General features: G+C 48.0%; 4 protein-coding genes across 4 annotated transcripts in view; all 4 read left to right on the top strand.

The window, feature by feature from the left end:
* The window catches only part of LOC119404306 (beta-galactosidase), a 6,071-nt gene extending 4,072 nt beyond the window's left edge, over positions 1–1,999 (top strand). The window contains exon 4 of the mRNA XM_037670860.1: positions 1,559–1,999. Coding sequence (XP_037526788.1) covers positions 1,559–1,999 — 441 coding nt within the window. The remainder of the gene's footprint in view (positions 1–1,558) is intronic.
* An 18,251-nt stretch (positions 2,000–20,250) lies between these two features.
* LOC125759898 (beta-galactosidase-1-like protein 3) lies at positions 20,251–30,115 on the top strand. Its single transcript, XM_049419340.1, has 2 exons — positions 20,251–20,475; positions 29,963–30,115. The coding sequence occupies exons 1-2, from the start codon at positions 20,251–20,253 to the stop codon at positions 30,113–30,115; spliced, it is 378 nt and encodes a 125-aa protein (XP_049275297.1).
* Positions 30,116–31,871: 1,756 nt separating this feature from the next.
* On the top strand, positions 31,872–33,370 carry LOC125759897 (beta-galactosidase-1-like protein). The gene is made up of 2 exons (XM_049419339.1): positions 31,872–32,027; positions 32,663–33,370. Exons 1-2 carry the CDS (start codon positions 31,872–31,874, stop codon positions 33,368–33,370), a joined length of 864 nt encoding a protein of 287 aa, XP_049275296.1.
* A 179-nt stretch (positions 33,371–33,549) lies between these two features.
* On the top strand, positions 33,550–52,008 carry LOC119404305 (beta-galactosidase). Its single transcript, XM_037670859.1, has 4 exons — positions 33,550–33,885; positions 44,929–46,350; positions 47,814–48,086; positions 51,856–52,008. The coding sequence occupies exons 1-4, from the start codon at positions 33,550–33,552 to the stop codon at positions 52,006–52,008; spliced, it is 2,184 nt and encodes a 727-aa protein (XP_037526787.1).
* The last annotated feature ends 19,812 nt before the right edge of the window (positions 52,009–71,820 follow it).

Genomic DNA, 71,820 nt, shown 5'->3' with positions numbered 1-71,820 from the left:
GATACAAACGGAGGTCCCATAGTCAACAGACTGTACAGGGGACCTCCCATAAGAAATTAGTAATAAAAAACTACAAAGCAGCTACATGTAAGCAAACTAAACACTGTATTCGATGAATCATTAACACTATAAAAGGTTTTCATTACAAACGAAAACTAAAATAATGGTGATGATGAAATGATTATGCTGAGTGCAAATAACTGCGAAGGTTTGATTTGAAAGCATGAATATTAGAAAGCGTGTTAATATAGCATGCTAATGAGTTCCAAAGTAATGTGGCTGAAAAGTTAGTTGTGAATTTATCATAATTAGTTCTAGGTTTCGGTATAGCTGTTGGCGGAAGCGAATAGGGTATACATGAAGCAAGGAAACTGGCTGTTAGCAATTATGAGGAACGGGAGCTTTCCATTATTAGATTTGTGCACAAGTATTGCAAGTGAGTATTTATTTGTTTAGTTTTCCTACTGACAAAATACTTTTCGAGGTGAGCAGTGGAGATGCTTCTGATGTGTAGCTGCTGCTTGTCATGATGCAAATAGCTTGATTTTTAGTATGCTACAGTGGACATAAATGGAAGGGATACGTATTGGCCCACGATTATATGCAATAATTAATTAATATACGTATGAATGAAAGCGTAGTAAAGGGAGATTAGGGTTAATATATTAAAGAAATTGCGAACCTTAATTAATATTCTAATTCCATAAGCTGTCTTTTTTGTTGAGCATAAAACATGCTCATGCAATTTTACGTGTTTATCTAATATGACACCGAGAAACATTACACTGTCCGTAAGATAAAATACGTTAGAACCAAAGTTTAATGATGGAGACCCTGAAATAAGTTTTTGGTTAGGAGAGAAAATGAAGAACTTAGATTTTTAACCATTGTAAACCTAGTTATCACGAAAGAAAGGTGAGTTTGGCTTGCATTTATTCTGTAGCGAAAGACATCTTTGGCCTGGCAACGTATGTTTGGCTCCGCCAGCAGTCGTCGCTGTCCCTCTCGCAAAAAGCTTCCATAGGTGTCCCATCCAACAGCATTTGCTCATTTCCGTGACGTCCAACACCTTTCGCGTATTTCAGGTAGGGGATTTTCTCACTCAGACACATGTTCGTGTCGCTCCATAACTTGAACTTCCTGGCAGGTTTCAGCAAATATTGAAGCTTACTGCCGGGGCAACGTAATATCTTCAGTAAGGAAGACTAACTTTTATTTACTAACATGCGTAGTATTCCCACTGTCAACGAAAACGAACCTACGGCTTCCTGCACCTCACCTGGTTTTTCACTGCCTCCGTGATCGGCCCACTTTTGACTAAGCGACGATGTCATGTGATAATGTCATCATGGGACGTCACGTCATAGTGAAGTCATGACGACGCAACAATTTTTGGTGATATGTGACGTCATGATGACGTCATACGGTGATGTCATCATGTGATGGTTTTTGCATCACTCTCTTGAAGATGAATGGCAGGTGCATCATAGTTCTGGCGGTGCAGCTTGTACTTATTGTTCGGTTGTAAGCGATTATAGTAGCGTTTTCTCTGTTTCAGGGAATGACCAACGTGACCGTGGGTGACGTTAACCTGACCGACTGGACGATCGAGGCCCTACCTCTGACACAGAACCGAGACATCACCGAACTTATCCGCCTCATGCAGTCGCCCAGAGACAGCGAAGGCAAGACTCCCCACTTCTACTACGGCTGGTTCACGCTGCCCGAGGGACAGAAACCGCTGGACACGTTCCTCGACCCGTCAAACTACACCAAGGGCGTGGCGTTCCTGAACGGCATCAACCTGGGCCGCTACTGGCCGGCAGTCGGGCCACAGATCAGGCTGTACGTTCCGGGAATCTTCATCAAGCCGTATCCCGAGGAAAACAAGCTCATCTTGTTCGAATTGGAAGGACTTCGCACTAAGCACCGCGACCGAGGCGTTAGCTTCAGCGATAGGCCTTTCTTGAACGCCATCGCGGGACAGCCTCACCCTTAGCAGGAGTGTGTGAAAGACAAGAAGTAATGGTTGAAATTGCTGAACCAAGGAGGTTAAAAAAAGTTCTGGAGCGGAAGCTCTCGCTGCGCCTGGCCAGCAAAAGTGCAGCCAGCACCCCCCCCCCCCCCCAAAAAAAAAAAAAAATCTCGAAAACATGCTGTTTTCGGGTGGTGTCCAACTTAGAGATCAAGCAGCTTTTATCTGTTCGTGTAAATGCCAGGTTAATTATCAAATAAACGGTCATTGTTCCCGACAAGAGTAACACATCTAGATGAGTATTGATAAAATCTCTAATAAAAGTTGCCAGTAATTTGATGCTTACTAAGGAAACCAGTCACACAAAGGCGCACACTGAGCCGTATCTGTCCGGGAAAAGCCATATTTTAAACTCTTCTGGCGTGAGAGGAAAAACGCTCCTTTTCTTTCAACGAACGCTGGCGTTTTATCGTGCCTCTACTAAGATGGCAGCCGCGGCTACCACCTTTTGGGAGGCACGGCTTCACTCTTCGGGCATGATTTGCACTCCAGCAATTCTTTTCAAACCTCCTTGGGCTGAACACTGTTTGTTTGGCATTCAGTCGTTACGGACCAAACGCAAGGAGCGGAGCAAACAGTCCTCCAGAAGACCCTCGACAAGGGTCCGGGCCATTGCTATATTTCATTGTATCGATTGATTGTATCAACTGACCGATTGCAAACTGGAGTTTCATTGTTGTTAAGCATCATCATTCGACTCTGTGCTGTGGCGCGTTCAGAGTCTGCTCAATAAACGTGTCATTTTTTCCATGCCACATGACTGATCCACCAAGTCGCTTGTCGTAATGTTCCTTGTAGAGAGAAAGATAGAGCCGGTGTGGTTATAGTTAGCTCCTTGTCCGCCACGGTGGTGCAGTGGTTACGGTCAGGGCCAAAGTGAAACAGGCGGCGAAACTTCAGAGGGTATAATAACTTAAGTGTACACAGACATCAGTTCTTGATGTAGTGCTTGTGAAATGGCGGATCAATACAATTGACGGCGAAGAAAAAGATATATTTCGCCCTCCAGTCCTTTTGGGCAAATGAATAAGAGACCGGGTGAGTTTTTAAAGGGACACTAAAGGCAAATAACAATTTATGTCAGAGTGAAAGCTCAATGTATGACAACGTTTAAAACGTCAATATTATCAACAGCAGTACCCTGCTTACCGAGAAATTAAGATAAATATATCACACGATGAGCGCCACGTGTGGGACATTTTGGAAGTGATCCCGATGACGTGGGAGAGTCCGAATACAATTAATCACTAGTAATTAGGGGTGTGCGAATATCAAATTTTTCGAATACGAATCGAATACGAATATCCACCTTCGAATATCGAATCGAATATCGAATATCAAAGGAAAAATGCCTCCACAGTAACAATATTTTATTTAACATGTAGCTATTTAAAAAAAACATTAACAGCCTGACTGGTAACACAACATACACTGCTATCTCTAGAACACAATGTCCAGGCTAGCACAATGCACATCACAACACAAGCAAATATCACGGCACAATGAAAGTAATGACTACATGTTATCATGAAGAAATATGAGTTGCTCCACATGATCAGGTAGCAGGCGCTCCTTTCTAACAGAGTCACCCCCCCCCCCTGCCACTGAAAAGTCACGCTCGCTTGGAACAGAAGTGGCTGGTATAGGGAGGTACATGGGGCAAAGCTTTGGCAGACTGGGGTATCTGAAGGTGCCTACAGTCCGCCACCAGTCACATGGGTCCCTGTCTTTCTTCAGAAGTGGTCCCGCATAGTGAACGAGTGGTAGTGCGGCACGTTACGGCCGCATAATATTGAAAATGTACGGTTACATGATCGCCAACAGCGCTGCACGTCGGAGATGCACCAGCAATAAATTATACGTATTGCGGCGCTCGTCACAGGCAGATATCGTGCCTCCGTGTACTTACGATGTTAATCGCTCCTCTCGGCAACGTTTTTAGCGATACGAACGCAGCAGAAATGTGGAAGACGAGTTATTTTATGCATGATAATCGAATCGCATATTCGAATTTTTCGAATCGAATACGAATATTTCGAATGTAATATTCGACGAATATTCGAAACTTTCGAATATTCGCACACCCCTACTAGCAATCAAACTAGCTGCAATCAAAAAAGAACCTTCCGTGCATCAAGAGACGTAATAAAATGCTGCTTGTTCGTTTCTGTTTGATTCATGGAAAAAAGAACCTCTTTGGCGTTGCCATGGGGAACAGCGCGCGTGGTTCAAAGGTTCCGTTTTCGCCGAACTGCGCTTCGCCCGGCTTCGGTCACGCGGTCGCGTCTCAGTGGTAATTTCGGTATCGTGTACTGCCGCGTGTGTTTTGCACGCTCGTGAAAGTCGTTCTGACAGAAAGTTCGACAAAATTCCGCATGCATGTGATGTTGCCGGATGCCCGAGTGGTGCAGGCCGCCAGTGCCCGCCGTAGCGCAGTAAAGGCGGGCAACGTTGGGGAAGGCAACAGTGACGTGAGAAAGACCCATTTCAGGCGGGTGATTTGAAGTGCGCAAACGCGATGTGGACCACTAAAACGTGATTTTATTTCAAAATAAACACTTCCTTGGCACAGAAGTAGCACTACGAGGTTTCTGGACCGCTATTTCAACAATTAACGTCGACTTAATATTTGCCTTTAGTGTCCCATTAAATGTTTCAAGTTTTGAAGTCCATCTTGAAGCGACTCGGCTTCTTGGTTGTGCACTGTGGAAGTGATCGCCGCGAGGAAGAACGAATGGGAGCCGTTGGCTTTGGAGCTTACTGATACTCAATAAAACAAGCTTGAAAGCCACACAATTTGTGCGACAATAGAATGATATTAAACATAGAAGAGATGTTGCACAGTCTCTACGGCTAGAGAACAATTAACTCTCGCAAACGTGTCCGGTCAACGTTGAGCCAGACAAGGAGCACGCCTTACGCGCGCATCCTTACTGTACGGATAATCTTCATCATCATCATCATCATCATCATCATCATCAGCCTGACTACGCCCACTGCAGGGCAAAGGCCGCTCTCGTGTTCCGCCAAACAACCCTGCCCTGTGCTTGCTGCTGCCACCTTATACCCGCAAACTTCTTAATCTCATCTGCCCACATAACTTTGTCTTCCCCTCGCGCGTTTGCCGTCTCTTGGAATCCGGTCAGTTACTTTTAATGACCAGCGGTTATCTTGCCTACGCGCTACATGCCCTGCCCATGTCCATTTATTCTTCTTGATTTCGACAAAGATGTCCTTAACACCCGTTTTTTTCCCTGACTCACTCTGCACTCTGCTTGTCCCTTAAGGTTAACAGCTATAATATTCCTTTCAATTTCTCTGTGTCGTGTTTCTTTTTTTTTTTTTTTTGTTTTTTTTTTTTTGGGGGGGGGGGGTCTTTCTTTAACTCTGAATATACACCAACTGCCCCTGTTGTTGCTGTAGTAGCCCGTCTCTGAATCCCCCCGAGGTCGTAGATTCCAATGCCCTGTAAAGTCTTCACCCCGAATGCTCCACGATGTACAAAGCACGAAGTGACAATGCTGCAACAATCTTGGTTGCATATAGCACGGTGTTCACCCTCTTTGGGACTTAACCTCTACAGGTAATGGCACTTCCGAGGTTGGGCTCTCCGCTGCGCCATAAACAAGTGGGGTTCTTAAAAAGCGGTTTTCAGTGCCCCGTAAGGAACACTGCTGAAGTTTTAAGCAGCAACTCACTTGCACAGGTAATTCCATGTGCTAGAAAAAAAGTTTTCTTTTATTACGACATAGACTTGCCCATAAGGCATATTATTTTGTGTGTATACGTGTATTAGGTGTGCGTCGTTAGGTCGCTGTTGCGTATAAAGTGAAGTAGTGTCTTGTGGAATCTGTTGTCATGTATCCAGAGGTCATAACTGGTCGCGTCACTGTAGCGAAGGCCGGCTTGCGGGAGGTGAAGGGAGCGTTCCGACTGTAATCCCTGGCATGGCCATATAAGATGGTATGCATCTGCTTGCATCACTGGAATAGATCAGTACGGACACGTAGCACCCACTGGTAAATACGACTCAGGAATGATGTCCTCCCACCGTCTGGTAGGATAGCAGCACCTGTATAGACTCTGCTGGTATTAGCGCGTGATGCTCCGGTGATAATGCGTTCGTCAATAATACCTATTGTATCGCTGCGTCGTAACTTCGTTGGCTTATTAGTTGGGATGGCGGTGCATTCCCAGGGAGGCATTGGATCGGGATGGTTGTCAATGGAAGAGCCGCGTATAAAGTGAGAATGCAACGCAGCAACAGCCGGAACAAGTTGCTTTTTATTTCACGTGCTTTTTCTCTTTGTAAAATTAGTTCTGCAGTTGTGTTGAGTTGGGCATGTTTCTGATACCGGTAGTCCAGAACAGCGGCAGAATGGGTGCCAAGGGAAAATTATGCGCAATCAAAGGAAGCAGGGGTGGGGGTGTCGAGATTACAAAACTCGCGCACTAAAGGTGACGTCAGCTAGCGCACAATCGACGTAACTGCCCAGCAAAATAACTCCTTCCTGCATAAATATGGCAGGTATATGATTACGAAACTTTAGCGCAAACGAAAGAAAAACACAAAATAAGCGACAGAAAAAATGGACACATTTGCTTTCGTGTTGAGAGCGTTCTGATTTTGTATGTTTGTTTCGCTTCCGCTTCAATGGCTTCACTAAATATTTGCACGCCACCGTGAATGTCTTCATGCAGTGGGTATCAAATAACCGAAGCGTAAAATGCTGCTTTGTATTAGCTTGTGCTGAATCTTGAAACAGCGATCGCGCCGTCTCACCGACACATCTAGGACCGAATTCACAAAACTTTTATTTCGTAAGTGCGTTTTCCCATTGGTCAACCGGCTTCACTAATGATGTGTCCCGCATGGTGATTGGCCGAAATATCCTCTTTAAAAAAATTTTAGCGTAAGACGTTTTTTTGTGAATACGGGCCCTGGCTTTTCATAGTATCGCCTTGTACCCTTTTCCGCGGTCTGTTCCTTGATCCGTGAACGACTTTAACACGCACACGCAGCGACACCAGTGGTACAGAAGACTCCTAATCGACATGCGCCAATCTATTATGCACCGAGCTCGTGATTCGTAGCTGTCGTAGCTCCTGTAGCGTCAAAGACTAGACAAATTTTGCATTGAGTATATGGAAAATAGTGGACGTATTCACGACAGCGTAGAATAGCTCACGGGTTCCCTTATGCATTCGCTTAAGGCGAAAACCATTATCTTATTTTTCCTCTCAGTCAATGTATTTATTCATCCTTCCCCTACCCCCCTCCGAAAGCTTTCTGCACCTAACGTGGGTTTGCACTGCCCCCGTGATCGTTCCACCTTTGACCAAGCGGCGATGCCGTGTGATGGCGCCTTCATGTGACCTCACGTTATATGCAATCGTGATGACGACCCAAATTTTGTTGATCTATCACGTCTTCATGTTGTCATATGGTGAAGCCATCACGCTATGATTTTTTGCATTAGTCATGTCGACGCCGACGCCGCGGGACGCTGACGGTCAATTTTCGCGTTTGATGAGGCATGTAAGAGTTTCGCCTTAATTACTCATACCTCAGCCTCGGTCCTCGAAGACAAAACGCTTCACTCAAATCTATAACAGTATTTTCCCGTTGAGGGTGCGCCTTCGTACGCGTATAACTTTGATTTACACACCCACAGCTGAAGGTCTCGAAAACAACCCGCTCGCTCTTCTTAGTAAAAAAAAAAAATGCCTCGCATACCACTTTCAAATATTGCGATCGGAACCAAACAAAGTGTTACGACGAGAGCGAAACGTAACATGGGGGAGAAAAGAGACATTCCAAAAACGGCGAGATTGAAATACTACCACCTATTCAAACGACATAGCAGACTGAAGTATGGAAAATAGGAGCACTTATGTGTCCGAAGCTAGCGTCCCGAAGGAAAATTTCACGCGGAGACCCACCCACATGAACGGAATGAAACTTGTAACTTTCGTCTACGCATGCTAGTGCATGTTGCACGTATTTTACAGACTATACAATGAACGTGGTAAAAGAGTTTCACATGAACGTCCCATTTCTATTGTTCCGAACAACACTCTAATTAATAGACCTCTACCGGCCTACGTCACTCACTCCCCGTGACGTCAGGTCACGTGACCTCTCGGCGCACGTGCAACGGAGGGTGGTTGGCAAAACACTCCCGCTGCCGGCTCAGCGTGGTACAGTCGCACGGTGTTTGGCGCACGTTTTTTTTTTCTTTTGAACCTTTTTCTTAATCTTTCGGTTCCAAGATTATTTGTGGTATGTGTCAAAGAACATATAAATGTGTCGTGGACTGCGTGACGAAAAATTTGCCACGCTGCTGGCTGTTTAACTTGGAGAAGTGAACTCACGTGGTGATCTGTGCGAGGAACAGCGGCATCGTGGCATCGTCTTCGAAAATGTGCCGCGTTTGCTGTGGCGTGTAGTGTGCGTTGAAAGGCAGCGACGATATCGGTTCACAGTTGCGGACGTTGAAACTGACAATATTGTGTGTGGTGTGTGCTGTGTGAATAACGATGCATCTTGTTTGCGATGTAAGGAAGAAGAAGATCATATGCGGCAGTGGGCCACGACATTAGCTGAGAGAGCCGAGCGCGAGCTGTTGGTGTTTGGACTGTGATTCTTGTGTTGGTTTTCGCCGCCCGCCTTCAGCGTCCGTGAGCCTGCTTCTCAAGTGCTACTTGTCGCCAATAAACCTCGTTCCAGAGACTTGGACGACAGGCCAGGGGAGTGAAAGGGCAGTCGAAGCCAGACGAGCGAGCCGACGGCGAAAGCGAAAACATTGGCGCGCGTTGTATCTAACAGGGCAATTTGCAGTGACCGGTTGTCGACGGAACATCAGGATTGGACATTTTATTTGACGCGATGATCTGCGAGTGCACATCTCAGTGTTTGTGCGGGGTGCACAAAACAACAAAAAAAAAAGTGCATGATGTCCGGGCTGAAAGGTGAGACTACGCATGAGCTACCAGCGTGTTTTAGCATTGCCGAACATGCACGTATGGTTTACCACGGCGAATATCCAGAAGCATACGCATATCGCATTTTATTGAAGATGTACGTCTTAATGGAAGCAGTGGAGATTCTTGTTTGTCATATTCTAGTTAGCTTATCTTTACGGCTCGATTTTTATGAAGTGACATTCCGACTTTGTGTACAAAGTCTAAAGGAGAGGAGTAAGTATGGAAACACGTTGTAGGCATCAGATACAGCGAAGTAACCGCGCAAGAGATTATTTATAACTAAATTATTGTGTTTAACATCTCAAAACTGCTCAGTGGATTATGAAGAACGCCGTAGGGGAAAACTTCGTTTTAATTTTCACTGAGATTTGTTAACCGAACTCAGGCTAATGAAATGAGCGTTTCCTTCGTTTTCTTTTTTTTTCTTTCATTCATCTCTGATCAGAATTTTGCGCCGTGAGTGCGAATCTAATCCGTGACCTCGCGCACAGTAGCCGCCAATGCTGTACATCGTTTAAAACTGCAGTGCAGATTTCGCGACGGAAATTGAGTACGTCCACATCCATGCCATGCTAATATTTCTCCAAACACCAGTCGCCGTGAAAATGTACAACGTTCGCTTTCGAGCAGCATAAGATTTTTTTATGGCTATCATCCACGACGAGCAAATCATATGTTGATCTAACAGACTCGTTCACTGCAGGCAGTCTTCCTTCTAACATCTGTGAGTTCAGAAAATAGCAATTTGCAAAAACTTCTATCGAAGTAAAGCACACACGCAGTGCTGCTATGCAGAGAGATCCCGCCGGCGGAACTTTCTTGCCAACCAGCACCTGCTCCGAAGGCGGGACTTGGGGGCGGGACACTGCCAGTGACGTCACACTGTTTGCAAACAGGGAGAGGTCTATTAATTCACAAATAATTCATTCATGAAATTGCCCATGAAGAGGTCTGCTCCTTAGTGAGAGTGCACTTCTGTTACACAAAGAACAGAAAGAAAAAGAACAAAGCCAGAAGAAACAGTGGCAGAGGAATTCAGCAAAAACATACATTAATTAAGGACGGAAATCAGACAAATAGCAAATACAGAACCTAAAGTATCAAGATCATAACGGAAGGCATATTGTATCACAATACGTGTCAATACGTACACATTGAATTAACATAGCAGATACATTACGGTAACTGTTGCATGCTCATGAGTAAGCAAGACATTTGAAGAAAAATGTAATGAAAGGGATCATTGACAACCAACCGGTATTAGCGCGATGCCACAAGGAAATCTATATGGATTACTCAGGAATGCTCCGTGCTAATAAGCGGTGATTGTCAATAATCCCTTTCATAACAATTCCGCCACCTTGCAGGATTTCGCAGAACTCATTTGCAAGTATTCTGTGTTCATGTGCTTGGAGTTGGCAAATTCGCGCTCGCGCTGCCAATTGCGAACACCCTGGTTAGCTCAACTGATTGAGCGACCACCCCGAAAAGGCGTTGGTCCCGGGTTCGAGCCCCAGACATGGACGAATTTTTCTTCAGCTAGAAGCTCTCATTTCTGAGAAAACCGTACGGATTTCTTTGTGGCTTTGTTCTAATTACGGGTGGCTGTCAATTATCTCTTTGATAACCCTTCCGCGCCATTTCGGGATTCCGCAGAACTAATTTGCAAGAAGAACGTAGGAAACGACTAGATGCAGCTCGGCGACGAACAAAGATGCACTGTGATCGAACGGCGGTTACCTCTAAACGCTCGTATAGAAACAGAAACGTTACAGGGAAATAGGAATTCAGGCAGAAAAGAACTCGTCATTGAGACATAGAGCAGCTGCTGCGGAACGTGGGAGCGATTTCTTCGCATAAAGAGATGTCACGCAGAAAAGCAAACGAGGCGTGCCTTGGCGACAAAAACCGCCACGCAATAAACTTCCTCCTAAAGCCGACCGGTTGAGTGGCGTGTCCGTGGTTTCCTTCTAAAGATGACACTTTCACCGATGCTCGCGTGCATACTACGGCTGCTCGTCACGAGCCACCAATACATCGCGCATTCCGAAGCCTCGCGAACGTTCTCAATCGATTACGAGAGACACACGTTCCTGAAGGACGGCAAACCCTTCCGATTCGTCGGCGGCGCGATGCACTACTTCCGGGTGCCTCGACCCTACTGGGACGACCGCTTGCGCAAGCTCCGAATGGGAGGCCTCAACGTCATCGACTTCTACATCGACTGGAGCGGACACGAGCCGGAACCGGGACAGTACAACTTCGAGGACAACTACGACCTGGCCGCCTTCTTGGAGGCCGTCAAGAAGGCCGGTCTGCTGGCCCTAGTCAGACCAGGACCCTTCGTGTGCGGCGAAATCGACAACGCAGGCTTTCCGTACTGGCTGGTAGGAAAGCATCCTCACATCAAGTACCGGACGATGCAGCCAGAGTATGTGGACGAAGTTAAGAAGTGGTTCGGCGTCCTGTTCCCCAAGATCGTCCCGTACCTGTACAAGAATGGCGGACCCATCATCCTGGTTCAACTCGAAAACGAATACGGCCACCTTGACGGCTACTGCGACCGGAAGTACATGGAGTTTATGCTTTCCTTGCAGGAGAAGCTTCTGGGCAAGGACGTCGTCATGTTCCGTAGCGACTCGCCCGTGCAATTCAGGTACGACTGCGACTGGGTTCGCGACGTACTCGTGGCCGGGAACTGCTACCCCAGGACGAACGTCACGCAAACGTTTAACGCCATTCGTCGAGGCATGGTGAAACCGGGAGGCCCGATTCTGGTGCCCGAATACTACACCGGTTGGATGGACTACTGGGGTTACGCGCACAACAAGGAGAATCCGCGAGACGTGGTCAGAACCTTCGACGAGATGATGAAGCAGGGGGGCAACGTGGTTTTTTACATGTACCACGGGGGCACCAGCTTCGGCTTCAAGGCGGGGACTAGCAACACGGCACCTCTGGTCAGTAGTTACGACTACGGGGCGCCACTCGCCGAGGACGGCGATCCCAGGCCTTACTACTACGAAATACGGAAGGTCATTAGCAAATACATGCCAGTTCCCAATGGAACACTACCTCGGCGGACACGGAAACTAGATCTCGGTGCGATTCGCATGAGTGAAGGTACACCACTGGACGAGGTAATGGAGCACTTCCGGGAGAAAGGGTTACTCAGGCAGAAGCGGTCCAAGTTCCCGATGACGTTCGAAGAGTTCGGCTTGGATTTCGGCTTCGTGATGTACAAAACGAAAGTCGAGGTGCAGCGCGCCCGCAAGTACAACGTCACGCTCCACGGCTTGCGCGACCGCGCGCACTTGTCGGTGGGAGGGGAACGCCACGTGATACGAGCGTTCATCTTGAATGAAAAGGAAAAGCTAAAACTGTACCAAAAGGTGTTCCTCAGAAAGGGAGACGAAATGTCAATTTTGGTTGAAAACATGGGGCGGGAAGACTTCGGCCCGAAGAACAAGGATCCGAAGGTGAGCATTCAAGAAGCTATGTTAAAAGCAGCGCGAAGTAGACACGGACGAGGATGCACACATGACCAGCGCTGTCCTGTGTGCATGCTTGTCCATATCTACATCGCGCTGTTTTTAACAATGGATACGTACCAAGTGGCTCGCCTTCCCTCGCTTTTAAATTCAAGAAGCTACGTATAGGCCCCCTTCCTGTGTAGCTTCTTGAATTTAAAAGCGAGTTAATTAAAGGGGCACTAAAGAGAAACAATGAATCGGTTTAGATCGAGAAATTGCGCTCTGACGTTAATTTTGCCATCATAGGTTTATTAATAGAGAGAAAATCAAGTTCAAGTTCTCATTTTTAAATTTCGCGCCGAAATCGTCCCGCGTGACGTCACGGATTTCAGAGTGAATTTATTGTATTTTGGCGCCATTGGCTCAAGAAAATTACCCCAAACTTGGTATGAATTAAGTCTATGGCTGCCTCAGATGACAATGTACTTCATTTTACCGATTAAATGCTACAGTACCTAGATGGCGCCGTCAAAACGTGTGACGTCACGGCGAATGGTGCGGAAACTTCAAGGTGGAGTCGCCACTCACATTTTGTTTGTGCGCGTTTTCTTGCTTACTAAGCGTCTTCTCGAAGCAAGCGTGCTGTTTTTGGTATCGTGAAAGAGTAGTTTACTAATATAAGAAAATTCGTTTTCCTCTTTATTGTCCCTTTAACTTGGGCTTGACGCTTTAGGAGGGGCTGACAACTGACCTTATTTGTACGATATACCATAAGAGTTTAACGCCTGTTTGTGTTCCCCTTTTTCATCGTTCGTCTTCATAAGTTTCTGTGTTAAACTCTTAGGCTATGCGTCTTGATGGTTTAGTTTGACAGGTAAGCTCCCGAGCATTAGAAAAGAAGGCGCAGAACTTAAAACTCTAAGAGGAAGTCGAGTATTTGGGGAGTATTTTCGCCACACAACAGGGTGTGTCCAGATAAGATCGAACACGAGGTCCCGGTCACCATTCCCGACTTTGATGAAATTTACTGTATGTCTAGGCATTACACCCAGAACAATGGTTTCGAAGTTAGTTTTGCGAAAAAGAATTTTGTTCGCCTGAAAAAAAAATATATACTGTAGAGAAGCCTTGGGACATGGTAATGGGTTACCCTCTCCAGCGCCTTCTAGTGGGTCGTCCTCTTTGGTTGTTTCAAAAGAACGCCGCTCGCGCAGGCAGTTCGTGCCTTGCCGTGACTGTCGCCATTACTCATTGTCGTTGAGTGCTGTCTATTAAACACCTTAACAATACAAATTTTGGCCGCAAAAGACACTTTTCCGCCAATTTCGCGATTTCTGAATTTTGAGCGCACCTAAAGAAAAAACGATGCACTTCTTCGTCACAATATTTATTCCCCTTAAAGAACAAGTGAAATACAATCCTATGAGTCTATTATTTCCCTTGCTTGTCGAAGCACTTTTGAAGAAAAAAATCACGAACTTGGCAAATTGCACAAAATACCTGTATTTCAGGAATTTATTGCTGCAAGCAAGTTAAAGTGAGGATAATAAAAGTCGGTACATATTAACTTTGACACCTTCGCTCTCTTTTGAAATAATTTGCATGGTTTTATCGTGCTCCGTTTTACTCGATAATTGGGCTGAAACGTAAGTTATTTACCAAAAACGCCGAACTTTGAAAATGATTTTCTCAAAAAGGCCATTTTTATTTTTTTTTAAATCCTTCTGATTGAAGTCAAGGACGTCGTCTACCATTCTGCAGAAAAAAATGTTGCATTATTTTGGTTGTTAACAAGTTATAGTGCGTAAAATGTGACCATGCCAGCCTAGCGGCCGCGTCGTTCGTTAAGTGCTGAAACTCGGATATAAGTTGTTATATATATTCGTACGTGACATAATTACAAATCAGCAGCTCCACACCAACAAATGCGCAGCCAGGTGTCATGGTTCATCAAGCTTTGGCTTGCGATCAGTCGCTTGACAAACCCGCAGCAGCGGCCGCTCGATGCTGCGGGCACTCACATTACATGAGCGCCGCTTCGACTGCGGATGTGCTCCGCTTGCGTGCCAAACTACGCTCAGAGGACAAATGAGAGAAGGAATGCATCACTGTGGAAGTTAGAGGCTGTTAAGTGCCAACAAATGTCATATTATGCAACGAATTTGCATTTTTTTTTCACTCTCTCTTCCTCGGTATCTACTCTCGTTCTTCATAATTAGTTGCACGAAAGAAGGCGAATTTTTTCGAGGGGCTTGTTTAATGTTATACACAACCAAATGGACCGAACAGATAACGAGGTCAGGGAAAACATATAGGACGTTTCTTGTTCCGTTCAGCTGTAGTGTACTAATTCTGACGTGGTCTGAAATGAAAACTACCCGTTCCGTCGTTACGATTCCACCGACGGAACGGGTAGTTTACGTCCACTTCAATTCATTTGAGTTTACGTCAGAACGAGTACACCGCCGTTGAACACAAGTAACGTCCTATACGCTTTCCCTGACCTAATTGTCTGTTTGATTAATTTATTTGTTGATAATTGGTTGTCATTTCAGGGAATCAGACGTGTGACCGCAGACGGGTCAAACATGACTGGCTGGGTCATGGAAGCCGTTCCCGTAACGCGAAGCGGGGACGTCAGCGAACTGATGCGTTTCCTGGAACATCACGGCGGCGAGCCGTGCCACGGCCCACCGTGTTTCTACTACGGCTCCTTCGTGCTACCGAAGGGGCAAGTGCCACTGGACACGTTCCTGGACCCGTCCAACTACACCAAGGGTGTCGCTTTCGTCAACGGCATCAACGTCGGTCGTTACTGGCCCGTGGTGGGGCCGCAGGTGACCCTCTACGTACCCGGCGTATTCCTGCGACCACACCCGGAGGAGAACATCGTAATTATGATGGAGATCGACGAACTACCGGAGGGAGATCGGAGAGGAGTCAGCTTTGTGAACAGGCCTAAGTTGCAAGGACACGTCGGACGGTCCGGCGCAGGGTTGCCACTGACTTTCCCGTCAATGTCGCCAAACGACGAGCAAAAAGTCGCCAAAAGTCGCCATTTTTCTTCAAATTTAGCCAAAAAAATCGCCACTCTAGATACGTGTGGCATGCCGAGTAATAAAAATTGAAAAAATATGTGTAGCCCGGTATAATGCAGTACCATCCATAACTCATAAATCATACTGACATTTTCCAATGCCAGTGGCATCGACAGCTTTACCATGGGAGTGCTTGGGGCGTCTGTTTCTCCGACTAGACGTGAGATGGGCTTGTACGCGCAAGGATTACCAGCCGTTATGAATGGAACGCTCATGAAATCCTTCCATCGCAGTCCGCTCGTTGTAAAGGTGAAAGTGTGGTAAACCTTGAGTGGAAAGCGCGACAGCGTTGTTTGTCCACAGCTTTATGTCCCCGTACATGAATTAAAAGCTTTATTGAAGGTAATACGGCAAAAGTCTTAAAGGAACCAATCATTAGTGATTCTTACACCTTTTGAGTACGAACTAATATGATACCTGGCGCCACTGGCCATTTCTTATAGTAACTTAAATGAAAGAATGTAAAATGGTATATAGCAATTGTTTTTACTGCACATGCTCGCCGAGAACAGCGAAAAATACCTGAGCAAGGTGTCGGAACGAAAATCGGAACGAAATGTTTTTCGTTTCGGTTTTAGTTTCGTTCCACCTTAAAAAGTTCCGTTCCGTTTCTGTTTTGTAACGAAAAAAAAAATGTTCCGTAACGGTTCGTAACGGTTTTTATTTGTATGCAAATATTTGAAGTTAAATAATCATAAAAAACGCCAGGCCTGTGCGGAAAGCGCAGCACAGTGACAGCGAAAGCTAGAAGAGCGGCATTTCTAGAGCCCCTCATAAACTCTATTGTGGCTACTAGTACTAATACTTTCTCTCTCTGTAGTCGTTCTCTCACACATCAGGTTTATTACAGGCCACGCCGGAGAAATCGACGTACGTGTTCTGGGAAAGACGCAGAAGAGGATGAACATGTAGTATGTAGAGACCGCGTGCCTGTTCACGATGATGATCATTAAAGAGCTTCTGGGTTTAATAATGCATGCATTCTATATCAAGTATATCCATACGATGGGCATAGAGGCAATAAAAAGAGTGCCAAATAAGAGTTATCACTTCTACTAACTGCTTGTGTAGTCATGTAGTCGGATCGGTGCCGTTACTCCAATACGTTCTTACGTAGAGATGTGCAAGAAAAATCGCCTTTGACATTGATTCCCACGGGTGTCGGAGCACGGCACACACAAAACACGTCATCCAGGAAGCCGTAAATAAAAGATCATTATTTCCGATTGAACACATCAGATGCGATGGAATTCGCATCTCCGTAGTAACCGCGTGTATAAACCACGAAACGCGACAAAGAAAGGATATTTATAACACAATACTTACACGCGTTGCGCCAACATATAGCAGCTGTTCTCGCAGTCAGTACGAACGCTGGCGTACTTCCTTGAAGAAGGAAGCATTCAGAAGGAACACAATGATGTGGATGTTATGATGCATTTGGGTTTCGAGTAGTATGTGTAGGCACAGATGGCGCGATAATGGCGTACGCCGCGTTCCCTTAATTCCAGTTCATCAACCTCGCATTTCCGTGGCAAAAATCCAAAAGAGACGAAGTGATACACAGAAGTTCGCCGACGCGTCGCTCCTACATTGATGTCATGTCCTCGATACAATGAATTTCGGCCCCCACCCAGTTTTATTTATAACTGAAAAACTTAGTAGAACCTTAACGTGGGCACACCAATGATCCGCTAACGTCCGAGCTAACGTCCGAGCAAGACATGTGGCTAGGCATTAGCGTAGCCTTGCTTGGCACCAGCTTCATATTCATACAGGTGACACGATGTGCCCAGCAACGTTCGCTAGTCATTGATCACACGCGTGCTATCTTCCTGAAAGACGGCAAGCCTTTTCGCTTTGTCGGGGGTGAAATGCACTACTTCAGAGTTCCGAGAGCGTACTGGAAGGACCGGCTGTACAAAATCAAGATGGCCGGACTTAACACTGTCTCCTTCTACGTCGAGTGGAGTGGACACGAGCCAGAACCCTGGTTGTACAACTTCGAAGATATGTACGACCTCAACGCCTTCCTCGAGGAGATCAAGCAACAGGGTCTCCTGGCCGTCGTCCGGCCGGGCCCGTACATCTGTGCAGAGCGAGACAACGGAGGACTTCCCTACTGGCTACTCCGATACCACCCGAAGATGGTGTACAGGACTAGTGACCGAAACTTCCTCGCGGCAGTGGACCGGTGGTTCAGGAAGCTCCTTCCGATGCTGGTGCGACATCTGTATCGAAACGGGGGCCCTATATTTGCCGTGCAAGTTGAGAACGAGTACGGCCACTACGGCAAGTGCGATCACGCGTATATGGAGCATTTGCTGACCGTCATGGAGTCTCACATGGGCAAGGACGTAGTTTACTTCCGCGCGAACTCTCCGGAGCGCAACAAATACGCGTGCGATAAGGTGCGTGACATTCTGGTTGCCGGTAACATAGCTTATACTTCCAACGTTTCCGTTGCCTTTCGTACATTAGCGCTTTCCAATCCCAAACCAGCCCCGAGTGTCATCGCCGAGTATTACACCGGCTGGATGGACTACTGGGGTTACAAGCACAACCGCCACGTGACGTACTTTATTCTCGACACATTCGACCACATCACGGCTGGGAACGGATCGGTGATCTTCTACATGTTTGTCGGCGGCACAAACTTCGGCTTCAAGTCGGGAAAGACGACCGGTTTACCTCTCACGACCAGCTACGACTACGGGGCTCCGGTGGCCGAAGACGGCGACATGAGGCCCATCTACTACGACATACGAAAGAAGACGACCCGTTACCTGGGTCACGTGCCCGAAGGAGAGATGCCCGCAAACTCGACCAAGCTGCACATTGGCGCCGTTCGGCTCGGCAATTACATTTCCCTGGAGGACGTGATGGACCACTTTCGTAGTATAGGGCGGCTCAAGCAAAAGCAGTCGGTCCAAGCGTTGACGTTCGAGCAGATGGGTCACGACTACGGTTTCCTGATGTACAGGACTACGGTGAACTTGGCCATCGCTGGCACGGCGGTTCTCATCCTGGCGGACCTCGACGACCGGGCTTACGTGCGCGCCGGAGGCAGGCTGTTCGTCTTTTACAGACACTCGGTCAGTAACTCCGATAAGAAGGCATTGGACAGGATTCCTGTGAAAAAAGGAGACAACCTCTCCATCCTGGTGGAGAACATGGGAAGGGAGGACTTCGGCGCCAGCAACCATGACGTGAAGGTGCGTCTCGAGAACACGGCTTCTCATATGCCCTCTCTTGTTTCATTCGGTTTCCTTCCTCCATACCTCTATCTCTTTTTTCTCTCTGGAGACGTTGATCTGGGTTCTATTACGGGTTGCAGAACTAAGCGTCTTTCTTATAAAAAAACTCACAGGTTCCCCTTTCGCATCTACCTAAGACGACTCGAAGGCGAAATCCATCTTTTTCTTCTCAGTCGATGTACTGAACCTGCTCTGCCCTCTTCCGAAAGGGTTATGCACCTAACGTAGTTTTGCACTGCCTCCAGGATCGGAGGCACCGCACTCTTTCTGCACCTCACCTGGTTTGGCACCGTCTCCGTGGTCGGCCGACCTTTGACCAAGCGACGATGTCATGTGATGGCGCCATCATGCGACATCACAATATGTGACGTCATGATGACGTCACAAATTTTGACCTGTGAGGTGATGATGACGTCATATGGTGACGCCATCACGCGATCACTCGTGTTGACGCCGACGGCCAATTTTCACGTTCGATGAGGCATCTAAAAGCTATGCTACTATACTCGCGGACAACTTTTCTTGGCAATGAAAGGAAGGCTAGAGAGCCGAACTACGCGTGTGCTACCGCTGCAGATTATAGTCCCACAATTGCGTCCGCGTTTTCTGCGTGAGAAAAAAAAAACAACAACATTACTTTGTTTTCTACGGGGCGCTGTTTGAAAAAAGGGTGAGCGTGCACGAAAGAGATATTTATATTTGTTTTGCTTAATGCGGTGTCATTTCGCGTTTTTGGACCTGTGAAAACGTCGCACCTTTTACGTGCACCTCACAGTCAAAATGGCGTCTTCGTCTTCAGATGAGTTCTCGTCACCCTCCAGCTTCTCCGACGGCTCGCTGAGGGAGCTTTTCTGGCGATTTGGCGGTGCCCGCGCTTGCGTTCCCGCGCTCGCACGTGTTTGGTGCGTCTTACGCGACAGCGCGGACACAGCACCTCTTCGTACCTAGGGTACATTGGTACATTCGTATCAAACGTCGCGGGGTAAAAATTGGTTCGTAATAACCATACACCATTACATTGAGGCCAATGGGCCTTGGCCAGGACCAAAGAAAAATTCGTATCACTCCGAAATTCGTATGAGATGTGATCGTATCACCAAGGTTTCACTGTATATTAAAGACTGTACAAGCATGAATGCGTGACAAACATGCGATATACAGTGAACTAGATATCATGACGTGGATGCATTCATTTGCCTCAAAGAAAAACAAGGCGACGTATGCCGCTCTTTGCTGGCTGCTTCGCATTACATCGATACCCACAGTGCGTGGGATCTGTCGTATTTCTTTTTCGTCCCCACTCTGCGCCTCGGCATGTTTTCTTGACGTACCAAACCTATGTTCTCATGCAGGGCCTCACGAAAGCTTTTCTCGGAGGAGTTCTACTCAAAAACTGGACTATGGAGAAAGTTCCTATCAACATGAACAGAGATATCAGCGAGATTCTCCGCATAACTCGGCCAGGCGGAAGCGGAACCACTCCCGGTTTCTTCCACGGGACATTTACCCTGAATGAAGGACAGGAACCCGCCGACACTTTTCTCCGCCCGTTAGGATGGGTCAAGGGCTTCGCATTTATCAACGGTATCAACATTGGTCGCTACTGGCCAGTAACTGGACCGCAGGTAACTGAGTGTGCTTATATGAGCGATATGACTCACGTACGTCATGAATAATGGCGCCACTGGACAGCAAACGAAGTACAATAGCGCAACTCTTCAATATAGCTTAATATTAGATGCGAAGCATCTTATGAGCGAGCTTGATCCGGTGGCGCCGGCTCCACTGCGCATGCGCCTGCTCTCTCTCCAACTCTCCTCCTTTACGCAGGTGTTCCCTCGCCCCTCCTCTCCTCCCCCGCGCTGCAGCCGCGACGCAGCCTCTCCTCCCACATGATGCAGCCGCGCCGCAGCCAAATACATCTTGTAACCCACTCTCTCCTCTCCCTTCCCATTTTCATATAAGCGCGTGCGCTCGGTCGGCTTCCGTCATTCTCGCTTCGCTCCCGTTCAGATGAGTTGTAACGTCAACGTCGGCGCCAGTTGCAGCAGCACTCCAACCTCTGCGAGATCGAGATCGTCGCGGAGCAGCAGCGCAGGCCTCGCTACGTAATGATAACACAAATACTAAATACAAAAACACACACTAACGGAAACGCCGAGTGAACGTAAACAGAAACTTGGTGTTCACCCCCAATGCTGCTTCACATCCCCTCATGGTTCCCTTTAGTGGGAGATGGTGTAATTTTTTCCCTCCGACGGCCTTCTGCGTTTGTTACTACTGTCAAGACGTTTATTAGCGGGCACTCGGTGACGGCGACAGTCAAACGCACGCTCCTCTGCACGAGGAGCGTGCTCTCGGAGAAGAGGCGACCCACTAGAAGGCGCTCGAGAGGACGACCCATTACCGACTACGAACGCTTCGCTACAATTACCCCGGGTACGAAAAGGGAGCCGCCTGGCGACCTAGCAGCTTGTCACTATGAGCGGGTCATGGTAGGGCTTCAGGCGCTCCACGTTGACAATGTCGCGCCCTCGACGGCGCATGTCCGAAGATGTTTCGATGGGTTCGATCAGGTAGTTGACCGGGGATGTGCGTTCCACGACACGGTAGGGGCCTTCGTACTTGGGCAGTAGTTTGGAAGAGAGGCCAGTTGCAGTGGTCGGGACCGAGAGCCACACGAGCGCTCCAGGGAGGAACGTGGACTCAGAAGTGGTGGTGTCACCGCGAATGCTCTTCTGCCGCTCTTGTTCGTGCGTTGTAAAGGTCTTCGCAAGCTCGCGACATTCTTCAGCAAGCCTGGCTGTGTCCGAAATAGGCGCACATTCAGATTGATCTGGCTTGTAGGGAAGGATGGTGTCGATTGTGTGCGACGGGTGCCTGCCGTACAATAAGAAAAATGGTGAGAAACCAGTAGTGCTCTGAGAGGCGGTATTGTAGGCGTACGTGACGAAGGGCAGAATGGCATCCCAATTTGTGTGGTCGGCGGCGACGTACATCGAGAGCATGTCGCCGAGCGTGCGGTTAAAGCGTTCGGTGAGGCCATTCGTCTGCGGGTGGTAAGCAGTAGTTTTGCGGTGAACAACGTTGCACTCTTTGAGAATGGCTTCCACGACTTCCGACAAGAAGACACGGCCTCGATCACTGAGCAGCTCCTGGGGCGGACAGTGACGCAGCATGAATCGGTGGAGCCGGAAGGAGGCCACATCGCGCGCTGTAGCCGCAGGGAGGGCGGCAGTTTCAGCGTATCGCGTGAGGTGGTCTACAGCGACGATGACCCAGCGGTTACCAGCGGATGTCAGAGGAAGTGGCCCATACAGATCGATGCCAACGCGCCCAAACGGTCGGTCAGGGCAAGGTAGAGGGTGCAGACCTGCCGGCGACAGGTGCGTTGAAGTTTTGCGGCGCTGACAGTCGATGCAGGAGCGAACGAACTTCTGCACGTAGCGGTACATCCCTCGCCAAAAGTACCGTTGGCGAATGCGGTGGTAGGTTTTCGATACGCCAGAGTGTGCACACTGCGGATCAGAGTGGAACGACTCGCATATGTCAGAAAGCAGACTGCGGGGTATTAGAAGCATTGAATGACTCTGCTAGTAGCCACCGGCGGCCGTCGCCGTTGTAATTGCGTCGATGGAGCAGGTCGTCGCGAACGGCGAAATGGTGGGCTTGACGACACAACGCGCGAGTAGATGGTGTGGCCGACGGATCATTCAGTAAGTCTATCAGTGAGGCAATCCATTGGTCCTTGCGCTGTTCGGTAGCAATGGTGTGAATGTCGATGGAAGAAACGGCAAAGTGAGACACTGAGCTGTGGGCATTTTCGTCAGGCATGGGAGAGCGCGACAGGGCGTCGGCGTCAGCATGCTGGCGTCCGTTGCGGTACAGCACGCGGATGCCGTAGTCTTGCAGGCGAAGTGCCCAACGGGCGAGACGGCCTGAGGGATCCTTCAACGGCGACAACCAGCACAGTGCATGATGGTCGGTGACAACATCAAATGGACGACCATACAAATAAGGCCGAAACTTCGCAAGGGCCCAGATGATTGCCAGGCATTCTTTCTCCGTGACGGTGTAGTTGGTCTCGGCTTTAGTAAGCGTACGGCTTGCATATGCCACGACATATTCCGGGAATCCAGGTTTGCGCTGCGCAAGGACAGCGCCGAGGCCAACACCGCTGGCGTCCGTGTGTACCTCTTTAGGGGCCGTTGGGTCGTAGTGGCGTAGTATGGGAGGAGACGTCAACAAACGACGGAGCTTTGCGAAAGCTTCGTCGCACTGTGACGACCACGAATTGAGGGGCCCGTTGCTGCCAAGGAGCTTCGTCAGCGGCGATATGATAGTCGCGAAGTTTCGGATAAAGCGCCGAAAGTAGGAGCATAATCCTACGAAACTGCGCAGTTCCTTGACGGACGTAGGCTTGGGTAACTCTATCACTGCCCGAAGCTTGGCTGGATCATGGAGAATTTCGTCCTTGGACACGACGTATCCTAGTATCGTCAGCTGCCGTGCTGCAAATCGGCACTTCTTAGATTTAGTTGTAGCCCGGCCTCGCTCAAACGCGTCAAAACATGCCGCAGGCGTTGAAGATGCGTGGAGAAGTCCGGGGCGAAAACGACGACGTCGTCGATGTAGCACAGACACGTGTGCCATTTCAAGTTGCGCAGAACGGTATCCATCATGCGTTCAAAGGCCGCGGGCGCATTGCACAGCCCAAACGCCACGACGTTAAACTCGTACAAGCCGTCGGGTGTGACAAACGCTGTCTTCGGTCGAGCGTCATCAGCCATGGGGACTTGCCAGTACCCTGAGCGCAAATCGAGCAATGAAAAAAATTCTGCTCCTTGCAGGCTGTCAATGGCGTCGTCTATTCGTGGTAGGGGATAAACGTCCTTACGGGTAATCTTATTGAGTCGTCGGTAGTCCACACAGAACCGCACAGAGCCGTCCTTCTTCGCAACGAGAACGGCAGGAGAAGCCCACGGGCTGTTGGAGGGTCGAATAACATCGCGGCGAAGCATGTCTTTGACTTGCTCGTTAATTCCACGACGCTCTGCTGGCGATACGCGATATGGACGTTGCCGCAGTGGTGGTTGGGTGCCAGTGTCGATGTGATGCGTGACAGCAGACGTGCGGCCGAGAGAAGTTTGCGCGACATCGAACGAAGAATGAAATTCTTCCAACAGGCATAGAAGCTGGGAACGCTCGACCGATGTAAGGTTGTCAGCAATCGAGGAACCAAACACATCAGCGGGTGACGAATCAGATGTGGAAACAGCACTGAGCGAACGGGAGCTGGCGCAGTGCGTGTCACCCGGTGCGTCCATAACTTGTGCGTCTTCGAGGGCTTCCGCTCTGCCGAGACGTTCCCCTCGCACCAATGTAACAATGTACGGGGATGGGTTCGTAACGAAAATATCGGTGTCGCCCTGAGTGACTTGCACGGTCGCAAATGGCACCAGCAAGCCTTTCCTGTTGAAAACGCGGTCAGATGGAGAAACGAGTGCAACGGTGTCAGCGAGACCGGTGCAATAGACTGACACAGCCGTTGACGAGTTTGGAGGAAGTGTGGTGTAGTCTTCGACGAGTACCTTGGTCGCAGCCGGTAGACTGTCCGCCGGCGTCAAATCTGGGAATGGTGAGAGCTCGATTTCGGCTGGTGCGCACCGAATTATGGCGTCGTGACGTGCGAGAAAATCCCATCCCAGGATGACGTCGTGGGAGCATGAACAAATTATGATGAATTCGACGGCGTACAGAGCGTCCTGAATCATGACACGGGCGGTGCACACCACTGTCGGGTGAATACTTTGGGCGCTGGCTGTACGGAGGGAGAGCCCGGAAAGTGGCGTCGTCACTTTTCGTAGTAGTCGGCTAAATTTAGCGTCCATAACGCATACAGCAGCTCCAGTGTCTACAAGGGCCGATGTGCGCACACCATCTACAAACACGTCTACTACGTTTCATGGGCTTTGCTGAGGGCTTTGGCAGTTCGATAGCGTCGCAGCCCTTGCCTCTTGGACTGCGACGACTAGTTTTCCTGTTCTCGTGCGACCGGACGAGGCCGCATCGGCGACAGTGATCGGCGTCGTGGGGACGGTGAACGGCGGGTAGATGAAGCTGGGCGTGACGTCGGCGACATAGGCGGCGGCGGGTCGTAGTACGGGCGGCTGGACTGGTCGGTGATGGTTGATCCGACTCGAGGCGGCTGCACGCGGTTACAATAACGGGCGACGTGACCGGCCCAACCGCACGCAAAGCAGATGGGGCGCTTGTCGGCAGTGCGCCATCGGCTTGCCGGGCTAGGTCCCATCCATGTCGCAGGACGCGAGGGACGCGGCGGCGGCTGATACGACTGCATGGTGGTCTGCAGTCGAGGCGTATGAATGACGTCGGCGTACGCAGCCGGCACACTCGCTTCGAAGGCCTGAGGCCTGGCGACGGCTCCGGCGTAAGTTAGCGGGGGCACCACAAGGAGCGCTGGGGGCGGCCTGGCTACAACTTGCGCGTAACTGAGAGGCGCAGGCGCTGGAGGGGGCTGGTGGTATTCCGGCATGACCTCCGCGATTTGCTGCTCGATTGCCTGGCGTAGGGGAGGCAGCAGTGTGGTCGACGGCTGCTCAACATGCTGCGGGTGAGCGAAGGCTAGTAGAGAAAACTGGCAGGCAATTTCCTCGCGCACGAAGGACTTGATCTCGTCGAGTAAGACGGAGTGGTCCGACGTGGCCGACAAGCCAGCGAGATCGGCGTCGCGTGATGGAGGTCGACGCGTCATCAGCCGCTGCCGGCGCAGCTCCTCGTAGCTTTGGCAGTGTGATGACCTCTGCCACAGTGCGAGGGTTTTTGGCGAGCAGCATGGTGAAGGCATCGTCGTCGATGCCTTTCATAACGTTCCGGATCTTGTCGGACTCAGACATTGTCGCATTGGCTTTCTTGCACAAGTCGAGCACGTCTTCAATGTAGCTCGTGAAAGACTCGCCGGCCTGCTGGGCTCGCTCACGTAAACGCTGTTCGGCTTGCAGCTTGCGAACGGCAGGGCGGCCAAACACGTCGATGATGGCGGTCTTGAAAGCCGACCACGTAGCGAAATCGGATGCGTGGTTGTTGTACCATAGGCCGGCAACACCCGCGAGGTAGAAAACGAGGTTGCTCAGTTTGCCTGCCTCGTCCCATTTATTGGGGACGCTCACACGCTCGTAGATCGCGAGCCAGTCCTCGACGTCGGTGCCATCCGCGCCGGTGAAGACGGGAGGGTCGCGGATGCGGGGGACACGTGGACATGGCGTCGGTGCAAGAGGAGGCGTTTGCTAGGCGGCGTCTTGAGTCATGGTAGCAGGCACGGTACGGGATCGAAGCTCCAAGGGCATCGAATGCGGACCGTAGTTGTTGAAAGGGCACAGCACTCTCCACCAAATTGTCAAGACGTTTATTAGCGGGCACTCGGCGACGGCGACAGTCAAAAGCGGGGCCGACTCTCTGCACGAGGAGCGTGCTCTCAGAGAAGAGGCGACCCACTAGAAGGCGCTCGAGAGGACGACCCATTACCGACTACGAGCGCTTCGCTACACTACTATTAACGTTACTATTATGGGCCACGAAAAACAGCGGTAAACTGCACGAAAGCTGCCTCGGAACATATGAGGAAATCGAAGCCTCACATCGGACATTCAAGAGAGAGAGAGAGTAAACATTTATTAGCAATTCCTTACTTAAAGGGACCCTGCGACACTTTTTCAGCATGGTCAGAAAACGCTGTCGAGTGATGGTCGACGCTATTGAGAACACGCGAGGCAAACATTATAGAGCAGCATGCGGCCTGGAATTTATAATAAATTTTCATAGCCTGCTAGAAACCGTTCCCTCTTCTTTCTACGAATGATGCTTGTACCGAAATGACCGTGCCATATGCTCAAATTCACGGCGATTGGCTCATTTGAGCATCGTGAGCTGCATAGTTGCCACGGCCGCCGCGGGAGGCGACCACGTGCCCACGCGCGCGCTCGAGATCGCATTGAATGTAAGCCGCGCGTTCGAAGAAAAAAAAGTGCTCAAGGTCATCATGCTCGCGTGACGTAACTTCTTTCCCCCGTACCATCCCTCCCTGCGCTCTCGTCGGGATGAGAGAAGAGAGAACGCAATTACAGCGTGCGACAAATCTCTGTAACTCCGGTCGTACTACTTGACGGATTCTAAAAATTTTTGCGGTGGTCGATTTCTGAGGCAATAAATTCCTTTATTAAAGCCACTTCATTGTTAATTGGAAAAGTGTAGCAGGGCCCCTTTAAACGTTAAAACAAAAAAATTACACCATTTCCCGCTAAAGGGGACCATGAGGCGATGCGAAGCCGGTGCACTTGCACGATCGCGTTCCGTTGGCGTTCTTTGGGCATGCTACCGAAGGGGGAAAGGGAACGGGAAGGGGAGAGGTGATGTGGAGAGGGAAAGGGGAGAGAGGAAGTGGAGAAGGTTTGCGCATGCGCAGTAAGGGTGGTCACGCCGCACACCACCACCACCACCACCACCACCGGATTGAACTCCGCCATAAGTAGGCTGGACGCTCACCTTCGGACCGTGAGTACCCGAGTTCGAATCCCACCTAGAAATTTGATTCCTTTTTATTTAACTTCTCCTCCTCCTCTCCACATCACTTTCCTTGCTCCTCCCCCCTTCACCGAGCAGTGTTTTCTCTTAACGCTCGCCTCCTTCCTCCTTCCCTCCTCCTTGACCCATCACTCCTGGTTTCACTAGGCTTTACTCTCTCCCACCCCAGGCTCCAACCTCCTTCCCCACTGCACTCCATCACTATTCGCTCCGCTCACTCCCTCTAATGTGTTCGCTTTCCCTCGCACCTGCTGTACTCGATAGTGGAGCTTTCCCAACTCCTGTGGCGTACACACGCATGAGTTTTCGCGTACAGCGGATTTCCCCCAAGCCTTAATCATCTCGCTGTTAAAAGCGGAATTTTCCGTTCGAACTACATGACTTAATAGAATGCGTTGCTGGGCGAGTTTGTGCATTATCTGAAAATAAAAAAACGCCAGGCCTGCGCGGAAAGCGCAGCACAGTCACAGCGAAAGCTCGAAGAGCGGCATTTCTAGAGCCCGTTGTAAACGCTCTTGTGGATACTAATACAAGTACACTAGCAACGTACCCACTACGCCACAGTTGGGAACCACCTACCACGACATTACTCTTCGTTCTGCGGAGAAGGGAGGTACCATCTGTAAGGCAATATGTGCAGTTTCTTTATGCGACAACTGATGACGATGAATAATTATGGTTGAGCCTTTTGTAATGGGTTGGAAGCTTTAAAGGACCCACTAGTTACGTAATTCGCATTGTGTGACGCCCGGTCGTTATTTCACTCTCCCACCACGCTTTATAACATACGCTAACGTGAGAAAGAGATAGAGAGAGGGAATTAACTTTATTGAGACCCTGAAGAAATGGATCATGGGAGCCCTCTGGGCTTCCTTGGCAACCAATAGAAGTGCACTTGCAAGGAACCCACTACGCTATAAAACATCATAATTTTTGTGAAGTAGGGAAGCAGCCACTATGCAATTTTTAGTCAATCTGCGGAGAATCGTGGTACCTGCTAAACACCTGTAAGGCATTATGTGCGCTTTGTTGATGCTGTGGCTGATGACAATGAAGAATTATGGCAGAGCCCTTTGTAATGGGTCGGAAGCATTGTACAATCCACTGGTTGCGCAATTCGCATTGTGTGACGCCTGGTTACAGAATTCGCGTTGCGTGACGCTTGGTTGTTATTTTACTCTTGTACCACGCTACATTACATATGCTAATGTGGTTCCTTCTCGACATCAAGCCTATATAGGGTCTTTTTGCAAGCACCGGCATGGCTCTGGGCACGTTTATCGGTTAATGTTTAAAAAAGCACTCGACGTTCTAAAACGAGTTAAAAACGTGTGGATACCGCCTAACGTAAAGACCTTCTTCTTCAAGCTTCACACAGGGACCTTGCCAGTGAAAACGTGACTGGAGGATAGAGGAATTTATGTACCATGGGGAAGCACGTGTTTTCTGTGTAATAAGCCTGACACTATTGAACATGTATTCATTGATTGTAATAATGCCATATTCTTTTGGGACATATTGCAGAGGACTTTAAAGATAGAACTACCTCTTAATCCACAGGGAATTCGCTTTTTGCCCTTTTAATGTTCTGTACTGCATTCGGATGTTATCTTTTTACTGGGTCTCCATTCGGTTTGGCGCGACATGTTAGCGTATAGACACTGTGATGTTAAAGTTCCATCTGTTCATGAGTGTTTTGTGGAAATTGTTGTCGAAGTTCGTGAGGTGTATAAGACGACTGACTGTGATGAAGACGTGATATCTTCATTTGATGCATTAACGCACATGAAACGGATATGATGTGGGATTGTTGGACTATCTTGACCGGTAGTCCAGAAGGCAATAAAGAAAGAAAACCGGCCTGGCTCTGAGGTAGAGTACTGGGATCCCACGCAGAGGGCCCACGTTCGAACCTCGTTCCATCCTGGAAATTTTTTCTTATTTCGTTTTTTTTTCTTATTTCGAGCGATGGTGGTTACGGACACCGGCGGCGGCGGCGGACAACTACGGCGCCAAAAACGGCCCTTGTTGCGATCTCATAACAGCTTTCGCTGTAAAAGCAGAGCGCAAAACAGACGGGACACAAAAGAGAAGAAGTGGGACAGACGAAAGAGCGCCTGTCCCGTCAATTGTGCACTCTGCTTTTATTTTCGAACTATATGACATGTTCTTCCATCCGTCATTCAGCAATCCACACCCCCCCCCCCCCCCCCCCGTTCCTCGTCCCACTCTGGAGTCTGCGGAATATGGTCACTGTATATATATATGGTAATGTGGCCGCAGCACGCACATGACTGGGTTGATTGGTGAAATATGGGAGAGGCTTTTGTCCTCCGGTGGATGCAATCAAGCTGATGAAGATGGTTTTACAATCCCACGTAACGTCAACGAGACCTGGCCTTCCTGCCCCCTCGCCACGGGCAAGTGCTTTCGTATACGGTCGGAAACCTTGAATACCTTTCGCGGCTAGCGCCACAGAATGACTTATGTAACTATCACGCGCATGCGCAGGTGACGCTGTATGTGCCGGGCGTGTACCTGAGACCTCACCCGGAAGAGAACCAGCTGCTACTCTTCGAGACCGAAGATGCGCCAGCGAACCGTACAGTGATGTTGGTGGACAAGCCCTTACTAGACGCACGTATCCTTCGACCGAGACCCTGAGGACGAAACTTGGCACACGACAAACCGTGTTTCATATTATTCTGTAGTAGCCGCGGACAATGATTGGCACGCAAGAAGTCATCGCAGTATTTGGGTAGCCCACGTTGATACACATTTCCTGCTACGTTTTGACTGCACAGTATTCTCACTTAGCTAAAACGTAGGCCAAAGCCACATTGATTTTTCCTAAACGTGCTACCATCCTTTTGGGATTTTCGTAGTTACGACATGGTAAAGCTTCCTGACAGGACAAATAACTGCTACTCTGCCCTACTCTGCCCTATTTCGTAGAGCTCACAGCACCAGCATCGACAAGAACAGCGCTGTTCCTCACCAAACCCTTTGTTAGGTGTAAAAGAAGCGTATGAGTGGCGCCGCCTGCAGACAAACACATATCCGCACCCCCATTTAAAACATGCCATACACTGAACCGAATACGGTGCTTGCCCGTGGTATGGTGGACAGCCAACTGTCGCCCACGTTACATGGGAATGTGAACTCAGGCCATCCAAAATTAACACGCCTCGCATTCCGCGCAAGAAAATCAGAACGGAGCAGTGAGAGACCTGGCTCGCTACCGTAGAAAAGGAGGCCCAAGAGGCGCTTCCCTGCCAGGCACGGCGGGCTGCTAAGGCTAGTGGATTCCTGGACTTGGCGCCTCACCCATTTGCTTCTCCAATCCCTGCTTTTCAATAAACGTCTTTCAATTCAATTCAGTTCAATTCAATTTACGGCAGGGTTTAACAAATAAATCAATATTAGACCCCCGACAATTATTTTTATTATTATTCTTAGACTGAATTTATCATCGCCCATAAGCATTGCTGCAAGAGATTGCTTGTATTAAAATTTTAAAGAATAACGTGAAACACATTTCATCATCGAGGAATTAGAGCTATACTGGAACAGAAATGCTCCAAAAGTGGCATTCAGTAACAGTATTCAGTAACAAACTCTAATGCCTGACAACAGATTTCGTATAATAGGTATGCTAATACAATAGACTTACAGGCAATACAAAAAAACCACGAAATAGCACGTATAATAACTTCGATGATCTGACTTTTCGTATAGTTGCATCGCTGCCGCAACCACTAATGATCGTTACGTAGCAATCTGCACGAACGGGTGTGACACGAACGGGTGTGCTCGCACACACAATGCACATCGTCAAGGGAGCCGGTAATAAAAAGTCGTTATTGTCACTTGAACGTATCAGGTGCGATGAGATGACACAGGCTTGTAGTCCCCCCCTATATGTATTGTGAAACGTGAAGAAATAAAGATATGCATAACACGAATTCGAACACATGTTGACCAAACTTATCGCAGCTGTTCTTTTTCTTTTTTCACTCAGCCCGAACGTTCCCACGTTTCCTTGAAGACGGTGCATTCAAAACAAACACTATGGTGACGATGTGAACCTGCGTTCCGGTTTCTAGCCGTAAGTGTACGTAGAAGAGGTGCGATAATGCCTGAAAACGTATCATCATCGCCGCACTTGATCAAATTGATTTCCGCGACCCATCCAATGCCTGGTGTGCATAGGAAAACAGAGAAGTTCCAAGCGCGGCCACTCTTATGGAATTTCTCTAGGGCGATGCCACGCTGCCGCAGTGGCGAATTGCAGCCCCTGCACAACTCGAACAGCCGAAAGTTTGGTATAGGCGTTAACATGCGCACATCGATCGCCTCTTAGCGCCAGAGCATGTCAAAACGCCTTAGCCTATCATTGCTGTGCTCCTGCTTTCTGTTTATGCAATTGGCACTGTGTCCCAAGCAACGCTCCCTCGTCATTGACCAAACGCGTGCGATCTTCCTGAAAGACGGCCAGCCGTTCCAGTTTGTGGCGGGTGAGATGCACTACTTCAGAGTTCCGAGAGCGTACTGGAAGGACCGGCTGTACAGTCGAGCGCGATTTGAAGGTTATCGCGGGAGCGTCGACCAAGAACTACAACAGCGCCGTGGCCCAGAATCCTCTTTCGAGGAAAGGGACGTATCAGGCAAACTTCACTCACTCTTTTTGCTGTTCCTTAAACAGGGATCACTCCCGTCTGAGGAAGGCGCATTTTAATTTATTTTTATTTTTGATGACGACTCGATATATTTTGCGCGACTTAGCAAGCCATTCAAATAAAGCCGTGCCAAGCACCAGCTTTACCAGATCCTTCCCAGTAATTTTGTTATCGTCGAGCGGAGATAAGAGTAGGGTAAGCATTTGAGCTGGTTGGTTTATGATTAACAGTAGTAAACTGCGCTAGAACAAGGGTCAACGAAGAAACAGCGCCGACCAAGAATACACTTCATCGCAACGTATGGAAAGCTTAAAATAGAGAGAAAGGTCGTAGCGTTCGTCGCAGGGGCACTTGCTGTAGCATGGAACCGCCAACGAGGGCGAGAAGAATGCGTAATCTTGATTTTCACTGTTCCGAAACGTGCCGCTACGCCACTGGGAGGCCGGTCGACGCTCGCGCGATAACCTTCATATCGCGCTCGACTGTACAAAATCAAGTAGCCTGCCTTAACATGGTCTCCTTCTACATTCAGTGGAGCGGACACGAGCCGGAACCTCAGGTGTACAACTTCGAAAACAACCACGACCTTGTCGCCTTCCTGGCCGGTCTCTTGGCCGTGGCTCGCCCAGGCCCTTACATCTTTGCAGAGCGAGACAACGGTGGATTCCCGTACTGGCTGCTCCGAAACCATCCGCAGGTGGAGTACATGACCACTGACAGGAACTTCACGGCGGCCGTGGACCGGTGGTTCGGGAAGCTCCTTCCAATGCTGGTACCACATCTGTATCGAAACGGGGGCCCCACCTCCGCTGTGCAAGTCGATAACAAACACGACCACTACGGTAAGTGTGACCTGCCATATATGGAACACTTGCTGACCGTCATGGAGTCTCACATGGGCAAGGACTTGGTGTACGTCCGCACGGACTTTGCGGAAGTTAAGTACTACGCCTGCGACAGGGTGCGTGGCATTGTGGTTGCCGGTAACATGTCGCCGCACTACAGCCTTTCCGATGCCTTTGACGGCATGAAGCAGGCCAATCCCAAGCCGGCTCCTAGTGTAGTCGTCGAGTATAACACCGGTTGCATGGATTACTGGGGCTTTTCGCACAACTACAAGACTAAGGACGCCATTCTGAACACGTACAAGATCATGATAGCTCAGAACACCTCGGTAGTTATGTACATGTTCGTCGGCGGCACCAACTTCGGCTTCAAGTCGGGGAAGGGCGACACTTGACCTCTCCCGACCAGTTACGAGCGTGAGGCGCCGGTTGGCGAAGACGGCGATATAAGGGCAATCTACTACGACATAAGAAACCTGACGACCCGTTACCTGGGTCGCGTGCCGAAAGGAAAACTGCCCAAAAATGCGACCAAGCTGAAGATTGGTGCCGTTAAGCTTCCTTGGAGGAAGTGATGGACCACTTCAGAAAGAAAAGGTGGCTCCAGCAAAAGCAGTTGGTCCACCCGTTGACGTTCGAAGAGATGAGTCATGGTTACGGTTTCCGGATGTACACGACTACGGTGAACGTTATCACCACTGACACGGCGCCACTCTACCTTACAAGTTTTCGGGATCGCGCTTACGTGCAAGCCGGAGACAAGCTCTTCATCTTCTACAATCACTTCGTCAGTTACTCGACCGTGAAGTCGTGGCACAGAATTCCTGTTAAGAAAGGAAACAACGTCTCCATCCTGGTGGAGAATATGGGAAGGGAGGACTACGGCGCCGTCATGAACCGCGACGTGAAGGTGCGTACAAGTGGCGAATGTGTCACGCCTGCGCATGACGTAACTGGCATTGAAAGCCGTGTCGATCTTGATTTAGCTACGAAACATGATGCTTTCCGGCTGTAGATATCCAAAGCAAATAGCCGTGCATGACTAGCAATCGACCTTTTTCGCAGAACGGGAGAATGGCCAAAGCAAAGTTCTGTCACTGCATATTAAAAAAATTGGCTTGATCAGCTCGGAAGTAATAATAATATCTAGGGTCTAACGTCCCAAAACCCCGATAGGATTATGAGAGACGCCGTAGTGGAGGGCTCCGGAAATTTCGACCACCTGGGGTTCTTTAACGTGCACCTAAATCTGAGTACACGGGCCTCAAACATTTTCGCCTCCATCGAAAATGCAGCCGCCGCAGCCAGGATTCGATCCCGCGACCTTCGGGTCAGCAGTCGAGCGCCATAACCACTAGACCACCGCGGCGGGGCAGCTCGGAAGTCACGTCCGACATTGAGCACTTAGTAAGAGAACCATACATTCAAGTTCTAGATCACTAAACGAACTAGAGCATATAAACCTGAAACGTCGTTGCTGCCTTCTAAGGGGTCAGTCACCTAGTCAAGCAGCTGACTGTAGTAGCTGTTTGCCACCGTCTCTTTCGCTCATTGTTCAATGAAAGAGAAATAAAGCATTGAATTGAATGCCATCTCCGAAATCTACGACACTGTTATGACCTTAAACAATTGCTGAATAGTCGCATGTTATTCCGTAGTGGTTTGCATGCGTTTGCAATCGCGTTACAAGCGGTGTAGTTTTCTAAAACAGTAGGAGGTGGAACTGTTTCAAGACTTTTGTTCTATGACGACGCTCTTGTGCATTCACATACAGGACAGTATTAGTGGGGTAGCCTCTAATGACACTTCTATGCGACGGCTTGTACACTATAGCCTTGTACACTATACAACCTTGCACACTATAGAAGACAAGCGAAAAGCACGAGGATGTGTTCACGCCACTTGATCCTGGTGTACAAGCTTTACACTGGCGCAATCAGTTTAACTATGCCGAATCAACTAGCCTAATCATAATTATTCTGAGCACGAACACAAGACAAGGGACAAGAGAACGAAGACGCAGCGCTGAGTCTTCCTTCTCGTGTCCCTTGTCTCATGTTTTGCGCTCAGTAGAATTATGAGTGATTTGTTCTAACCAGCCCAACTTATAATGCTCTTGAATTAGCCCAAACTTGCAACCCGTTTAACCCTGCGTTGAAAGAGTGCTCTTCATTCACGCCTGGCTGTTCCCGCACAAAACCGAGACGCGAGTTTGTAATATGCAGAGCGCTCAACGCATGGCAACGGCAGCGGCGCGCTATTGGCTGCGCGCACACAGGGACGCCGCTGCGGACTTCCGCCTAGCAACGGCCGCCACGACGAGACGACGCGCTGTCCTTCTCGGGGTGCCTTTCGCGGGAATTTTAAACGGTGAACGCGGCCGCCGGGCCCCGTGGAATTTTCATCGCCGCTTGTGAACTGCTGTTGCTCTCGCGTTGACCGAAGACGCCGTCGTCGCCGTAGGGTTCGACTGTGCTTTGTGCATTTTGTTTTGTTATAACGGTGAACACGTTCGCCCATGAACATTTGTGTTGTCGCCACTGTCTTTTGTGCCTTGGCGCTGCAGCAAGACGCGATCGGCCGTTGTGTTCCACTGTGCGTTTCTTTTTTTCTTTTTTTAACAGTGAACACGCTCGCCCTTGAATATCTGTGCTGTCTGCTGTGTCTTTTGAACCCTCGCGTTGTCGCAAGACATAATCGTTGTTGTGTTGGACTGATTGCTTTTGTTTATTATTTTAACGCTGAACACGCATTCACGTGAATATATGTGTTGTCGCCAGTGTTTTTTGTGATCTCGCGTTGCCGCAAGACGTGTCGCCGTGGGTTCGAGCCTGCCTTGTGTTTCTTTTACTATTTTTTTTTCGCTGTGTAGAAGATTACGGCTTGAAGACAAACACATCGTGGGTTGTAGACTTCGTGAAGTCAACAGCAAGGTGTGAAAGGTAATACAAAAATGGTTTCATAACTTCAAAAATAACTTGCGCATCTTCTGTGGTAATTTAACTTCATGCGTTGAGGATAATGTCCATTGATGAGCCGTCTCAATTAAGTCGTATTATGTGTGCACTTGGCCCCCCTTATACGTGGCGTGCGGTTGGCGAAACAAAATCGAAAAAGTGCCGCAGCCACATAAGTAATTGTGTTCTAGTTATTTTCATATGTTATGGCGTAGGTACCATAGGATGGGAAAATAATGAGAGCAATCAGAGCGCAATGTGAACCAGATCTACATTATGGTTGGATCTCACGAAAGTATTCCACAAACCTGCACATTTCAACAAAATGCGTTGGCGGGCTAGTTGGTGAGGATCCATATTGCTTTTTTAGCGCAAAAAACGACACCACAAGAAAGAAGACGGGACACAGCGCTGCTCTCAACTGACATGGTTTATTGCGTCACTCCACTCTTTATAGCAGCCAGATACCGGTAGGACATGCGCCGTGCACCCTATGCGCACAACCACTACACCTTGGACACCTGAGCGCAATCATGAAAGCGCATCCAAAAAACAAAATTCAGCAGAAAACAATGTAATCTGGACCAGGTCATTGTCTAAAACACTCTTAAGAGCACGGTCGACAAAGGCTAAAAAAATATTACAAAGAGCAGGCGCCACACACGAACCAATACACAAACCCTTTTTTTGAATAAATAGCTGGTTTCCGAACGAGATAAAAGTTGCGCTTAGATAAAACTCAAGAACGGACAAGAATTTTTCTGAGGACATACCAGTGCCAGTACCAGTGACCTGGTCCAGATTTTTAGATATATTGACGATTTCCTTGTTGTGATAAAACAAACTAACCACGAAGGCTCTGGCGCAGTAGCTGATATTTTATCTATGTTCAAGGACAACGGCAAAGGTTTAACCTTCACACATGAACTCACAAAGGATGGTAAACTGCAGTTTCTGGATCTACAACTTTCCTTACAAGCAGGTCATGCCTGCTGGATGTACTCACCGCGTGCACGTAAGGGTCTTCTGCCATACGAGTCTGCGCACTCTAAGGTTGTGAAACGTGCCATTGCCATGATGTGTCTTGAATAATCATTAATGAAATCGTGCCATCACACAGCTAACGAGAGCTTTAACGCGCAGTTAAAAAGGTTGCACGATGCGCGTTACCCAAGTGTGGTTGTCACGTCGGTCTCTGAAGTTTTGCTTCTGAAGCTGAAAGGCAAGCGCCAGAGGTGTGGAAACGACACTGAGAAGAAGCCAGTAATAGTGCCGTATTGCCATAAAGTGGCACACAATCTTAAGAATGTGGCCACTAGGTACCAAATCCCGGTTGTATTTTCTGCCCCCCGGAAACTGTCTATGTTGTGCAGGCGTGTTTGTAAAGAAAACAAAAAGCCGCAATGTGAAAAGAGACACCAGAAGTTTGTCGAGTGCAGCGTAGGGGTTGTCTACAAGATTCCACTCTCTTGTGGCAAAGTGTATGTAGGTCAATCAGGCCGCTGTGTGAATGAGCGCCTTAAAGAACATGAGCGATCCCTGCCGACTGGTACAGCCTCACATTTAGCTCAACACTGCAAAAAATGCAATTGTCAAGCCTTGTTTAGACTAACCACTATCTTAAAGAAGAGTCGTGACACCACCGCCCGAGAATTATCGGAAGCTTTTTTCATTCAATCATTGGGGTCGCAGTGCATTAGTGTGCCTTCCATTACATTGTTTTCTGCTGAATTTTGTTTTTTGGATGCGCTTTCATGATTGCGCTCAGGTGTCCAAGGTGTAGTGGTTGTGCGCATAGGGTGCACGGCGCATGTCCTACCGGTATCTGGCTGCTATAAAGAGTGGAGTGACGCAATAAACCATGCCAGTTGAGAGTAGCGCTGTGTCCCGTCTTCTTTCTTGTGGTGTCGTTTTTTGCGCTAAAAAAGCAATATGGCTGCACATTTCACTTAGGTCACCAACTTAAACCTAGGAGAAAGATCATACAATTACATCCGATACTTCCTAACGAATAGGAAGGTTACCTTCAACATGGGGGAACTCGAGTCTGAGGTGAGGGGCATGGACAGTTTAGTTACACCTCAGGGCTCCATGATATCACTCATGCTCTTAATCTCATTATGACAGGATTGTCACAAAAACGTGAAGACATCGAAGGAATCAATCGCTCCGTATACGTGGATGATGTTGCCATATGGATCTCGCAAGGCAGTGATGGGTAAATAGAACAGAAGTTACAGGAAATGGTAGATAAAGTGGAAGTCTACCTCACAGGCACTAGGCTTGAATTTTCACTAGAGAAATCAGAACTCCTTTACAGACCCATACTTAACAGCAGGTGGCCCAAGAGATACGTCAAGGATAGAGAGTTCGAGGAGATACAAACTTGCACGAAAAACGTGGGGGGCATCCCCATCATTGAACAAGTTAGGGTCCTTGTACTCAAAATTGAGTCGAAGCGAACTAACAGCAATAATGTTATAAAAATAGTGACTAAGGTCACTAAGGCAACTCGCTGATCAGGAGAATCACAAACAAGTATCACGGAATGAAGAAGGCTAGCATTCTTAGGCTTAAATGGAACTAAAGTGGTTGCTTGGGCGAGTTGGTACGACATACTTCACATAAAAAACAGCGCTAAAAAACGGCGGAGAAGAGAAAGAAGGACACAGATGGCGGCGCTGACTTACAACAAGATTTATTTGCTAGCACCGCGCAATATATACTTTAGGCTCATCGCGTGCTATCACGATGATTATGTTCCATAGGTTTTCACTGTTTTTATCTTTTTATTGTTCTTCCTATATTTGTCAGATACTGCACAAGTATATATTGCGCAGTGCTAGCAAATAAATCTTGTTGTAAGTCAGCGCCGCCGTCTGTGTCCTTCTTCCTCTTGTCCGCCGTTTTTTAGCGCTGTTTTTTATGTGACTTAAATGGAACAAGACAGAAAAGGACAAAATCAATATGTTTGTAAGGAAAGCTTTTAAGCAGGCCCTAGGCTTGCCCGAAAGCACAAGCATAGAGAGATTAACGCACCTGGGCATGCATAACACCTTAGAAGGATTGACTGAAGCTCAGTTGGAAAGAATTGCCAGCACCTGGACTGACAGAATATAGATAAATTACAAACAATAACCAGAAATTGGACCCAAGGTTGCATCGGCCAGAGATTGGGAGCCAGATTGACATTACAAATTTACTAAAAAAGAAATACAAACAAAATTCAATTAGGGCAGTAGAACGAGCACAACTAATACGCCCTAATTGAGACGGCTCATCATTGGACATTATCCCCAAAGCATGAAGATAAATCACCACAGAAGATGCGCAAGTTATTTTTGAAGTTATGAAACATTATTTTTGTATTACCTTTCACACCTTGCTGTTGACTTCACGAAGTCTACAACCCGCGATGTGGTTGTCTTCAAGCCGTAATCTTCTACAGGCGTCTTGTTCATGAGTGATGTTCGCCCGAACCACGTCGCGAGTTTGTAATATGCAGAGCGCTCAACGCATGGCAACGGCAGCGGCAGTCAACGTCAGACGATGAACTGTCATTGTCTTCAACGCATTCGATCGCGCGGCGCGCCGACGTATCACATGCGCTGTTTTCCGTGGTCACAGCCGTACAACACCGGCGTTGCAGGGCTGCGAAATGCGTTGGCAAGAACAGCCGCGAAAAATAAAAATAATAAAGAGAACACAAGGCACCCTCGAACCCACGGCGATCACGTCTTGCGACAACGCGAAATCAGAAAAAACACTGGCGACAACACATATATTCACGTGAAAGCGTGTTCAGCGTTAAAAAAATAAACAAAAGCAATCAGTCCAACACATCAACGATTATGTCTTGCGACAACGCGAGGGTTCAAAAGACACAGCAGACAGCACAGATATTCAAGGGCGAGCGTGTTCACTGTTAAAAAAAGAAAAAAGATAACTTATCGCACGGCATACCTTTGCATCTCTCTTGGATTCCGTGGCATTTCGTATAGTACGTGGCTTTCAGAGCAACGATCTTTGCGGGCAACTTGCGACCAACTTGCGAGCGACTTGCTCGCTCACCCAGGACTAAGCGAGAAGTAAAGACGCCGATCAGTTCACGGTCCCACAAGTCTTCTTCTTTCTTTTTTTTTTTTTTGGTCAGTGCACTGCCACTACGTCAGATAGGAATTGCGCGAAGCGCCTGGAAGCATCCAGAGAGAAAAGCATAAATGCGCGTGCCTGTCAGAACCGACGCCAGGAAGGGATGACGTTTCCCCTTAATATTATTGGTCCCTCGAAGAGGCGACGTCGGCACGCCCGGGAACTGAAGTTTCCGGCCATCGAGCTAATGAGAAAGGCGACACATAAACATTCTTACTTCGAGCGCGTAACCAAGCCTTAAGCACAATATGGATATACTGGTGAGCAGCGACAAGAAGTGTAGAGCAAAAATCACAGCATATCCACGGAGTGAATGATGATGAGTGGGCGAAGCTGCGGAGGTTCATCGGTAAACCGTGAATCTTCCGTGAATTCTGCCCAGTACATCATCACCGACGTGAGATAGGGCGCGTTTATACTAAAGGTTCGATGAGTTATGACGACTTGCAGCTCACTTTAATTTTACATGTACGCTGTGAATTTTCATTGTTTAGAAAAACCATTGCTTTAGAAATCATCTGGCGTCTTTCGTTAAGCAGCTGGCGTCTTTTCCTTTTGCTTTAGAAACATCTGGCGTTCTTCCGTTTTGCTTTTACAAAACATCTGGCGTCTTTCGTTGGTTTATTTCATCAATCAACGGCGTTTTGAACAAAATTTTTATTGTTTAATCACGCACAGGAGAAATCTCACCAGGCACTACCTTGGAGGTAAAGAATGGCTGCTAATGGGAATGAGAGACAGAAGAAGTCGGCTTTTAGCTACCGCTGCGAATTTTTTATTGTTCAACAACGCACAGGAAAAATCTCCCACCGGCACCACCTTGGAGGTCAAAGCGTAAGACTGGTTACGGACTACGACTACGACTACGAGGGACGAACGGGTGCCGCCTTAAGGAGCTTCGCCCCTAAAAAGAAACGCACAGTGGAACACAACGGCCGATCGCGTCTTGCTGCAGCGCCAAGGCACAAAAGACAGTGGCGACAACACAAATGTTCATGGGCCAACGTGTTCACCGTTATAACAAAACAAAATTCACAAAGCACAGTCGAACCCTACGGCGACGACGGCGTCTTCGGTCAACGCGAGAGCAGTAGCAGTTCACCAGCGGCAACGAAAATTCCACGGGGCCCGGCGGCCGCGTTCAGCGTTTAAAATTCCCGCGAAAGGCACCCCGAGAAGGAGAGCGCGTCGTCTCGTCGTGGCGGCCGTTGCTAGGCGGAAGTCCGCAGCGGCGTCCCTGTGTGCGCGCGGCCAATAGCGCACCGCTGCCGTTGCCATGCGTTGAGCGCTCTGCATATTACAAACTCGCAACCGGGACACTGAAACGTTTATATGTCGAGCTGATCTATAACCCATAGAACACACAACACATGCGATGATATGAGACGAGCTAGATCGGGATGTGCAAGAATAAAGGCTGATATTCGTGCTCCTGCACCCCGTTATAATGAAAAGCGCGAGAAATGCCCAATTAACGCTGCTCAAAGCTGCGTCGTTAGACGCAAAACCATAAGCATGACGTTAGATAGTTAGATAGCCACTTAAAAAGGAAATCGTGAAAATGTATTTGCGCTAGAGGAAAACATGCCACGCAAAAAGAAAAAAAAAAAGAAATACAGCCAGCTACACTCCGTGAAAGCTGTCGAAACAGCGAAGCTGGCTCCTCCCCCTTTTGCCGTTCTATTGCCTACGTCGGGCGGCTTCTTCCTCGAGAGTGCGAGTGGTCTTGGCCATTCTGGAAGAGTGAAGTCCCGAAGATCCGACACCCTCCTCTATACTCCACCAAAACCCTGACTGACGTACTTCTCCCGAACAGCTCGGTTCTGACGCATTTTCCATCGAGCCTCACCCTGGCCTCTCTTGGCTCGCCTCTAATCGGGTTGCTCTTTCCGCCGAGCCTCACACACGCACCTTCGGCGCTTCTCTCATTGGTTCCCGCTTTACAGCAAGCTTCACTCTCGCCCCTCTAGCAAGGCACTGCCTTCACCCTTTTCACCAGGCCTCTCTCGGTACGGTGCCGCCCTCCCCCGTTTCTATTGAGCCTCTCACTTGCTCAGTAAGGTAAAAAGTTGGGCGAGTTGGTGTTGGTTCATGATAAACGGAAGGGCGCGATAATACGGTACACAGTGAAGAAGATGGACACGGGACGACGCGCTACTAGCAACTGAAAATTTTTTATTGAGGAAAGAAATATTTATACTACTATGCAATCATACCCAACCCAACGAGTCGACACCAAAAAAACCTAAAAAGTTAAAATCTTGCGCTCAGCCTGCCTACGTCAAGTGACGTTCTAGATAGGCTGTCTCCCACTCCTGCAAACTGATAGAGGGGTGACTGATGCAATGCAGCCCCTCCCTCTGGATGACGAAGGCCTCTACAGTCTCCCTCTGCACGGAGCCCCTGTGCTTGTAGATTACTGTCGTCTGATCAAAAGCAGGCTTGCAGCTACCTTGATCACACCCTTTGCAGTGCAGCGCCAGATGGGTGAACGGCCTTCCTATTAATGAGCTGTTGTGCTCTCGCAGACGCACATTCAGGCATCTACCTGTTTGCCCGATATATGCCTTGCCGCACGACAGTGGTATTCTGTAGACAACACCATGTGCGCAAGGAACAAACTGCCTTCCATGCTTGATGGCACATCCTCTTTTTTCACCCTGTTGTGGCTTGTCTATTTTCTTAGTATAAATATTTCTTTCCTCAATAAAAAATTTTCAGTTGCTAGTAGCGCGTCGTCCCGTGTCCATCTTCTTCATTGTGCACCGTATTATCGCGCCCTTCCGTTTATCATGAACTCTCACTTGCCACACGGCAAGGCCACGTAACCAGCGTTACAGCGCCGGCGAAGGCTCGGCTAAGAACAGCTTCGCCGTTAAAAGGCAAACGTAGAAGCCATGTCGGCGCTACAGACCTTTCGAAAGTAACGCGTGACGATTAGCTTCATTTACTCATTCCAGAAAAATTGCCCATCCGAGACAAAGTGCACATCTGGAGCAGTGATGTAAGTTCTCCTTGTGAACATGCGATTAAAGTTTTCTTTAATTATTCACCCGTTATATAACGTTCATGATAAGGATGCAGATTTGAAAACGATGAACTGTATAGGGATGATGCTCCCACTGTAGGTTCGTCAGGCTGTTTCGTAGCAGAACTCTTATAGCTCACGGTAAGGTTTAAAGAGGTCGTGAACCACCCTTCGGACTTGATGAAAAAACACATCTAGCGGAAAGCAGACGCTGGTGTGAACATTTCAGTCAAATCTTGCAGTCGTGCGAGTCAAGGAGAGTTCCGAAGCAGAGCGCTAAATTCTCGTTTTCTCGGGCGCCCTTGTTTCATACAGAGGCTTGTGCTCCCTCTCTTCGAAGCTGCCGGCACCTGCTGTTTGACGTCACACAGCAGATAGCATGCTATTGGACAACCGCTGACAAAGCAAGAGCGGCGTTCGGATCATTTGGGCTTCTTGCTACGAGGTGTCGCGACGTGCAGGCGCTGCGCTCCATAGTCTGCTAACATTACACAGTGATCCACACTCGCGCAGAGAAATCAGAACGAGGGAGGGCGATCGCGTTTCATCAGGCGCTCAAGGTCATGACGCGCGCTGACGCAACTTCTTTCCCTCGAGTCATCCCTCTCTGTGTAGCTTCCAGAGCTCGAAGGGATGAGAGAAAATAGGAAGCGCTTAAAGCGTGCGACGAATCTCTATAATTCCGCTCGTTCTTGAAGGATTCGAGAAACTTTCGCGGCAAACAGTCGTTGAGGCAGTAAAGTCCGATAGTGAGATAATTCGATGATTACTTGGAAAGTGATTCGGAACCCTTTCAGCAAATGTGTCTGTTATTAGACCGAACATCTCACCACCCATAACCAATTTTGTAAGACTTTATTTCTATAAACATTTGAGAGAATAACATAGGAGAACTCTGATTTTCGGGAACTTAGAGCTATGGCGGACGAGAAATGCTCCAAAAGTAAAAAGACTTGAGCCTACACAGACCATTCAGTAATGAACTATAATGCCTGTCAAAAGATGTCTTCCAACAAGTATGCTCATACAATGGACAAATAAGCCATAAAAAACGCCAAGTAATAACACGAGCAATCACACCTATTATTTTTCTTGTAGAGTTGGATCGGTGCCGCTACAACTAATGATTGTAACGTAGAAATCTGGCAGAAAACGTTGACTCGAACTAGTGTCAGGCCGCGAACCGCACACACAATACCCGTCGTCAAGGCAGCCAGTAATAAAAAGTCGTTATTGCCAATTGAACGTATCCGATGCGACGAAGTAACGTAACCTCGCAGCTGCCCCGTATATTTGCTGCAAAAACGTGACCAAGTAAAGAGATGTATAATACAAACACATGCTGCGAGAACTTGTCGCAGCAGTTTTTTTCCAGTCAGCCCGAACTTTGGCACGTTTCCTTGAAGACAGTGCATTCTAGAGAAACACAATGGTGTCGATGTTATCCTGTATTCCGGTTTCTAGACCTAGAACTACGTAGAGGAATCATTATAATGTTTGACAACGCATCATCATCGTTGCACTTGACCTTACTTCGATTTCCGTGACCCCCTAATGCCTCGTCTACGAAGGAAAACAGGAGTTTGCAGAGAGGCCACTCCTATGGGATTTATGTACGGTGATGATGTCATGCTGCCGCAATGGCGAATTTCGGCCCCTGCCCAGTATTAATAGCGCGAAATTTGGTAGAGGCGTTAACGTGTGCACATAGATCGCCTATCACCGGTAAAGCAACGAAATGTCGTTATCGTTAGGCTTTAGCGTAGCCTTGCTGTGCGCCGCCTTCCTGTCCATTCACTTGGCACTGTGTGCCCAGCAACGTTCACTCGTAATTGACCACACACGGGCGACGTTTGTGAAAGACGGTCAGCCGTTTCGTTTTGTGGCGGGTGAGATGCACTACTTCAGAGTTCCGAGAGCGTACTGGAAGGACCGGCTGTACAAAATCAAGATGGCCGGCCTTAACACGGTCTCCTTCTACATCGAGTGGAGCGGACACGAGCCGGAACCCCAGGTGTACAACTTTGAAGACATGTACGACCTCGTTGCCTTCCTTGAGGAGATCAAGCAACAGGGTCTCCTGGCAGTGGTTCGCCCAGGCCCTTACATGTGCGGGGAGCGAGACAACGGTGGATTCCCGTACTGGCTACTCCGAGACAACTCGAAGATGGTGTACAGGACCAGTGACAAAAGCTACACGGCGGCAGTGGACCGGTGGTTCGGGAAGCTCCTACCGATGCTGGCACCACATCTGTACCGAAACGGTGGCCCCATCTTCGCTGTGCAAGTCGAGAACGAGTACGGCCACTACGGGAAGTGCGACCTGCCATATATGGAGCACTTGCTGAGCGTCATGGAGTCTCACCTGGGCAAGGACGTAGTGTACTTCCGCACGGACTTTCCGTACGTCGCTTACTACGCCTGCGACAAGGTGCGGGACATTCTCGTTGCCGGTAACGTACCGCCGCACTACAGCATTCCTTCTTCCTTCACAGTCATGAAACAGGCCAATCCCAAGCCGGCTCCCAGTGTCGTCATCGAGTACTACACCGGTTGGATGGATTACTGGGGCTACGCGCACAACTACAAGACAAAGGACGCCATCCTGAACACGTACAAGATCATGATGACTCACAACGCCTCGGTGGTCTTCTACATGTTTGTCGGCGGCACAAACTTCGGCTTCAAGTCGGGTAAGAGCATCACTTACCCTCTCACGACGAGTTACGACTACGGGGCGCCGGTGAGCGAAAGCGGCGACATTAGGTCCATCTACTATGACATACGAAACCTGACGACCAGTTACCTGGGTCACGTGCCCGGAGGAGACATGCCCACAAACACGACCAAGCTGAACATGGGCACCGTCCAGCTCAGCGATTACATATCCCTGGACGACGTGATGGACCACTTCAGAAAGAAAGGGTGGCTCCAGCAAAAGCAGTCAGTCGACCCGCAGTCGTTCAATGAGATGAATCACGACTTTGGTTTCCTGATGTGTAGGACTACGGTGAACGTGGTCACCTGGGGCACAGCGCCTCTCTACTTTCCTTATTTACGGGACCGGGCTTACGTGCGAGCCGGAGGCAAGCTCTTCAGCTTCTACAATCACTACGTCAGTTACTCGACCATTAAGCATTTGGACACGATTCCTGTGAAGAAAGGGGACAACCTCTCCGTCCTTGTGGAGAACATGGGAAGGGAGGACTACGGCGTCATCATGAACACCGACCTGAAGGTGCGTACTAGTGGGGGATGTGTCTCGCCTGCGAACGACGTCATAGGCCTGTACACGACGTCATAGGCCCGTGCACGACGACATAGGCGTGCGCAGGATTTCCCGTTAGGATGCAAAGTTTCATAGTACCCACGCTCCCTCCTCCCCGTTGGTCGAGTCCAAAAGACAACATGTTTCACAATGGATGCGAAAATGGAAATGAAGCGATGATGGGCGTCTAACAATGGCCTATCTTTGGTCCGTGGCTTTCGGGTAGTAAACAGTTCTTGGAATACAACATCAGGGGTCTTTGGGCTCCATTACCGTCAGAAACCTGCGTGGCCATAACCCTGATCTTTAAACAATGACGGGACAGGGCCAACTGAGTAAAACTATGGGACAGACTTTGCGCCCCCTAACCCTTAGGTGAATAAGCCCACCCCGCCCCGCCCCCTCCTTGCTCCATGCGCACGCCTTTGCATGACGTAACTGGCATGAAAGCCATGCCGCTCGTCACTTAACTGCGAGGCATGATGTGTTCCAGGCGTACACATCCAAACCTTTTTTGAAGAACGGGAGCATGACAAAGCACGTTTTATGGCTGCAGATTAAAGAAAAGAAATTTACTTAGCTTGGAAGTCACATCCGACAGGGAGCACTTTCTAGGCGAACAATCCATTCAAGTCGTTCTAGATAACTAAACAAGCTAGGGCATAGCAACCAGCAATGTCATCTCCGAAAATCTATGACACTGTGAAATCTATGGCCTTAACCAATCGCCCGTGTAGTTGCCTGTCATCGTGGTTTGCATACGTTCGCAGTTACATTGCAAGGCGTGCAGTTTTGAAAGAAAATTGAAGGCGGAATTGGTTGAAATACTTGGTTATATGACGAATGTTTTGTTCCTTTTCACATGTGCAGTAATTGTGGGAGTGTGTCGTGACTATAATACACTTCTAGGCGGCGGCTTAACTGGATATCTCTGATTTCCACTCAATTCAGCTGGGCAACTACAAATGTCCCTGTAAAGGTTCTATTACTCTTCATTCCCGCGGTGTTATGCAATACAGAAAACTTTTTTGTTGTGAAAAGCGAAACCACACACCTACGACAGTGAAAACTTATCTCTGCTGAGTTCTATTAGTGTGATACTCAAAGACATAACTCTTCAGCGATGAGTTTTTTAAAGTGTGTGTGGCCTAGGTCCTATCAGCAGTCAAGCCTTTTTTGCAGATTAGACTCCGATGCAAGTAAATTACATTTACTAAATGAAGCATGGGTTATTCATAAAGTACAAATCATCCACTCAGCTTGACTGACAGTACCAAAGAAGAGAATGCTCTTGAAATCTTCAACAATATTAGTCAGCGATGCGATCTCTGCAGCTGATGAGAGAGTGCCATGGCAGAAAATACATCTTGAACATCAGATATCCAACGTTTTGCCTTGACGTACAACAAGAATAAATGAAACTTCTTACGCAGGGCCTCAACCATGTTTACCTCAACGGCATCAAAATCAACAACTGGACAACAGAAGCGGTTCCCATTAACAAGAACAGAGACATCAGCGAGATCCTCCGCATTGTTCGCCGAAAGGGAAACGGAACAACTCCCGGTTTCTTCCACGGCACATTCACCCTGAACGAAGGACAGCAACCCGCCGACACCTTCCTGAATCCAAGAGGATGGATCAAGGGTTTCGCATTCATCAATGGCGTCAACCTGGGTCGCTACTGGCCAGTAACAGGACCGCAGGTAACTGAGGTCTGCTCACATCTGAGCCGTACCTAGTACGCTAATATTGTTTGGAACACGCTTACTCAAGTTCGTGTTAAAATTATGCGCAGTTTCAGGCGACTTAACGTCGCGAAGGCTGATTAAACAGAGGAGATGGTGGCATCAGTTTTAGCATTGCCATTGCCGAGTATTCCAGAAAGAATGCGAGACCCTCAGCTTTTCCAGGATGGTTATCCACCGGTCCTCCTTTCCACACCACCTACTTAGCTCCCGCATATGTTCACCTTTGCTCTCCTCCTCTTTACCCAGCCTCGTCTTTTCCGCGTCGCTACCCTCTCTCCACCAGGATCAACTCGCTACACTAGGCTTCCTTCTCACCCACTTAGCTTTACCCATGCTCTCTCTCTCGTCAGGCGTCGCCCTCGCAGCTGGCATGGAAAGTGCGGATGACAGATCCTCAGGGATTCACCTCGGCTTTAAACAGCTCAGATGTTAAAAGTCACACGGTCCGTCATGCATTTGCCTAAGAGGACAAACACGCGACAGCCATCTTCGTTTTCTTTTCAGTAGATTGTACTGGTCCCGCCCGAAAGCTTACCGCACCTATTGTGGTTCTGGACTGCCTCAAGGATCGAAGGCATTGGCAGCTTTCTGCACCTCACGTAGTTTTGCAGTGCCTCCGGTATCGGCCCACCTTGAGCAAGCGACGATCCCGTGTTCTGGCGCCGTCATGTGACAGCAAGTTTGTGGCGTCATAGTGACGTCACAAAATTTTGCAACGCGTGACGTCGTGATCATGTCATCCCATTATGCTGGTTTCTCGCATCACCTTTGTTGACGCCGACGGTCATTGTTCGCGTTTGATGAGTCTTCTAACGCTTTCGTCTCAGAGTTAGAAAAAGTTCATAAATAAGTGGTGAGATCTGTTTTTAATCTCCATCACAGGGTGTAGGTCGCGTGTTTCGTGACGAAAGCTAATCTAAAACACACCTCGGAGAGCAATAAGATGGCAATATATTACGTTTCATGTTTAAAATAGTTTAAGAACACCTCAGTGGCAGTATATGTCATTACGTGCATATTTTTCAAGGACAACAAAGTATTCCAATCAGTCCACTTCAGCCGACTATCAATGTATTTAAGCACATATTCCGCGAAGTATTATTGAGCGGAATTCCTTAGATGAATTTAAGGCCAGCGCGGCAGACAATATTGAAGGTCGTACAGATGTGCACAGTCAGTCCTTGTCTGTTGCACTGCTCTTACATTCATTATGTGCTACCACCATGCCCAAGTTTCCACACTTCATGCTTTAGATGCACACAACATTGAAACTGACATTATAGAAATCTTCCAATCATGGCTGGCCAGTTCGTTGTCTAATCTTCATTGCCTTTATCTTTTGTGCATTTTCCTTTTAATCTTCCACAAGCCAGTTCTACCAACGTCGTTGCTTTATTCCTTGTTTTATCCATTTTATGTTACTGTCTTTGTATAACAAAGATCATTTTATGCATAACTACTCATTGTAATCCACTCTGCTAGACTCCGCGACTCCACTGGAGTCATCAGTACTCTCTAATAAATGAATAAAATAAACGCACTCCAAAAAAAGAGCGAGTAAAAAGGGCGTCTTTTTGTACCACAACAACAATCGCCATCTGGCTTGCTTTCGTTTCCTCTCTCGCAAACTCGGCGCTCGCCACTTTCCTATCAAGAATGCTATGCCACGCTGATAACGCGCGCACCGTTCGTGATCTGGAAATTCCGGGCGCGCGGCGATAATGAAAGGAAAGGCACGCAAAATAGACGACGATTTTTGTCGTGGGAAAAAAAAAAAAGACAGCCTCTTTACTCGTCTATTTAAACAGCGGGGCTGTTTAAGCCGACCGTTAGTCCGTACAGAGCGAACAGAAAATTATCATCATCATGAAGCGGGGCGCGCTCTTTTCGGCCTCTTCGTCTTGTGCTTCGCTCCCAGAACACGTGCGCCGGTTTGTCCGGCGTGGGACGCAATAACTCTGAAGGGCGAGAGCACGAGTACAGAGAGAGAGAGAGAGGAAAGAAAGGGACGAAAGAAAGAGATGGAAAGACATAGAAAGAAATAGAGCGAGAAAGATATAAAAAGAAACAGACACAGAAAAGATAGAAAAAGAGAGAGAGCAAGGCGGAAAGAGTAAGAAAGAGAGAAATAGAGAGAGAGAGAGGAGGGGGAAGAAAGAGAAATAAATATAGAAAGAGCGAGGAAGGGAAAGATAGATAGAGAGAGAAAGACGGAAATACAAGTAGAGACAAAAAGATACATACAAAAAAGAGGATCAGGAAAAGAGAAAGAAAGAGAGAAAGAAAGAGAGATAAAAATAAAGAGAAGTAAGGCACGCCGCCCAGCTCCGCGCTTCCTTCATGCTTGGCAGCACTCGTGGGAAGCTGCCTTAATGTTTAGACTGTAAATATAGCTGACGTCATCCACCATTCTCTGAGTAGTCAGCAAGTGAACTGTAGCGGACATACTCTTGGCCATTTGCACACACTCACCCGCGAAATTTCAGTATTTTTCTTTAAAACGACAAACTCCATTATTAGTCCTCATTACAAACCGCGGTAAATTGTGAGAAAGTCGGTTTGAAACAACTGAAGAAGTGACGCCTCACTTCGTTATTTAGGCGAACTACATTCCGAAGCTTGTTATTCGTAAAATGCTGCATTAGCGATGTTTGGAGAACACGAATGGAATTGGGAACAAATCCTAATTGACACCCTAGGTGTAGCAGCACGAAAGAAATACAAAGATGTAGTGCGCCACAATTTATTTCAGGAACGCATTTCAAGGTACCCCTTGAGTAAACACTAACCCAAATATAATCAGTGGTAGGTAGTGGCGAAACACGTACTTAAGGCAAAGAAATCATAATAAGCTCACTGAATAAAAAGGTAAGACATACTGGTTACAACACCGACATTACGTCTCTAACAACAGCAAGCTGCCTAAAACGCTCAGACGAAAAATAACATTTATGCTAAAACTGGAACCGCACGAAGCAGTCTATACGCTTGGGAGCCTTATTTTTAGGTTAACTTCATGGGTCGGAATATAATAATAATTGTTGGGGTTTTACGTCCTAAAAGAACGATGTAATTATGAAAGACGCCGCATTGGAGGGTTCCGGACATTTATACTCCTGTTAGTGCTCATGACGAACCGTGGCGAAGCGGACATTTAGAACTAGGGTTCTTCAACGGGCACCTAAATCCAAGCACACGGGCTCTAGCATTTCGTCTCCACCGAAATGCGGCCGTTGCGGCCGGGATTCGATCCCGCGACCTTCGGGTCAGCGCTCGAGCACCATAACCATTGTTGATCGCGGCGAGTTGGATCGTAATATAAACTCGGGAAACGTGAAATAATTTTATTTGTGTGAGATAATTTCTTTTACAATTAGACTATCCAGGACTTCAACACTGAATTTTACAATGGGCTTCAAAAAGGTGCTTTAAAAACACCACGACAGATATGACTTGCGAAATGGAGTAAGCATCGGCATATTCTCACTATATATTCTCACTATGTATATTCTTCTGTATATTCTCACTATGTAATCTTTGTACCAATCACAATAAAACTGATTCTGATTGGGGGTTATACTACAACCTTGCCAAGAAATCCTGTCATTCATCAGCGGCGAACTAAACTGGTCACGCGATCCGGCAGTATTTGTGGCAAGCATTTCCTGGTCTCTTGCTCCTAGTGCCACACAATCACTCATGGAACTCTCATGCGCGTGCGCAGGTGACGCTGTACGTGCCGGGCGTGTACCTGAGACCTCACCCGGAAGAGAATCAGCTCCTGCTCTTCGAGACCGAAGAAGCGCCAGCGAACCGCACAGTGATGTTGGTGGACAAGCCAATCCTAGACGCAGATATCCTGAAACCGAGGCCCTGAGGACGACACATTACACACAAGGAACAGCATTTCTTTTTTTTTTAAGTCAAGCTCGTATTGCCTGACTAGTGTCGCCGTCGGTGTGGCTGTCATTGTCCGCGAAAAAATCCATTCTCCCTCTGCTCCTGGAAGTGGAGCGCCGCCTCGCGCAGCTCTCTCAGCTAATCACAAGCGCTCTCTCCCTCCGGAGAAGAGAAAGGAGGGTGGGTTCGCTCGCTAAGCCAGCGCCCATAGACTAACACATACCGAAACACAAACGCGGGACACTTGGGTGAAGCCCAGCGGAAGAACAGGGCTTGGGTTGTGGTTAGCTAAGGGTTGGGCATTTGGTTTGACAGGGATTTCACAAGGGGTCGCTTACGGTTTCACAGGGTTCGAAAAGCGTCGCCTGCCCCCCGCCCCCCTCTCCTCCCCTGTTTTTGGTAGGGGAGAGTTTGAGCAACACGAGCGGTCAAAAAAATCATCGCACCATAATGTCACCATAGGGCGTCAACATGACGTCATAGATCGCTAAAATTTATGACGTCAGCATGAAGTCACACGATGACGTCATCACACGACATAGTTGCTTGGTCAGAGGTGGGCAGATCACGGAGGCAGTGCAGAACCAGGGGAGGTGCACAAAGCTTGCAACGCCTCCAATACTGGAGGCAGCCTAAAATCACGTTAGGTGCAGAAATACATCGCAAGGGGGCGGGGGATGGTCAATACATCGGCTGAAAAGAAAAAGAAGAAAATGGCTTTCGCCCTTGAGTCGCCTTAGACGAATGCGTAAGCGACCCTGTGACTTCTTTAATTTATTAGTTGTATTGTGATAGAACTGAAAGAAACCCTGTATATGTCGAGAGTACGCCCACTTTCGGAGTATTCGTGTAGCACTCAGAACCCTTTTACTAAAGGAAACATCGATGCCCTGAAGGGTGTGCAGCTGAAAGCGGCCTGTTTCGTCATAATGCTGGTTATGACTTTTTAGAAACGTCTTTCGAAAGCTAAACTACTTAGGATGGCCTCTTCTTGAAAACAGGCGAAAATATTTACGTTAATCTCTGTTTCGTACAATATTTCATTGTTAAACGGGCATTAAAAAAGAAAGCTACATACCGTACCCTGCGTATATATCTGCCAGTACTGATCACGCATTAAAAGTGCGCGAGTTTGCTACCAGAATAAACCTACTTATATATTCATTTTTTTTCCCGCGAACCATTCAATAATGAAATGAACTACCTGAGGAAATGGTCTCCGCTTCCCATGCAACGTTCACGCTGGTGCCTCAAAGTTCTTATTTCATCTCAGCCTGGGCGCACCTGAATATCATTCTTCATACCTTCCTTTCCTCCTTCTTGCGACATGTGCTTGGCTTATTTTTGTCTCTTAAAGGGACACTAAAGAGCAAAACGAATTTTCTCGCATTAGTAAAGTAGTCTTCCACGATACCAAAAACACCACGCTTGCAGCGAGAAGATGCTTAATAAGCGAGAAAACGCGCAAAAAGAAAATACAGCTGGCGACGCCACCTTGAAATTCCCGCACCATTCGCCGTGACGTCACACACCTTTGACGGTGCCTGCTTGGGCCTACGTAGTTCCTAATCGGTTAAATCGAAGTACATTGTCCTCTGAGGGGGCCAGAAACTTGACATAACGAGTTTGCGGAAATTTCGTCGAGCCAGTGGCGCCAAAACACGTTAAATGTTCTTTGAAACCTTTTACGTCACCAATTACAGAGTTCGGCGCGAAATTTAAAAATGAAGCTTTGAACTTGGTTTTCTCCTCTAATAATAAACCGATGGTGGTGAAATAAACTACACTAGAGTTCTCCGAGCACACTTTATCAGTCTATACCAATTCATTGTTTCTCTTTGTCTTTAGTGTCCCTTTAACATTAATACATGTCAATGTTCACGACACGTCCCCGATCTGTAATTGATTATGTATTTGTATTTCAATGTTAATAACTTTCACATACACCGATACCCCATGGGCGTTGTAAGTATTGTAGACAAATAAATAAATAAATAAATAAATAAATAAATAAATAAATAAATAAATAAATAAATAAATAAATAAATAAATAAATCGTTGCCAAGCAAGAATTCATCGCGGCATTCAGATAGCGAACTTCGATACAGATTTCCTTCAACTTTTTTTTTTATCGAACCATGTGCCCTCTGGCGAAGCCAAAGCCACACTCTTTTTTTCTTAAGGATCCTATACCTTGCCTTTCTGAGCTCTGGTTCATCACTGGGGTTTAACGTCCCAAAACCACGATTTGATTATGAGAGACGCCGTAGTGGAGGGCTCCGGAAATTTCGACCACCTGGGGTTCTTTAACCTGCACCTAAATCTAAGTACACGGGCCTCAAACATTTTCGCCTCCATCGAAAATGCAGTCGCCACAGCCGGGATTCGATCCCGCGACCTTCGGGTCAGCAGTCGAGCGCCATAACCACTAGACCACCGTGGCGGGGCACCGCAGAAGAAATAACTGCTTCTATGTTAAGAGAGAGGCAGCTCTTTACCGAATATATGGGAGCTTTGCCGGCGTGTAATTAAGTGCTTGCCTACACACCACTCTGACAAGCATGGTGAAGTCATAAAGAAATGCCGTAGACCGAAGAAAATTCCTCGTTCGAGGAGTGACATGCTGAGCACTGGGAGTATCACACCACGAAAGCCGTCGCAATGCTGGGTACAAAAAAATCACAGCATATCCACGGAGTGAATGATGATGAGTGGGCGAAGCTGCGGAGGTTCATCGGTAAACCGTGAATCTTCCGTGAATTCTGCCCAGTACATCATCACCGACGTGAGATCGGGCGCGTTTATACTAAAGGTTCGATGAGTTATGACGACTTGCAGCTCACTTTAATTTTACATGTACGCTGTGAATTTTCATTGTTTAGAAAACCATTGCTTTAGAAAAATCTGGCGTCTTTCGTTAAGCAGCTGGCGTCTTTTCGTTTTGCTTTAGAAACATCTGGCGTTCTTTCGTTCTGCTTTTACAAAACATCTGGCGTCTTTCGTTGGTTTATTTCATCAATCAACGGCGTTTTGAACAAAATTTTTATTGTTTAATCACGCACAGGAGAAATCTCACCAGGCACTACCTTGGAGGTAAACAATGGCTGCTAATGGGAATGAGAGACAGAAGAAGTCGGCTTTTAGCTAACACTTACACTTCTACTTCTACTAACGTTTCCTACTGGAACATGCCAATGGCTGCTAATGGGGAATGAGAGACAGAAGAATTCGGCTTTTAGTTAACGCGCACGCTGCGAATTTTTTATTGTTCAACAACGCACAGGAAAAATCTCCCACCGGCACCACCTTGGAGGTCAAAGCGTAAGGCTTGTTAAGACTACGACTACTACTACCAACTACTACTACTACGACGACGACTACGAGGGACGAACGGGTGCCGCCTTAAGGAGCTTCGCCCCTAAAACGAAATGTTTTTGTGCGGTTCTTGTTGTAGTTCTAAATCCCGCGCTCAACTACCGTGAAGCCTGAGCAAGTACGTAGCACGGGCAACCCAGCGATTCCCTTGGCAATCGCGCGCTCGCCGAGGCGGTGGCGCCCTCTCTCGAGCAGAGCGGGTCCCAGCCGAATGTTTCAGAAGCGTTTTTCGCGATTTTAGGTACATTACTGAGATTATTTATTGATTACTTCTGTAGTTCACATTATTTTAGAGCTTGTTGGTTTATTTTGCGCTGGTTTTGAGCGTTGTTAGCCTTGCTTTAGGCCTGCATTGACCACTGCGTGACTATGCGTCATGAGACAGTGGATGGCCGACAAGCAGGGCCCCTAAAGTGCTAGCGCTTGAGAACTTCGAGGACGCTTGAGCTTCTTCTTCAGGAGTAGAATGCGATAGCGTGATCAGGCCCTGCTCGCGTGGTCTTTTTTTTTTTTTTTGCCTCCTCCTTTTTGAGCTCGACATCAAAAAAAATTCGGCAGATCCCACGTACCGTGGGAGTCGATGTTTGCGAAGCATGCGGCAGGTAGGTGACTGGCGTAACGCTTTTTACTGAGCGACACGTTACAAAATGACGCTAAAGATTTGTATAAATTTTATACGCACACATATATATGTTGAAGAGCCGCATATGTGTTATATAACCAGTTGTTCACGGTTGGGTAACGCTGCCAATGGCAAGGTCGGTATTACCAACACCAGAAGCGGAAAGCTGATATGTAGTGCTTATACGTGTCCCGAGAACGCACACACGTTTCACGATCCCGTGTGCATGTTTGCAAGAAGTTCTCGACAGTTCTTTAACAAGGGCATCATCACCGTGATCAGTGAGCACCAGCAGCTGGAAATGACTTGTTATAGGATCCGGTCGTGATCGTGTTGACGAGGGGTCCATGTAGTGAAGTATGTAGTATAGTAGAGCTGTTGGAATTCGTGGATGCCTCGGTCATTTCGTCAAAAAATTGTCTGTCGACAGAGCCGGCGACATGTCGGAACCTGAAGCCACTCTTCGCGTTGGCGAGGTACAGGCCGTCGAGGCTGGTAGGCCTGGATAGTGCTACGTAGACCAACATCAGCGGATGGTGTTTGTCCTATTCCTAGACTACCTCGGCGTATTTGACCTACGTAGCCTAGTCTACAAAGCGACCGTCAATCAATCTGTCATCATCCTCGGTCAGCATAAGGCCATCGCCCAGCCTCGTAAAAAATGAAGAGGACACTGCGTCGTTCTGGTGGACGAAGTGCACTTTACGGTGCGGTGATGTGGATATCATTTGTAACTTTCGTTAATGTATTCCTCCGGGGTCGAGCAGTGCTTCAATATACCTTGCTGAATCGTAGGAATAAAACGTAATGTTTATTAGACTGCTATAAAAGCGGAGCCAATACTGGAACTACAGGCGTTAATCTGATATGACGCCTGTATCGTAGGAGTACACATCGTAGGAGTATCATGTAGTGTTTATTGCTTTCTTGTAAAAATAGATAGCCAGCTCCACAACCACAGTTGACGTTGCACCGACATTACGCCTGCGTAGGCTGTTTTTCCAAACCAGTTTATAGACCTGGCGTGGCTCAGTGGTAGAATACCTGATTGCCACGCAGAATACTTGGGTTCGATTCCTGCTGGGATCCTAATTTTCATTCTTTCAATTCGTTGAGTCAACGCTGCGTATGTTGGTTTTCCTTAACGCTCTAGCATTTAAGTTACCAATGTATGTTCTCGCCGCTCCTGGGTAGATATAAACTGTCAATCACCTGTGGCGCATACCCGTACACCGTGGCCCATGATAAACGGGTATCTGCCACACGTGTCTAGTGGAAAGGGTTTGACGACGTACGCGACAGGATTTTAACGTTATTCATGTCATGACCCGGCAATCATATTCGTCAAAACCTCTTACCCTCCCATGCAAATTTTGGTCTACACCAAGTTAAGGAGGCGATCATGAGAGCACCTAGACGTAGGCGGCTAGATAGATAGATAGATACGTAGATAGAAACGCTCAAAGTGCGAGAGGTTCGCTAATAAATGCTTCGCATTTAAAACTGTGTGTACACGTCAAGGCATCAGTGGTTTTTACTTGACAGGGACGCTTTCTGGCCTTGTGAATTCTGTAATTTTTTTTTCAAATATATGATACTCGTTACAATCACAGGCGAATGTTTTTTTCTGGAACTATGAAAGAATGTCGCATCTTTTTGCGTGCTATCCGAAATACGTAATGCGCGCAAATCAGAACAGAAGTGATGTAGGCCATTGAATAAACTGGAATTTCTTACTGTCCTGTAACCGGTGTCATACATATTTTGTTGCTCCATATTCTGCTAAAGTTGCCAAGCGCTCTTGAAGGGGCCATTCAAAGGTGCACAGGTATACACGCGGTACCCCCGACCACGGCTTACGCAGGGTCTGCTCTCAAAACTTCGATTATTTATTTGTCCTGAAACACTGCAATGAATGAATGGATGGAAACAACTTTATTGAAAATTCTGCAACGTTTAAAGACCCGGGCTCAGGTCTCCAATCAGGGGACTTCGAGGCCTTGCCTCGTCGCCGCCTCTGGGGCCCGCTGGGCTGCCCACTCTTGTGTTTGAAGTTGGAGCTACGCAGAGCGGAAGCCAATTTCGACGCAAGAGCCTCCGCAGCTACTGCCATTTTAGCTACTATAACAGGACACTCACACAACTTGTGCGAGAGCGTCTCTATAGTTGCCTGACACGATTTGCAATTAGTACTCGGGTATTGCGCGGGAAAAGTGTGCCGCAATCGCACCGGGCTGGGGAAAGTGTGTGTCTGCAGTTGTCGCCAGACGACGGCCTAGCGTCGCTTCAGCTTGGGGCAATATCCGCCTGCCTAACTGGTAGTGCTTGCCAGAGATTTGCCTCAAGCAGGAGGTGCTTCATGTACAATACTAACACGTAGAAACAAACAAAGCAAGAGATGAATAGAGGAAACAAAATATACGCTAAGGAAAAGTAAGGACCGTAGCATAAAAATTGTTTTGAAGATGTGGCCATGAAAAAGGCAGGAAGGCAACATTCATGTTGTAGGAAAATAAACAGAAGTGTAAAAAACTAGGGGTGAATTAACAAGGGGTCCTAAACACGGCAATGCATTTCATTAACCAAATCTGTAAAGGTAAATATATTAGGTGTCGAAGAATTCCACTCCGCAACAGTGCACGACAAGAAACTAAAACCAAATGGTATTTTGCGAGCGAACATTGGCGCCAACGATTGCTCACGACTGTGTCGCGTTGTTCTCGGACTAAGACGCCTAACAGATTTTGGGACAGCTAAATTGATCGTGCCGGAAAGGCAGTTGTGAAGGAATGAAAGGCGACTAAACTTTATCCGGGCTTACAACGGCGGTATAATATTGCCGTCATTAACTCTCAATGAAAATCTAGACGTCTGTATTTTTCAAAGAAACATAATTTCCCGTCTCCCCCTCGCGCATTTGCCTTCTCTTGAAATAGCCAGACGGCGGCTGCATTTTCGATGGAGGCGAAAATGTTTGAGGTCCGTGTACTTAGATTTAGGTGCACGTTAAAGAACCCCAGGTGGCCGAAATTTCCGGAGCCTTCCACTACGGCGTCTCTCATAATCATATCGTGTGGTTTTGGGACGTTAAACCCCAGATATTATTATGAAATACAGTCACTCCTAATGACCACCTGTGACCTCGCCTACGCGCTACATGCCCTGCCCATGTCTTCCCGTTTCATTGGCGCAACATGGGAGAGTCCTTTGCTCTGTAATGGGCGTAGTCAGACTGACGATGACGACGTACTCTACTGTGGGAGAGCAGTCCCTAAGCGCCGCGCTTACGTCACAGAGTACCGCAAAGCTATCTTATCCTGAAAAGCCTCCACGCCTGTTCTGGTTAGAAAATTGGCTTTTGAAAGATTTCTAGTAATCCATTGTAGAAAACATAAGAATGAATTCTAAAACAAAATTTCTTTACGTATGCTTCGTAGCCCTTAGGCAAACGTCTCGCATCTTAAGATAACATACCATATGTTATCGTGGAACCTGCTAAAAATTCGAAAAGACATACCACTAGAGGTAACTAGAGGCACTCTTTCGGCACGGCAATTAACAACGTACACACAGAGACAGAAGCAAGTCTATTGACGACACAACTAGGTCGTTGAATTTAACTTGCCGGTGGTTCGAAGGGTGGTGGCCAGTAGCTTGTCACGACCTTTTCGGCCAAGTTAATCGCTTCTGCCTAAATACGGTGGTCACTTGACGACAGCAGTGGCTCCCACGCCTCGAGGGAGGACGCTGGCAGTATCGCTTTTGGAGGTGGGTTCCCCTCGCATTCCCAAAGAACGTGATTTTGGGTGGCCTTCAGGCAGCCGCAATGTAGGCAGTTTGATTGAGTTTGCTCTGGGTAAATTTTAGACAGCCGATGAGGGCTGGGAAAAGAATCTGTTTGGGTTGGCCTCCAGATCGTATAGTCTGTTCCCTTGTGAGGTCTGCGTGCGGGGCCGCGTATGTTTTGCGGTTATCTCTATAATATACGGTAATTTCATTATATGTGGTGATTCCTTCCTCCGAGAAGTCCAGGGTTGAGGGGTCAACCTCCCAGTTGATTAAACCTCGGGCTACACGGTGGGCTGCCTCATTCCCCGGATTCCCCGGCGTGAGCGGGCACCGATACAATTTGCACCTTATTGCTGCGTTTGTTAAATTTGAGGATGTTGGCCGCGATCAACCCAACACAGCCCATCATGAAGTTCGTAAGTGCAATTTTAGAATCACTCAAGATGTAATTAGTTGCCTGGACTGAGGTGGCCAGCGCGCTTCTTCGGGCTCTAAGGTTGAGGCTGATTTTCCGGTGGCTGCAGTAATAGCTTCCCCGCGGCCGGTCACGGCGCGTATGGTGTAACGGTCTCTCGCCTGTCGAGCAGCGTCAACATACAATACGTCTGGGCGATCCTGAAAGATTTGCGCGAGTTTTTCTGCGCTTGCCTTTCTAACGTAGAAAAGAAAAAAAAAACAATTCAGCACGGAGGGATCATGACGAAGACATCAACCATGCCTTTTTGTTCTTTTTCTTGTTTTTTTTTTTTTAAGATTAATCTCAATCGGGTTTAACAGGCATGATGTCACACGATTATTTGACAAGTCGAATCTGGACATGCGCAGGACGACTCATACGTCCCTGACTTCTTCCTTCACTTCGCAGAAACTCTTGTAAAAGCGATTGAGGGTGAAGGAGTAATGCTGCTTTGTCAAATGGCATTTGTCGGCTTATTCCAACACAACCTAAAGAGAAGGGTTTTTAGCTGGGCTTCCCGAAGAACACGTGGGCTTCCATTCAAAATAATTTTTATCGTATATTCATAACGCTCTCACACAAGTGGGCAGGTAAGTACGTTCAGCAGTTGCGCAAACAGAGATGCCATGAAGCATGACAACGCAAAGAGTCCTAACCAGCTGGGGAAATCGAAATCGAAGCCCTTCTTCCGGATGAAAAAGGTGGTCGCCACCGCAAGTGGATGTCGAAAGCACGACGGCTTCCAGGAATGCGTGCGTTTCAAAACACGCAATTAGAGGCGGCTGTCGTGCAAATACACGCTCAAACAACGTCTTTATTTCATCGTCGAAAGCGTTAGCGAGAGTCTTTCCAGGCTCTATGTAAGTACTCATTATCGACAGTCACTATATCGTCGAAATCGGGCTAGCGAGGAACTACACATCCGGCAACCGAACTATAAAAACGCCTACTTGCACTCATTTGTGACGAATGCGGAAAAGACAATGCATCCACTAATGGTATAGACCGAGATATTTACAGAGAAAAGAAACACACAATGACGACAAACTATACCGTCCCGGATGTCCTCGGAAATGCTTTCGCTTCACCATGCCGTCTATTAAGCATGAAACTTGCATCTGACAGGATGCATAGGAGTACAGGGGGCGGCAACAGACTACGCGATGCTAACCGGAAACGTGCAAACGCGAGAGACACCTAATAACTGATGGACTTCGTCCCGAAATAGCGATATGCCTCTCATGTGAACAATAGGGAAGAACATGAAAGACAATGGCATTCATTTGTGCGCGCAAAAATAAAAGTAAGCAATTCTGAAGTAATTTAACATAAAGACTAACTTGTTTACAGGCCAGGGTGCTCTTTGGCAGTGATACAGCTATTAGACCCAACTTACAATACTTATAGTTATAATGGTGTGGGCCTTGGAAATGCATCTCAGTGAGCGAGGATGTTGCGAAGCTCGACAAAAGAGGGTTCCACTTATATGTTCGGCAAGAAGAGACCGTTGCGATCTAAGGGCCGCATTCGGTGCAGCTGCTATCGATATATCTGCAGTTTTTTATCGCTTTTTGCGCGAGGTGTAACATCTGTCGTTCGGAAGAAGCCGATCACCGATGCCTGTCCAGGCAAGGTTGATATTATCGATTGTTCCTAAACGTCTTCCAAATGAAGCGATGACGGCGCATCTTCGACGTGGCAAGACTAGTAGTCATAGGTAACGAGACTAACGGAAGACGTACACGTAGTTCGCGATACGGGATTCCACCGAAACAAGTCCTGGTGGGAACCATCTGCTTCTTTCTCCTCGGCGTCTGCGTACAGGTGACTTTTAGAGAAAAAAAATATACTTCGCGTGAAAATGTTAGTAGGAAGGCGTGCGCGCAGTGCCCCCGCCCTTATCACAGCCCCCCCCCCTCCCCCACCCCACTCTCTCATTGTCACCTGAAGAGGGCGCCAAGCCTTGGCCCATGCGACTTGGCGTAGAAGCTTGGGCGTGTTAGTAAAACATTCGAAAGAACACACAGTGCTGTGTGTGTGTGTGTCGCCCTTCTTCGTTCCCGTCTACTATTGCGTTATGTTCCTTCAACTGATCCATGCCTTTGTTTGCTGCAGCGTTATGGTCATGCAGGGTTATGGCCACGGCGAGGACCCTTGACGTTGCATTGTACGAACGCTTTACTCCCCACTTTCGCACCCGGAAAGGCGTGGACCAAACGCAGTGCGTTGTGAAGAGCGTGTTATCGGTTCATCTTAATTTATGCATCCATTTCTCTCGCACTCGACCAGTCGTGGGAGGAAGGGGGCACAAGGTTTAACAGTGAAACAGTGCCGCGAGCTTAAACAGTGAATTCCACGTATGTCGATAATGCCAACGAGCTCCTCGCAGTGAGGGCATTGACCTTTTGAGTAATCCGAGGGGTACAACGGGTGTTAGCTTCTCCGGTATTCCGGTAAACGCGAAGGCGTTTACGGAATACCGGTCACCGGACTACAAAACCGACATCTTGTGACGCTTCGTGCAACCATATAGGCACGTTTGTTTGTTTTCGACTGGTGTCCTTGAGGAAAACAAGATTTAAAAGGCGACTCATTCGTAATTATGCTGCTGCAAAGAACTTACACCCGAAGCAGAACCCTGGCCTCACCAGATGGTGCCACCTAACCGGCCTCTCACGTTTACAGTTACGATATCCAGTATGGAAGCTTGCGGAAAACTAAAACACTAAAATTTCGCGTCCAGCTGACAATCGGCGGCAACGAGCACTCCATCGTCATCGACCACGAAAACAAGCGATTCCTCAAGGACGGGAAGCCGTTCCCGTACGCTGCCGGCGAGATACACTACTTCAGAGTTCCACCATAGAGAAAGGAAAAAGTTCTCTATGGTTCCACGACGTTACTGGAGTAACCGCCTGTACGCTATGAAGATGGCTGGCCTGAACGCAGTCTCGTTTAACATTGAGTGCAACGGCCATGAGCCGGAACCAGGGCAGTACAACTTCAAGGTGAGATCTTTCGTTCCGATTGTTCTTCGACTGTTGTCCTAATGGCACTCGTATCAACAGCGCTTATCAGGAGGGTCGTTTGAATTTCCTTTCCAAAACCCAAATAAAGCAACGTATGTTAAGTCTCGAAAATTTAGTCGTCGATCGTTAAACAGGTTCAATGAACTTAAAGGAACACTAAAGAGAAAAACGATTTTTCTCGTATTAGCAAAGTGCTCTATCACGATACCAAGAACACCACTGCGAGAAGAGGCTTCGTAAGCGAGAGAACGCGCAAAAAGAAAGTGCGGCTGACGACGCCACCTTTTTACCTCCTGCACCAGACACCATGACATCATAGACTTTGACGGCGTCTACTAGGGACAACGTACTTCCTTATCGGTAAAAATGAAGTACATTGTCTTCTGAGGGAGCCTGAGACTTAACATAACAAGTTTCAAGAAATTTCGTTGAGCCAATGTGGTCAAAATATGAGAAAACACTGGCGTCACCACCGGAGATTTCGGCGGGAAATTTAAAAGGCGGGACTTTTAACACTGATTTTCTCATCTATTAATAAACCTGTGGTGGTGAAATTAATGACGCTGGAGTTTTCGGAGTAAAATTTATTAGTCTAAGCTTACAGTTACACTTACATGTAACTTTAACGACATCTTGACCTTACCAGGACATGTATGATCTGCCTGAGTTTTTAATGGAAGTGAAAGGGAACGACCTCCTGGCCATAGCACGACCAGGACCTTACAGCTAAGGCGATAGGGACGTGGGCGCCTTGCCGTACTGGCTGGCAGCAACCCGACATGCAGTCCCGAGTGATGGGAGGCAAGTTACAGAACCTCTTGGACATGTTGGTAACGATGGTACTTCATCCTAATTTGGCCATTGAAATGCGGTCGCTGCGTTCGTTCAACAGTCGCTCATTACTCATATACTGAACATGGTTGTACACAGAGCCGGCTTTGCCAGAAAATTGAAGGCAAAGGAGAGCGCCCAGTAAAAACAAACCTAAAATGACTAATCTAAAAAAAATTTGGAGGGCGCTTGAGCTTCGCCTTCAAGAGTACAATGCGATAGCGTACTCTCGTCCCGTTCGCATCGCATTTTCAATCGTTAGCCTCACAATTCATTGATCCTTTATGTACGCTTATGTTCCGATATCATAAGTACCCAATATACCTCTTAACTTGAACTAGAACCATTGATTTCGTACCAGTATATTTTTTAAACACATATATTTCTGAATATTTTTCAAAACCGGAAGTAAGCGCTGGACCGGAAGTGCTTGGAAGAAAAACAAGACTGTCACTAGTTGCTTGTACTACTATGAAAGAAACATGATAATTTAACGTGCACCAAAACGAAAAGGGCGATGAAACAATGGGAGTGTTCGTACCCACGAGCATCCAATTACTCAGCTCTCTCAGGCATCCACGGTGTCTCAGCTATGTTCGGCCCATGCGGGCAGGCGACAGGCGTCTGGTTTTCCCTCCCATAATTCGACTGCACTAACCGAAGGCACGCGTATGGCTAGGTACACAAGCGCAGGCTTATTAAGGGAACAACGCCGAAGTCTTCATCTTCACAGCGCCTAACAAACAATTGTGTACGCCAGGTCCCACAAAGCTCTAACCACGCGCACACTAAGGAACAAACATACAAACAACGAAACGTAGTCCTACAGCCAGGGATTGTGTTCTCAGGCACGGAATTCACAACGTGCGCTTGGCAGCGAGCCCTGCACGACTTGGAACAATACAGTCGGAAAGGTTTGCCCTGGTATTCGTGTTGAAAAGGAGGGCAGATCTTATTAGCGGCAGCCGTAATGAACGGGTCTTCAGGTTAGCTAGCAATTTTGAGAAAAGAGAAAGATAAGGAGTGATAAGTTGACTTGGAGTTAGTGGGAGTTAAAAAAAAAGCAAATGTGAAAATTATTCGTGAATATTTCGACACGGTAACGTCAACCAGACCAGGAGAATCGGAGCACTATTTCTTCCCGTTCCTATTGTGTCTTCTATGTGCAAGGTCTGGCGTTGCAGCGAAAACTCCGCGATGAAGAGTGAGTACCGTGAGTCAGGAACACAAGCCTTGGAAACAAATACCGACGCAAGTGTCACAGAGCCGTACCACGCTTTCATTGCTTAACAACAGCGCGGTCGGTGACGAAAAATGCCACCGACCAGTCAAGGCCCGGTGCTTCCGCCATAACGGTAACGCTTCCCGCCATCAGTAGCACGTAGAGGCATCGAGTGCACAGAAGCGGACCGGAAGTGCGCAGGCGCACTACGATTCACAATAGTGCAATCGGCGACGTTCTTTTGTGAGCCCGCCGAAAGGGTAACCTAGAGCGCCACGCTAAAAACAGGGACCCCCGGCGCTTTTCCAAGGTAAGCTGGCTTTCTTGACCTGCCCCTAGGCTTCTTAACAAACTTTACACCATAAACAATTCGTAATGGGGTGACGTCATCCTTCGTAGTGTACGCAACTTTTACCTGCCTTACTTGATAAAAATGTGTGATCGACGGCGTATCTTTCCCTAACCACATGCATTTGCTCTAAATAGTCAAAATGAATTAAATGCTCGTTAAAATAACTGCCTCTTCTTTTATCAGTTGTTCCTTTAAAGAATGCCCTGTAGAGTACGAGTCCAAACCACTACTAACGGCGGAGTGATCGAAGTATATCTAAGCGTCATGTACAGTCAAGCCGTTCTTTCGCTAATTCTGTCGACGAGCGACTCACTTGGTACACGACTATTGGCCTGGTGTGCGACCGATGGCGGCGCTGCGAACGGCGCCTGTATGACGTCAGAGCGGGGATTCGCGCGCTTTCGTCTGCTACGTAGGCCCAGCGCCGTGTTGAAACCACCGTTGTGGTAAATCTCAACAAAAATGCAGTTCAATTGGTTATCTTGCGTATGGTGGCTACTGATGCTGTTCGAACAACCACGGGACTGCTTTTAACATTCATTTAGAACTACAGCTTTTTGTTTCTTAGAACTGCGGCCGCTTGTCTCCGCGGCGAGTGCTGCGCAATGGTGAAGTATTGCTCTGTGCCTCAGTGTACTTCGTCCGCTCGTGAAAAAGGCGTTAGCTTTCACAACTACTCTAAGGACCCGAAGCTGAAGAAGGAGTGGATCGTCAAGCTAAGAATGGGAATGCGCCCCACGCCTTCATCGACCGTGTGCAGCAATCACTTCGCGGACAGTGACTTCTGCTACCCACCGTACGCGCCACTCTTAGGTAAGCTTGTGACCACGTTTAAACGCCTCGCCAATACTTAAGCCGTTTATTGCACGCAGGCTATAAGCATAGGCGACTTACACCGGGTGCGGTGCCGTCCCACAACCTGCCGCGAAGGCCTCTAATAAAACATTCAGTTGCGAGTCAGCGCTGTGGTTTGTCTCCTCTTGTGTCCTCGTCGTCGTTGCGCTAAGTTAAATATGTTCAAGTATTATCACCAACTGGCCCAACTATCGGTTCTTCTACAAGGAGCCGACGACGCGGCCTCCGAGTCGCCTCGCACGTAAGCGCGCCTCGTGAGCTCAGCTGAGCGGCGCAGGATATCTGAGACTACGGCTGCATTTGGTTGGTGTACATACGTATTTTACTTATAAAGACAAGCGCGCGCCTAGCAGAGTGCTTATCATAAAGTCATAAGCGAAACCTGTTGCTGCTGTGTAGTGCACATTCTCTAAAAGTTTTCACCTGAGGCAGTGCAGACACTATTTTAAAAACGGAGCTCTTTAAGCTTTTCTTTAGGCTACGTGGCGTGAAACTGGACCCAGCTTCCCTTTGCCACGTTAATCTCTGTGGCCCTGTGCGTGGTATAATCAGCGATTAACTATTTGTTATATTCTAATACCCATGCGACGGCCCTGTGCGGTATTAATAATATGAACTACGACGTAATATCGTTCTCACTGAACCAACATTACGGGACAAACTGCGATCATGGTCATCGGCAGGAGGATGTGCAACAAGGCGGCACTTGTACACTTGTTTGCAGGACGAGAGCTGCGACGGTGATGCGATCTCCGTTGACGGCCTCGACCGCGCATTCAACAACGTGGCCTGCGTCGTTCACCGCCTCGCCCTCGATGAGGCACCGCGACCTTTCACAAGCTTTATCTACATACTTGTAGATGCTGGAGAACGGCACGCTTACTGAAATGTCGAAAGAAACACCCAAACTAATTAGTGTCGTACGGCAGAAACACGATAACGAGCGAGAACACTCACACATGGTTTCACTTTCTTACCAGCAATGCGGTCGGTGGCATCGGCGCACTCGTCGGCCATCCGGGGGATTTCTTGGCCCTGCCGATTGGGCCGCAACTAAAACAAGTTCAAGATTACACTCGAAAACATTCGTTGTAGGCGTTAGTTGACCGTCGCGAGGCTGTTCGTTCGACAATGTTCCCGCCTGAAGCAGACGATCCGCATACAGGAACAGCGGCTGCTGCAGCGCGGTTGAGAGCCGAGTCCTCGCTCTGACGTCACACGCGAGAGGGCGCCACTCCAAGATCTCGAGGCCAATAGTCGGTTACAACCTAAAAGTATATGTAAGCTCGGCCCAAAGCCGTCGCTGACACATCCCCAAGGAATTTAATTTGCACTGATGTCCTATCAACTTCCATTTGCTCGTTTCCGTGACGTCAAACAAGTTAAAAATAATGCAAGTAGGCAATTTTCCCATACAGACCCATGTTCGTGTCGCTGGTCTTCGGTAGGAGTCTTACACTTCCTGCCAAATTTCGGCAATGAGTTCGACATCGATGCTGAGCCAAACGTAATATTTCAAGTAGGGACGACGAACCTTTATTTCTCAGTATGCGTTGCGCTCATATTAGCAGCCAAAAAGTTGTTAATGTTAGAACAGAAACCACCAATCAGCACTTTCTTGCACAGATCGATGGCAGGCGTGTCACACTTCTGGGGGCGGAGCTTGTATATATTCGCAAGTTGTAGCCGACGGCATAGGATATAATCGAAATGAAGTGGACTGAAGTAATACTGCCATATTACTTGAACACTGACCGTTCGCCTTCCCAAGTATAGGGTAGCCAACTGGAAATACCCTGTTGTTAAGCTCCCAGTCTTTCCATTATACTATTCTTTATATCTCTCTCCTTAAGCCTCGCGCCAGAAAGAAGTGCGCGCAGAAAGCTTCAGGGCCCACTTGCAATGACGTCACATTCAATTTTGCAGCAGACACAAATAAACATGCCTTTGCGGGCCAGACTATTGTTGATCCTGGTCGTAACATTGGATGGCGGACTTTGGAATGCTGCCGAAGCCTCGCGGTCCAAAGGTCAAAACTCGGAGACGTCAGAGGAGTCCAGCTCCGAAGAGGCACAACGCCGACAGGGTGGCGTCGTCGACAAGGAGGTCAGCAAAGGCGTGGTCAAAAACCTCGACGCCCTCGACACTGTCAGGAGCGGCAACCAGGAGTTGCACATCGAGAAGAACGACTTCATCGACGTCTCGTGGCAGAAGCGGCATCCGGAGCTCTTCCGCGTGAAGAGGGTGAGTGCGCGAGAAAGGTTACAGACAAGGTAACTTGGGAAACCGCGCTCAGCGCAACAGAAAAGCAAAGGCAGCAATCGCTGTAGCGTTACGTACTCAACTAGCCATTTTACTCAGGGGCATAGACGAGCGCACAGGTGGGCCAGGGGGCGGTTGCCACTTGAAAGAAGCCATTTCCTATATCTCATATATGGGCCATTTTTGAAGGGAATTTGCAGTGAGGAATCGAGAAACATCGATACCGATCCCCAGAATGACTGAAATCTGGTCGCCGATTCTGAAATATAGTTTTTTTTTTTCCACGGTTATGCTTCAACGCATAGTGACCGCATGGGGTGCCTCATGAAAAGAATGCTTGAGACCATGTCATGTCTGTAACTCATGAACATGCTTATCGAGAAAGTAAAACATATATATATATATATATATTCCGGTGATCCAGTCATCGGTGCATCTTTGACGAAGCGAGGATGTCATGTGATGACGTCACGATGACGTCACAGAATATGGCGACGTCATGAGGTGACGTCATCACATGACGACCTTTTGCATCACTAGTGCTGACGCCGCCAAATGCAGCGGTCACTTTTCACGTATCGTGACTCATCTAAGGTTTTCGCATTCAAACAACGTAGTTGTTACTCAGTAAGTCCTTACTTCTCCTTACGGGCGCAGAAAACGGCGACAATAGCACTGGACGTGAAGGACAATACGTATCGGGTGTGGACGCAAGACTACCCGGCGGCTGTGGCATTGCTGCCTTACGGGGCGGGCGCCGTGCACCCAGCAGTCTACCATGCCCCGGTGTACCCCACCACTGAACCCGTGTACTCAGGCTACCCAGTAGTCCTGAGCGGAGGGGCTCCTGTTCCTCTACCGGCTCTCGCGCACACGGACTACGTCGGCGCGTCACCGTACTACCACGGATGGTACTCGCCTTCATACAGGTATACAGTTGGCCACAAATGGGAGTAGACTCGTAAAGTACCTAAGCGGTGAAGTACCTCAATAGCACAACGTTTTAAATTTACACAGCCATTCCTGCATCATGCTACTCGAAACTCGAGTACAGCGGAATGAATGTTACGGAAAGAGGGGCAAATATGTGCGACAGAGAGGGCCGACGTTTCTAGGTATAAACCAACCTTTGACAAAAGGAAGGGAGTGGGGGGGCTGGGGGCGTGTATTTCTTGGCCCGTTGGTACTAAACAATTAGTAGAGGACATCACGTGGTCAAAAGCTAACGCAGTGAGGGTGACAAGGCCGCCTGTCCACCTGTCTTAACGTCGGTTTAATGCACTTTACCGCTGTTTCGGCAACTTACATTTCACAGTGCGTTGCAATCTGCGGGCTACAATTTATGCAATGCATATCCTTTACAGTACGCTGATAGCTTTATATACTAGTGCAATTGGGATACGATGCTAAAGAGGAGTGTTAACTTTAGCTGGCAGGCAAAAAAAAATATTTTACACAACTGTTTTATTCAGTTTTCTTTAAACATAGGTGGAAAGTTCAGTCGCAGCTACAATTTAAGTACAGGCGCTCTATAGAATCTGCCTGCGGCGCACGTGTATATTTTATCACTGCACTTTCACACACTGTAGTCGGGTACAACCTAAGATGGCAGAAGGGGCCCCGCCCAGAGATTACCGGAACAAGTTTCACACAATCACATACAGCAAGCATCGCGCCTTCGTTTTAAGCGCCTTTAAGGAACAAATGCCGCTTTCTAAAGTCGTAACCGTCTACAGACCTTATGCAAAATTGCTGCCATCTGTCGGAGGTTTGACGAAGCTACCCATTCGGTGCCATGTTGGAGGCTTGTGGCCGAATCGTATTGCTGTCGCTGCTATAACTTCTTGCTTGTATATCTGCTTCGATAGTGGGCAATCGGGGCATGAAAACGTCAGACGAGTGTGTAAGGGCCTGTACACGTTATCGGCATTTCCTAGTTATTACGTTGACGGTTATTACGCGTAAAGAACTGCCTCACAGCAGGAATAAAATAAAAGTTTGACACCGCGAGTCACATGTAGGCCTGCCGTCGTCGAGAATGAAACTTTGCGCTTGGTTACAAATTTGGTCAGTCTGTTTTCAATGTAGCGAATAAAGCGTCGTTAGCTATCTAAATATCATGCGTGTAGTGTAGGATGGATGGGAAGAAGCGTTAACGCGCGACACGTCTGGGCCCAGCGATGATGGAAAGAAAGTGCTGTAGACCCAATTTAAAACGTATTTCGTAAGGGACAGCCTATGTCGAGCTGATGTATTGTGCATCTAATTTTAAATTAAAGGCGTTGTCCTCGTTTTTATTTTTAATAAAAAAATATTTCGCAGCTTTAGTCACCGACGTATGTTATGCATAAAATTACTGCACGATTAAAATGTAAGATATTTGCGCACCTCACGCACGTGAAAAGTGAACATGAAAAGTGTTGCGTCTCCAAGCAGTATAGATGTCGATCAGCTGGTGTTTTATTGAATATCCTTCCGACATGTGTTCCTATATAACACGATACGCCAAAATCACGTGCACATCGACGCTTCCGGGGCCTATTGGTGCCTCACAATGTCAAGCCGTAGCGGCAAGGCAGTTTTGCGTCGCCGACTGAACGCCTGCGAAACCACCAGCGGTAGCACACCCACGGTCCAATGCAGCACATTTCCCGGAATAGCATTTTTTTTTAGTTTCATAAGAAAAGTGCCACGCACTTGAAGCACCTGGTAAAATTTCATAGCACACAGGGGTGGATACAGGACTTTTCCGAAGGGTGATCAGCTTTTGGGGTCAACTGATGTGCTCTTCTGGGGGTATAAATTAAACAAAAAAAAGTAAGGGGTGGGCGCCGGTTAGGATAGCCGGGCCACGAGTCTGAATCGGGCAGTGATACCACATGAAATGCCTGAAAAACACGCATAGTGAAGCAATACGCGCGCAAAGCATCCCACCAAACGATATCTTGTTAAACTCCACAATCGAAAACAAACTACAATCAAGACACTAAGCACA

This window comes from Rhipicephalus sanguineus, chromosome 9, assembly GCF_013339695.2.
Source record: "Rhipicephalus sanguineus isolate Rsan-2018 chromosome 9, BIME_Rsan_1.4, whole genome shotgun sequence".
NCBI classification, from domain to species: domain Eukaryota; kingdom Metazoa; phylum Arthropoda; class Arachnida; order Ixodida; family Ixodidae; genus Rhipicephalus; species Rhipicephalus sanguineus.
This window is presented reverse-complemented; position numbering and strand designations above follow the sequence as displayed.

Excerpts from the sequence above, each read along its gene's own strand:
- LOC125759897 (XM_049419339.1), top strand. The coding sequence starts at position 31,872 with ATGCAATTGGCACTGTGTCCCAAGCAACGCTCCCTCGTCATTGACCAA. Across the intron at positions 32,028-32,662 it reads AGGACCGGCTGTACAGTCGA|TGGAGCGGACACGAGCCGGA; the intron begins GCGCGATTTGAA and ends TTCTACATTCAG.
- LOC125759898 (XM_049419340.1), top strand. The coding sequence starts at position 20,251 with ATGGAGAAAGTTCCTATCAACATGAACAGAGATATCAGCGAGATTCTC. Across the intron at positions 20,476-29,962 it reads GGCCAGTAACTGGACCGCAG|GTGACGCTGTATGTGCCGGG; the intron begins GTAACTGAGTGT and ends GCGCATGCGCAG.
- LOC119404305 (XM_037670859.1), top strand. The coding sequence starts at position 33,550 with ATGGACCACTTCAGAAAGAAAAGGTGGCTCCAGCAAAAGCAGTTGGTC. Across the intron at positions 33,886-44,928 it reads TCATGAACCGCGACGTGAAG|CAACGTTCACTCGTAATTGA; the intron begins GTGCGTACAAGT and ends CTGTGTGCCCAG. Across the intron at positions 48,087-51,855 it reads GGCCAGTAACAGGACCGCAG|GTGACGCTGTACGTGCCGGG; the intron begins GTAACTGAGGTC and ends GCGCGTGCGCAG.